The 70,286-nt window shown below is 45.7% G+C and overlaps 4 protein-coding genes and 1 non-coding gene across 8 annotated transcripts in view; 1 reads left to right on the top strand and 4 right to left on the bottom strand.

Annotated features, from left to right (window-relative positions):
* Window positions 1-1,330, top strand: part of FCMR (Fc mu receptor) — a 16,682-nt gene extending 15,352 nt beyond the window's left edge. For all 3 annotated transcript variants that reach the window (XM_025429744.3, XM_025429743.3, XM_035718872.2), the window contains one exon: window positions 1-1,330. This exon is cut by the window's left edge and continues 423 nt beyond it. The gene's annotated coding sequence lies outside the window, so the exon portion shown is untranslated.
* A 216-nt stretch (window positions 1,331-1,546) lies between these two features.
* Window positions 1,547-7,055, bottom strand: IL24 (interleukin 24). The gene is made up of 6 exons (XM_025430494.3): window positions 6,888-7,055; window positions 5,531-5,822; window positions 4,097-4,159; window positions 3,115-3,273; window positions 2,582-2,656; window positions 1,547-1,697 (listed from the first exon to the last, which is right to left on the bottom strand). The coding sequence occupies exons 2-6, from the start codon at window positions 5,699-5,701 to the stop codon at window positions 1,614-1,616; spliced, it is 552 nt and encodes a 183-aa protein (XP_025286279.3). The 5' UTR covers window positions 5,702-5,822; window positions 6,888-7,055; the 3' UTR covers window positions 1,547-1,613.
* Window positions 7,056-26,123: 19,068 nt separating this feature from the next.
* On the bottom strand, window positions 26,124-28,891 carry IL20 (interleukin 20). 2 transcript variants are annotated; one of them, XM_025430074.3, is made up of 5 exons: window positions 28,721-28,891; window positions 28,360-28,425; window positions 28,092-28,244; window positions 27,418-27,492; window positions 26,124-26,427 (listed from the first exon to the last, which is right to left on the bottom strand). In XM_025430074.3, the coding sequence occupies exons 1-5, from the start codon at window positions 28,877-28,879 to the stop codon at window positions 26,350-26,352; spliced, it is 531 nt and encodes a 176-aa protein (XP_025285859.2). In that variant the 5' UTR covers window positions 28,880-28,891; the 3' UTR covers window positions 26,124-26,349. The 2 variants fall into 2 exon arrangements, with proteins under 2 accessions (XP_025285859.2, XP_035574763.1); XM_035718870.2 differs by lacking the exon at window positions 27,418-27,492.
* A 13,031-nt stretch (window positions 28,892-41,922) lies between these two features.
* On the bottom strand, window positions 41,923-47,908 carry IL19 (interleukin 19). Its single transcript, XM_025429793.2, has 5 exons — window positions 47,635-47,908; window positions 47,410-47,475; window positions 44,831-44,983; window positions 43,825-43,899; window positions 41,923-42,401 (listed from the first exon to the last, which is right to left on the bottom strand). Exons 1-5 carry the CDS (start codon window positions 47,776-47,778, stop codon window positions 42,306-42,308), a joined length of 534 nt encoding a protein of 177 aa, XP_025285578.1. The 5' UTR covers window positions 47,779-47,908; the 3' UTR covers window positions 41,923-42,305.
* Window positions 47,909-64,988: 17,080 nt separating this feature from the next.
* LOC112649021 (U6 spliceosomal RNA) lies at window positions 64,989-65,091 on the bottom strand. Its single transcript, XR_003129443.1, has one exon. It is a non-coding gene; the product is annotated as a U6 spliceosomal RNA (small nuclear RNA).
* Window positions 65,092-70,286: the final 5,195 nt, after the last annotated feature.

The raw sequence follows: 70,286 nt of genomic DNA, 5'->3' as shown, positions 1-70,286 counted from the left end.
GGATCTTTACTGCCATGGCTCCGGACCCATGGCATCAGGCTGGAGCATAGGCATGGCTGTGGCTTTGGGAGACTTTCTCAGGCTTGGGCGTCACACCAGTGGAAGGCTCTTGGACCTCGTAGTGAGGGATGCCTCAGTCCTGTGAGTTACGAAAGGGTCAGGTATGAAATGCCCCTGCTCCTTTGCCCTGATCTTGAGGCAGCCTCTTACTAGTGAGCTTCTGTACATCTTGAGTCCGATGGTGAGGACATTTTCTCCTGATGTGATGAAATGTAAATTTTCAGAACCACGCTTGTTAGTGTTAGTGATCATATGTATACATGTCCCTAAATTCTCTTTACTGTCTCCCTCCCTTGATGCACATAAGTACCCTGACCCGTGTGTCTCCCCTGTTTTAAAAATAGCATAGTTTGTGTCATCTCTTTATCTTTCTTCCATGGCTTAGCACTAACTTTGTGTACCTATCTGAATGTTGGTCTGTTTTGGTCACCCCAAACTATTACATCTCTGCTTCAGAAATGCCCCCTCATTTCTTTGCCATGTAATCTGTGCCAAGGTAGGGGAGGAAAGTGGCTTCTTGGAGGGCCAGGTGCTCTGTAATAGCACTTACGTCATGAAAGGAGAGAGATTGGCCCTTCACCATATACTTTCTCATCAGTTTTCTGGGCCAGGGCAGAGGCAGACATTGCATCTCTGGACTAAAGTCAACTACAAAGTCCATTCAGAGCTTGAGACTAGAGAACACCCAGTCTTGCTGTTGAGAAGAAGACCTTTCCTGGATGCATAACTCAGCCTTACTGGGCACTTGTCCACACTTAGAAAGAAGAGGCTGCCAGAAATGAGTCTCCTGCCTTTTATTAGCAGAGAGATTGGACAGTCCATCCAGGTATGATGACACCACCAGCAGTGTCAACTTGACAATGGCACCCTCTCAAGTGGTTGATAAGAATGTATAGTGTAAGAGAGGAGGGGCCCCAATGAGAAGGGATGATGGAAATGGGGTGGGGAGAAATGAAATGTTTAGTGAGGCTGCATTGTGCTGGGCACTTAGCCTGCGTTGTATCTTCTATCATTTACCTTTCAAACTGATGCCCCTCACCTCCACCCCAATGCTCTGTTCCTACAGATCTCGTGGCAGTATGGTTTCTAGCCCATGAAGTTCAACCTCGTATCCCAGCACCCCCTCATTGATCCTCAATAATTCAAATACAGACAAAAAACCCAGTTTATTAAGCATTTACTGAGCACTCATCCACTGTCCCACACGGTGTCAAGCATTGTGGAGAATAAAAAAGAAGCATGGGGCACTGTCCCTGCTGCCTACACAGAATTTACGATGTGACAAATAAATATGACATCAGTTAAAACACTGACAGGAATTAAATAGAGTGGTAATAAATACAGAAATCTACCTTGTAGATCATTCACAGCATCTAAGAGAACCTTCCGTGATTGTCTTTGGGGCCATTTAAAGAATGAAGTCTTTGAGGACAAGCCTAGCCAAGAATGAAATCCATCATCAAGGGTGTGCAGTGCCCATAGAACATCACAAGAAGGGATACGGCACGTTGGAAATGACGTGGAGATCTAGGAGGGTATCCTGGTCTTGGCATTCAGAACTCGTAGAATTTCTCCATCCAGGTCAAGAGAATGTCGACTTCTCCAAAGGCTTTGGTCTGGGCTGCTTGTATGTCCAACTAAAGAGAAAGGAGAGCTGACGATCTACCATATTAGCCACAAGAATAGGTTTCCTTCCCACCCACCACTCCTGGAGCTGGCTCACCTCTGGGATGGCCTCTGAGGAGCTCACCCACCTACCCTGGTTCCTTCACAGAGGTGGGGGGAAGCACTGAGGACCAATGGACCAGTGAGTAGCAGTGGGTAAGGAGCAAGGGAAAAGCATCTGGAGTTCCCGATAACAAGAACTATAAAATCCCAGTGCAGGTTGGATTTGGCCAACTCCTGAGTCTACTATGCAGATGATGAGACTGAGGTCCAGTTGGCCCCCTTCCTCTAAATATGATTACTCTTTACCATTTATTTTTAGACTGATATATCTGATCAAAATCGTATATATTTTTGTTGGGGGAGTCTGGGGATGAAGTTTGGGTTTTCTTTGTTGGCTTTCTTTGGGGAAACAGTAATGTATTTTCCCATGCTTTTTTTTTTTTTTTCCTCACAAACTGGACCATATGAGCATAATGGAAAATTCTGCAGTTATGTAGTACATGTTTGGGGCCGGGGGCCTACTTCAGACTCCAGCTGCCCAGCTCAAGTATTTGTAAAACTTTCACAGGGAAAGTCCTTAATAATGAAATCATCTTGCAGGGAAATATAGAAGCATTTTAATGTGAAAACTGGCACAAAAATGGACCAAGTTGTTTGTGGAGCTTGTGCAAAGTGTATGATAATTAATGCAAATATACCTGTGCTTGTGCAAAATTAGGTGGCTCTTGGGCATGCCTGCTGGAGTGACCTGCCGTGAATTCTGCAGGCACCCTCGTGTGATGGCACCCTCATGTGGTGGTTCAGGCTAATCTACTGGTGGAGAGGCAAGCTCTCCAATCCTGGCCTTGATTACCTGTTTAAATGCCCTCTGAAACAGCAGAAATCGCCTGCGTGCACTCTCGCTGATAGAAAACATCTCATCTTCCTGCTGGATAATAGAAAAAAATTGTGCCAAAGGTTGGGTAGCAGCAGAGGCAAGCGCCCCCCGCCCACCCCCCCCAGTGATGCCAGAGGGCTTCCCAGGGCCAGCTCTGAATCCCACATTCTCAAGGGAACCGCTGCTGAACCCCCACCGGTGGTGGGGGCTGACTTCTTTAATTTTCACAGTAATCTTGCCACGTATGGATGATTATCTACATTTTATAGGTAAAAAAAACTGAAGTTCAGAGAGGTTGACTGTCTTGCGAGGCATTATCCAGCTGGTTAGATGCAGGCCTGACCTTGAATCCAGAGCTGCTAGCGTCCAGAGCCTGTGCTCTTTCCCATGACAGCACTGAATCCCCTTCATGGAATAAAAACCAGGACTGGATAAGGGGAGGGAGAGGGCGTCTCCCCAAAACACACCGCTTCCCGTGGGCTCCCCGGTAGCAGCATTGTTCTACTCACGCTGGGTTGTAGTTTTGATGCGATGACAAAAAAGTTGTTGGCCAGAGTAGAGAATGACCTCCGGATCCTGACGTCAGCTGCCTCATCCAGGTAGTTTTTGAAAACGGTGTTCAAGTAGAACTTCAGCAGGGCACGGATGAGGTAACAGCTCTCGGCATCCTGGGGAGGGTCTGGGTTACTGCGGAGTCGAGCCCTGTGCCCACCCTGGCCCCAGATGGACAGCCCACATGCCCCACGAGGCGAAATAAGCACATAGAGAAAGAGATCTCCCAGGAGATGTTGAGCAGCATTTGATCCGAAGGGAGCATTTGATCATGGTGGGGGGTGGGGGGGGCAAGCAGAGGGGCACCTGTGGTTTATGAGAGGAACCACTGACCCAGGGAGGAGGGACGCACAGCCAGCCAGTGGCAGATGCAGACCTAGGCCCCAGGAGTCCTGACTCCCCATCTGCTTAGTCTTCTTTCCCTACACCACATGGCCTCTCTGATAGCTATTGGGGTTGGCGGGTGGTGGTGATGGAGCCTGAAAAGTACCCGACACTTGGTGGCTCAGAGCTGAGAGTCTAGGGAAAGAACTGGAAATAGAAATGAGAAATGCAAACTAACACCCTGGAACATAGTGATTGTACTCGAGCCCCGGTGAGCACCGGTGAACCTCAGTGCCTTGCAGGGATCAAGGCTCGGTGCATATGCTCGCTGACTGCCTAGCTGGGTGAGGGGAAGGCACAACGGGTGAGGAAGAAGGATGGGAACCAACCAAAGAGACCTAAGCAGATGTGGAATCCTGGCAAGTCTGGATAAATGGAGAAAAAGATGCTTATGAGCCCTAATCCCCACCACCTTCCATGCCACGTAGCCCAGGCACTGGGGTGACGACCCAGACCTCGGCCTGGGCAGAAGTGGTCTCTGTCAACCTCCCCTAGACCACCCGTAGAAGACAGGCCACCAGAGAGAGGCATCGTCCTTCCCCGACGTCTGATTACCGAGACATCCTGCAGAACCTCCTTCCGTAGCAGCCGGACACTGGTGATGTTATCCTTAGCTTGCTTTGGGGACAGAGAGCAAAGATGTGTCCAGCTTGAGGGGCAGCACAGAGACCCACCTTGCAAACACACGCTGACCCCCAGATCCATGCAGTCTGAGATCTCAGATGCCAGAGGAACCAAGGGAGGACCCAGGAAAGGCTGAGCGGAGATAGCCTGTGGGGTGAGGGCTCCGCTTTCCAGCCAGAAATCACTCCCCTTAACCCTCGGGGGCAGATGGAATCCCAGGAGCTCTCAGAGCCTTGGTCGGGGACCTGTTTGGTTCCCCTGGTCAGGAGGGGGCAAGCCTCTTGGGTTTAAGAACAAACGGGGGCAATGTTCTGCCTTCATATTCCGTGGGGGTTGGCTTGGGGTGGGGGCTGCACCTCTCAGCTGCCTCTTGCCCTTGGAGCTTCCTCTGCAACCAGCCACATCCTCCAATTCTCAGATTATAATCAAAGCATCCTGGTGAGAAGGGAGCTTTCAAGCTCGTCCTCGCCCCCCCACAACGTGTCACCAAGGAAGGTGATGGGGGGCAGGTACTGTGCCTGGTTTCAAGGTCAAGGTCGCACCGGCTGTCCTGTCCCCAGTCCAGCGCTCTCCCCTCCTCCAGGCTACCTCACCGCACTCCCTCTTTCTTTTTTTTTTTTTTTTTAAATAAAGGACACTGTGTCCTTTTTTTTTTTTTTTTAATTTTTATTTATTTGTGATAGTCACAGAGAGAGAGAGAATGAGGCAGAGACACAGGCAGAGGGAGAAGCAGGCTCCATGCACCGGGAGCCCGACATGGGATTCGATCCCGGGTCTCCAGGATCGCGCCCTGGGCCAAAGGCAGGCGCCAAACCGCTGCGCCACCCAGGGATCCCGCACTCCCTCTTCTGCCCCAAATCTGAGTCCTTGTTGAAGGAGTGCGCTTGCCAGTGGGAGTACTGGGTCACCACTTTCAGGACCCGGAGAGATTCACAGTCACATTCCGCCACCTGAGCCTCAGCCATTCTTTTTACCATTAGCCGACGCCTTGGCAGGTGAGAGCAGCTGAGCAGGAGCCTGGCCAAGCCGGTGCTGAAAACCCCAGCGGGTCTTAAAGCAGTTCCCACGACTTGCAGTTGGTGGAGCCCCATGTCCCCTCTGGGATGTAGATGAAGCCCTGGGGAATCAGGCCCCCTCTGTATTCCCCTCGGGCTAATTTATTTCCCTAGAGATTGACCACATCCTGCTGAGCCTCATGTGCAAGAGGGAATGGGTCCTTGTGATGCCTCGGACTTTATAAAGTTATCATATAGGAACATAATGAGCAAGGGGCGAAGGGCTCTATCATCATACAATACTATCCCGCACCCACGGGAACCCCCACAGCCGAGCCCAGAACGACACTCTGGGCAGAACGTCACTCACCACAGTGTCCTTCACGGTCCAGAAGGCCTCCCGCAGTTCCTGGAGAGCTACTCCCTGCACTCGGCAGGGTCCGAACCTGAACTCCTGGCCCTGGACCCCCGGCCCCTGGCTCCGGAGAAGCAGGATCAGACTCAGGCCGAGGAGGGCAGTTGTCCGCCCCGGAGAGCCCATCTGCCGCCAAGGAATGTCCGGGACGACCCTGCTGCAAGAAAGGGAGGCATCCCACTGAGGTAGGTCCTCTGCTCCTGCAGGGGCATGTCCAGGATCACGCTCCTCCGCTCTCCTCGGCCACCTTCGGGGACACAGGTGCAAAAAGGCTGAGACCGGAGTAGGTTCCCAGTGGTGGAATATTGCTGACGGGTGGCCTTGCTGGGGGGGGGGGGGCTGGGGGGCGCATGGCTGTCTGCCCCTCCATCCCACACCCGCGGCTCTCGCTCTCTCTCTGCCCTTCCCCACCAGGCCTGCCCAACACCCCCTTGCTTGCTCCATGACAGCTCTCTCCGGCCACCAACTGGAGTGTAAGCAAGAAGAGTGAAGACATGGGGCGGAGGCTGAAGTGTAAAAGAGCATGTGTAGAACAGCCTCTACACTCCGGAGGTTAGGGACCCTCACTAGGCGTTTGCTAGTCTGAGCCCTACCCTGAGGTCCCCAGGCATCACTCGCTCACTCGGGCAGGTCTTTGCTCCTGCCCCGGGAGAGGACCCTCCTGACTCCTCATCTCCGGGGAGCCCAGGGATTAATCCTGGCCCCCAGGGAGGGGCCCAGACAGTAGGTTAGGGTCGCAGGCTCACTGTGCCTCCACAGCTGACCGACTCACCCCTTTCCAGGTAAGCGTACAAGAGGGAGGGATCAGGTTTCCAGGTGAATCAGCTTCAAAACCTCCCACTAAAGCACCAGTGGGATGACTGAGGAGCCCCAAGCCGGGGGACGGGAACCCATCATCTATTTGTCATACCCGCGGGCAGACAGTTTCTTCTCCCTTCTTTCTTTGCCCTTTGCTTTTCTTCCTCCCTTCTTTCCTCTCCGTTGTCTCTCTCCCTCCCCTTCTTCCTTACTTCCTTCTGCAGACACTTAAGAACCTCTGTCTCTCTGGGCACCGGTCTCACACCTGTAGCCACCCGTTGCAGCCTTAGGCTGGGAAGGAGACTGTCTCTAGAGTGACCGCCACCCCGTGGCCCAGAGGGGCCCAGGACGAGCGCCCGAGGTCCTCTATCGGCCTTCCTGCCGTGCAGCCCAGATCCTTCTTGGTGTCCAAGCGGAGAGCCCAGCTCCTCATCCATCCCCCAGGCTCCCGGGCCTGAGGACGCGGTGGCCCAGTGCTCCAGAGCGAAGCACCCCTGAATCGCCCATCACTCACCTCAGGCCCCAGCAGTGATGCTTGAGGGCGCTCTGTTCAGGGGTGGCTGGTTCCTGGTACAGGGGCGGGGGGGGCCAAGTTGGACAGGCGCCCCCCAAGGTTTGCTGCCCAGGGGAGTCCCCGTGGGCGGAAGGTTCTCCCGGCACTGTTGCAAAAGTTCAAGGTGTGCAGGCGGGCCAGGCTTTGTGGGGATCATATATATGGGGGCTGGGGGAGGGGCAGAGGGAGGGGGAGGTGGAGAAAGGGAAATTGGTCATGCTTTCCCACAGCATTACTTCACTGCCTACTCACCGTTCACTGAGGTGAGCTGAGGCCTTGGGCTGAGCGCTGGCTGTGACCGGGAGCAAGTGCCCCGGCTGCCCTGAGCCTCGGGCTTTGCACCTATGAAACTCAAACAGACCAACAGACGACCTGCCCCCCCCACCCCGCCCCAGGGCAGGTGCGAGGAGCAGATGGGAAAGCGCATCGTTGGAGTGCTTTGGGAACTCTACACACGTGCAAGCGCATCACTGCTGTGTGGAGTATCCTGGCCTCCTTTTTTTATTTTCATAATATATATTTTTAAAATTTTATTTATTTATTCATGACAGAGAGAGAGACAGAGAGAGAGAGGCAGAGACACAGGCAGAGGGAGAGGGAGAAGCAGGCGCAGGGAGCCAGACGTGGGACTCGATCCCAGGTCTCCAGGATCACACCCCGGACTGAAGGTGATGCCAAACCACTGGGCCACCGGGGCTGCCCCATACCCCGGTCTCCTTATTGCAAAATCACTCAATGATTATGCCCTACTGGTGCTGGGACAGTGACCTGGACACCGAGGCTGCCCACACACACTTCTGTGATGGTTCGGGGCCAGGAATGGTGGCGTGTCCCCTCGCACACAGCCACCAATGGCCGTGTCTCCAGTGCAGGGAGAATGAGGCAGTGTGTGCATGGCCAGGCCGGGAAGGCAGAAGGGCCCCGGGGCCTGGAGGCCTAGCCTCGGCCTTGCTGCTCGGCGGGGGATTCCCGAGGGATGCGGCCTGTCAGGAGCCAGTGCGGCGGACAAACCCCAGCATGTGTGCAGCCGGCCAGGCGCTCGGGCTTCGGGCCGCCTACAGCATGGAGGGTAGGCCCAAGCAGTGCTCCCAAAGCAGGTCGCACAGCACGTGGGCTGAGGGACGAGCGATTTCGTAGGTAGGAGATTCCAGAAGGCTGGCATGTGCCAGCACCCCACTTGGAAACACGTAATGCTCCCAGGAATGATGAAGACTGAGAAGTCCCCCGAGGGCCAGGGGGGTGGGGACATGGCTTTATGTGACTTTGTTAATGCAGCATTTCCCATGAGTATGACCATGTCCCTGGGACACATTGTGGGAAACGCTGGACCCTGAATCAGAGATTGACAAGCTGTGGGCCAAGAAAAGGCTAAGGATGGCTTACCCTGTGACCTGAGGATGGTTTTTATATTTGCTAATGACAAAAAAAAAAATCAGAAACCGAAAAGTACATGAAATTTAAATGTCAGTGTCCATGAATACAGTTTCTCCGGGGCACAGCCACACCCAGCCTGTTTAATATTGTGTATGGGCGTTCTTGTGCTACGATGACAGAGACCAGTACTCATGGCAGAGACCCTCTGGCCCACAAAGCCCAAAATATTTACCCTCTGCCCTTTACAGAGAGGGGCTGCTGAGCCCCGCTCCGAATTACCCTCCTGCACAAACATCTGGGTTCAGGTAGACTGTGATGTGAGGGGTGGGAGAAGGAAGACCAGGGGACCCTGGAAGGACTCGGCCCTTCCCCATCTCTCCGGCTGGCAGGCCCTTCTCATCCTCTGGGGCACCAGCACCACTGCCCTTCATCACTCATTCATTCACTGGCATTCGTTCCCTTAGGCAGACAAACTGCTCGCCACAGTCCCCTGGCCAGCACCTGGCCCTGCTGCCTCGGCCTGCATGAGGGCCCAGCTGGAGTCCTTCGCTCCTGCAGAACCTACGTGTTGCCCTCCAGTCCATGGCAGGGGCCCACACCACACCCTTTCCTCCCCCTTGGGGATCCAGGGCATTACTAAAAATCCCCAAGTACTACGGGAAGAAGATGCCCAGAGGGCATTCATGAGACAAAAAGAACATGGGCTAAGAATGTGGCAGCAAGGGGGGGGATGGGGAGGAGGGACGGAGACGACTGGAGAGACAGCTGAGGCAGGAAGCTGAGAGGGAAAGTGAGCCCCAGGGCAGCTGCGGTGCTAGACAGCTGCCTACTGATAGGCAGGAGGGCAGAGGGATGAGCTGTTAGCAGGGCAGGCTAGAACAGAGGCATGAGGTCATGCTAGAGCTCAAGAGGTTCCAGGACATCCCCCCGGGGTCACCTGTAGCTCCTTCTGTCTAAGGGAAAGATAATACAAGTCAGATATTCCAGGCAAACATGTGCCTGAGCTCAACATAGCACAATTCCCTGGAAGAGAGGGCGAGGGAGAACTCAAGGACTCGGCCCAGCAACAACTGAGATTGCGGGATATAAGCACCAGGCTGGCCCCCAGGCAGACTCAGGTTCAAGACGTGACTGAGCTGCCTTTGAGCTGTCTGCATCTTAGCCTCCTTATCTATAGAGTCAAGTCTCATAGGGTCACGAGACGCAATGATGTAGGGCCTGTTACTCCAAGTGTGGTCCGTGGACCGGGGCAACAGCAATATCTGGGAGCTCATTGGAAATGCAGACTCTCAAACCCTTCCCCCAAAACTGCTGAGCCAGCACGTGCATTTTAAGAAACTCCAAGGGGATTCTGAAGTATAGTAAAGTTTGAGAAAACACACGGGACACAACCCAGGGTCTTTGACGTGGTAAATGCATAACAAATTAGGGCTTCAAGGGTAAGCGGAAGGACCGGAACAGTGATTCTCCATGGGGCAGTTCTATCCCTAGGGGACATGCGACAATGTCTGGAGACACTTTGGGTCGTCCTCACTGGGCGGTGTGGGAGGTGGAGGTGCTATAGACGTGGCATAGAATGGGTCAGGGCTGTTGCTGAACATCCTACAGCACGCAGGACAGCCCCTCATCACAAAAAAAGGAGGTGACCCCTAAATGCCAACAGTGCTGAGGCTAAGAAGCCCTGAGCTAGAGGCAAGTAGTGGCTGTGGGGGAAAGAGCTAGAATAGCACCAAAGTAGGACAAGAAGGGAGCCCTTACTGGGGCAGGGGCAGTGGACAGATAACATGGGCAGGAGTGGGAAAAGCAACATGGCAACTTGGAAGGCAGAGCCCAAATGCTCCTGGCAGCGAGGAGATGGGCAAGGGCTGGCCCACCCCACTGGCTCACCCATGGGGAAGCTCCAAGTCTCTGACTTCAAGGGCAGAGAAAACGGGGCTGGTCCTTCGGTCTGTATGCACATATTTCTACCCAAACTCCATCCTAGACCAGACTAAGACCAGAGGTTCTTCTAATATCTCTAAACTCCATGCTTTCTGGAACTTGGGGGATTTCCTTTACAAAAATATGGGGCGGGACAAAAGCTCCCCTGAGAATAAACTTTGATTTACAAGGCCACTCCCCCCCCCAAAAAAATATTCTTTATTAGATTTAGGGGGTTTATGCTTTCCATCCCATACCACCTGTCATGTATAACTCTCTACAGAATTTCAGTTTTACGTTTGAGAAATAAATCTACTCCTACTCCCATATCTCCTATAAATTCCCCTAAACCTACAGGGAGAGAAGGGGCCTGAATCAGGATGGAGAAGGGTCCCATCTCCACTCTCAGGTGAAGCAGTAAAGGGCTCACTCTTAGAACTGAATACCTCCTCTTTCTGATGGATGGAAATGCCCTGCAGGAGAGAAGCAATAAGCTCATTAACTAGGATTTCCTGATAGCCAAGAGATAAAAGAAAGTTACATCATCATTTTTCTTCCAGCAAATTTAATCTTCTCTCTAAAAATGATTTTATCTCCCTATTTGGCTAGGAAACTTATGCGGTAATAGATGTGGGTTACCGGGGCCTTTTGTCAGCCTTTTCCCTGTCTTCCCTGCACACCATTCCCAGGAGCAGAGATGACACGTGCTTGTATCTACTGGTTGGCCCCTGGGGCTGGCCCTCGGCCATTCTACCTTGGTGTAGTAAATGGTTTCTTGTTCCAGCCGTTTCAAAAGATGAAAGTAAAAACAAACAAATTCTTTTTACATCCGTACAGCATGCTTAGATAATACAAAACACTTCCAAGGAAACGTTCCCCTTTGATAGGCACCATGACCTTTTGGGATAAGGAGGACAGATATTATTTCTTTGCAGATTAGAAAGCTGAGAGTCAGAAGAGTCCAGTGATTTTTCTCTCGGGTACATAAATCGATAATAGAACCAGAACTGGAGGGCAGGTCCTCTGGCTTTGAGTCGAGTACTCGTTGCCCTGTACCACCCTTTCTGTGCCACTTCTCGATCATGCAAATGAGCATTCATTTACTGAACAAATATTTCCTAAGCACTACTGAGTGCCAGAAGAGCCTATCCAAAAAAAAAAAAAAAAAAAAGAGTTACTGTATTTTACATTTCTGTAAAAATGTCCAGAAAAGACAAACCTATACAGACAGAAGATAGAGTTGTGGTTGCCTAGGGCTTGGAGTCAGGATCTGGGTGGGTAAGGAGGTTTGGGTGTGACTGCTAATGAGTTTAAGGTTTCTTTTGGAGGCTTAAGAAAATATTCTAAAATTAGATTATGGTGATGCACTCTTTGAACATACTAAAAGCTATTAAATTGGACGCTTTAAGCCGGAGAACTCTATGGTGTGTAAACTATGTCTCAATAAAGCTGTGAAGAAACCAACTGAGATGCAGTCCTCTGGGTTCCAGTGCATCAGTAAAGTGGAGATACACTTGCAAACAGATAAATTGTCACACTATGTCTTGCAAGGTGCCCTTAACAGAAGGTTAGGTGGCTCATGGGGACATGGAAGTTGGACAGAAGCGCCCCTGGTCTTGGGACAGGGCTGGAAGGGGTAAAGAGGCTTTGCGGTTGAGGTGATGTTTGATCTGAGGCTTGAAGCCTGAGCTGGAGTTTATCAGCAAAAACGAAAGGAGGGCACCTGCCCGAGACCACTGTGACCCTCACAAATTCCATGGCCATCCAACTACTGAAGGGGACCAAGAAAAAGAAGGATCTGGAAGCTGCTAGAAGAGGGACCATCACTGATTGCTCTTTTGCTTAATGATTCATGGAAACCAGTGGAGAACAGCAATTTAAATACAAGTTAGGAGCCTAAAAAGAGACCTAGGGTGCTGCTGATCCCTCAGAGCTGCAGGCAGGAATGGAGGCACGGGAAGAGCCAGGGTCCTCATTTTCTAAGCAAAGCCTTTGGCCAATCACAGGAAACAGAAACACAGGAGACACCCAGTTCTGAGAAGTGCCCCTGCTCCGCAGAAGCCAGGCTCCTATACCCTCCCACAGCCCGCAAGGCACTAGGTTTGAGTCCCAGAGACATGAATATTTTAAGTACAGGACAGTATACAGGTTGGGAAAAATGATAGTTATAGTTTCCTGTGTGGATCCAGGATTGTGGCCTGTTTTCCTGTGTCACTCTGTCTCTCACATATCCCAGATTGCTTTTCCTAACGGAGATTTTTTTTCTTTTTCTTTTATTTATTTTTATTTTTATTTTTTTAGATTTTTCCTTTTTAATGGAAAGAAGGAAAGGAGGGAGGGAAGGGAAAAAGAAAGGGAGGAAGTGGAAGGAGTCTTACAGACTCTTGTCTCATCCTTTGAAACAGAATGCATGCTACTCTAGAAGAAAATTCTTTTTTTTTAAGTTTATTTCATTTTATATTTTTTTATTGGAGTTTGATTTGCCAACATGTAGCATAACACCCAGTGCTCATCCCATCAAGTGCCCCCCTTAGTGCCCCCCTAGTGCCCATCATGCAGTCACCCCAATCCCCCACCAAATCCATTTCTATCACCCCATTTTTATTGGGGTTCAATTTGCCAACATATAGCATATCACCCAGTGATCATTCCATCAAGTGCCTCTCTCAGTGCCCGTCACCCAGTCACCCCAACTCCCCTCCCACCTTCCATTCCACCAGCCTTCTTCATTTCCCAGAGTTAGGGGTCTCTCATGTTCTGTCATCCTCACTGATATTTCCCATTTTCTCTCCTTTCCCCTTTATTCCCTTTCACCATTTTTTATATTCCCCAAATGAACGAGACCATGTAAAATTCTAAATTTTACATTTTAAATTTAAATTTAAATTTTAGAAGAAAATTCTAAATGCACAACTCAAGTGTATTACCCCTCACCCATCAAATCATCTTTGGTTTCTGGGGAGAAAACTCTCCCTTCCTCACTTCCACTCATCACTTTTCTGTTTCTGTACCCCAGCAGTGCCCAGCTCAGAGCCCTCTACTTATCGGGTGGTCAGTAAATGTGTTTGCTCTCTAAACAAATGTTGATTTCAAAATTGGGTAAATGGAATACACCTGAGGGGGGGATAAAGTGAATTAAACTGATTTTTGCTTTTGTGTGATTCTTAATTGATTATTTATGGGTAAAATCTATGTAGTGGCATGCTGTTCGGCCACTAATAATTTCTATTTGAATTCTTAAAAATGATTATAGCCTTTTAGAATTAAAAAGCAGGTTACAGAATGATATATGCAGTATGATCCCGTTTTTATGCCAAAAAGAATGGGCGTATATGTTGAAAATGATGAAGAACTACACAGGCCAAGATGTTAACCAAATTATCTCTGCGTGGTAAGAGAAGGGGTGTTTCCCTCCTCTATAGCCTTTCTTCATTTTCCAACCTTCTATATGTTGAATATAAGCACAAGTTTCTTTAAAAGTTATTTTTAATTTGGGGGACCTGGGTGGCTAAGTTGGGTAAGTGTCTGGTTCTTGGTTTCAGCTCAGGTCGTGATCTTGCCACCATGGGATCAAGCCCCACATCAGGCTCTGTGCTTCACATGGAGTCTGCTTCGACTTCTCTCTCCCTGTCCCTCCCACTCACTCTCTCACTCTCTCTCCATCTCTCTCACACATACATAAATAAAATCTTTCTTAAAAGTTATTTTTAATTTAAGTAAACCGTTGGTTTCACCACTGCTCACTGAAGATGACCGAGATTCCCTGACCTGGAAAGGTGCAGACCTTGTCCATTCATTTTCTCAGCTTTCTTTCTTCCCACACCTCCGCACAACGTGCTCCCAGCCCAGCTGAGCCGCTCCTCTCCACCTCCTGCCTCTACCAATCTGTTCACAATCTGGGGTGTCCTTACCACCTGCCAAACGCTAACCACCCCCTATCGCCTTGACATAGAAGGATGGTCACGGTATATTTTTGATTGTCAAAAGAAGGTTGCACATATGTGCGCAGGTATATAGCCATATATATGTATATATCCATATAGGTGTGCACAACACACGCACACACACACACTGTGAAGGGGTAAGATTACAGGCTGAGTGGAGTTTTATTTTTATCTTTAAACTATTTGGTGTAATTGGCATAACTGATAAATCCCTATTACTTTTGCATTTAAAATTTTACCTGCTCTTCGAGTTCTCTTCCTTCAAACCATTTCTGAAAGCTGCAAAGAATTTCTATCACCCCTGAGCACTGCAGCAATTTGAACCTTTTTTTTGTGGAACGGAATCCCCTTCCCTCCTGCCCCCCCCGCCCCCCCCCCCCCGCCTCCTGGATTAAGATCTCGGGAGGGCAAAGGGATAGATATTGTCTCTTTATCTTTCCTTTACGCTGTTCAGCATAGAAAAATAGGTTATTGACTAAATAAGTAGTAAGATACTCACTAGGAAAGTGTTCAGAATGATTGGAAAGCTGCATTTTGCTGGGTTAATCTCAGCACAGGAATTAAGATTTTCAATCTCTGAAGGTGCTCTACACCCACTTTAAAGTATGGCAGACACTGAAGTTCCTCCTCACATTTACAGCTTCCCTCGTCCCACGCCGTGGGAAAATCACACTTCCCTGCCCCAGTGGAGTTAGATGGGCCATGTGACTATTTTGAAGTGGAAGAGACATGTCGTTTCGGGTGGAAGAATGAAAAGCCAGTGCGTACTTCTCCATGCTCTCACGTCCTGCTTGTGTTAAGATAGTGTTACAGGATAGAAGTGTCTCCTTCAGCCTGGGCCCCTGAGCATCCATGAAGGACAGACCCTCTTGCCAACATGTCTTGTGTGAAATAAATGAGAAATCACTTTTGTTGCATTAAGCCACCGAGAGAGATGAAGATATTGCTTATTTTTGCAGCACAACGTGGCCTAACCTGGCTAATGTTAGAGGGGAGAAGAATGTAAATATTTTTAAAGACCCTTTCAACTCTCAGAAAATGAATTTAGAGCCTGATTTAGGGAAAAATCGTTAGTCTTAGATGCTACTTAGACAGCTCGTTATAAGTCAGAGATTCTCAAAAACCATTCTTTGATGGAAAGCACAGCTTTCTCCTGAAGCACAATGCAAGCAAGGCACTCAGCAGGTTCTGGCATGATGCTCACCACTTTGGGATCCAGCAACTGGCTGCTCATTTAGGAGTCACACCATGGGACAGCAGCTCCAGAATGCAAGATGGATGGAAGAACCCTGACAGTCTCCCTGCAAGAGAGAGCCTCGTGCTCCTGGCAGGAGTGATGGAGAGGACCCTTCTACTGGGAAGCACCAGTAAAAAGTTTTGGATAAGCCAACACACACACAGACACATGCTTCTACCCACATACTTACTACTTGGTTTTTAAAACTGGCAAAGAAAGGCAGGTCTGAGCTTGCCCCAGAATATGAGAAATTAGAGATTGTGGCCTTGAAAAGCCTTGCATACGGTGCTTGAAGTGCAAAATGACTTGGGTTCTTAAACCCAAATTTTTTTTCTAAGATTTTATTCATTCATTCATGAGAGACATAGAGAGGCAGAAACATAGGCAGAGGGAAAAGCAAGCTGCGAGGAGCCCGATGTGGGAGCCCGATGTGGGACTCGATCCCAGGACCCCCATTGAGCCACTCAGGAGCCCCATAAATCCCAAATGTTTTGCATGTGGTTCCTTATTTCCAGCCTTTCCCCACAGATAAATGGTCAAATCCAGGGAATCATCAGAGTCAAAGGACGGGTGAAGAGTGGTTACTGCTTCCAGCAACAGTGGGTGGGGCTCATTGTCCATTCTGTCTTCAACTTCCGAAAAATATCCTCTTAGAAAATGTATTACTCATGAAAATGAGGAGAGGGTATTTCCCTCCGTGGACTATTTCCTGCCTGGAAAAGTCACCATGACTTTTCCCAAGCCAGAGAGTCCTAGAAGAAAGGAGATGTGATGGATCTAATTGCTTGATCCTGGTTGAACGAATTCCTTTTTCTCCCACACTAAAATAACAGTAAAAATAACCTGGGATAGCATAACCTAAATGCTCATGTTTCATTAGCCTGTGATTAAAAATCAGAAATTAAATATCTCAAAGTTCTGTGGTCCCATGGACTCATGTAAACATAGCAGGCTGTTATAGAGTTCTACTCTGCAGAGTGTTTTGAGAATTCCCAAAGGAGTGTGTCTCAGAGCCCCGTCCATGCACCAGTCTGGACCAGCAGGGCTGGCCGAGCCCGCTATTGTAAGCTCCAGCTGCTGCCTCAGTGATGGTGAGAATGGGATTCTCCTCACCAGCTTCTCAGCACCAGTTTGTTCCAGCCAAAAAATGTCACAGGGTCTCATCCCCCCCCTCCACACACACATAGGGTGTTGAGCCCAAAGTGTTACAGAGTTCAGTAAGACAACTTTCCCAATTGATATTGCAAGTCCTTCTTGGCCACCTAACCAGGACACCTGACGGGATGATTGGTTCGGGGACAACTTCTGGTAGCATGGGACTGGAATTCATCACTTCTTTGTGCTGGGGGTTGGGGGGTAGGTCTCAGCTCTAGTCCAATAAGCCAGCCTATTGTGTTGTGCCTTATGAAGAACTTCCACAATTTGATATTTACGAAAACCCTGTGGGACAGAGCAAATATTTATCCACTTTATGGATTAGAAAGCCAAGACCAAGAGAAGTTTAGTGATCTGCCTAAGCTCATAGGGCTAGAAAATGGAGCTATCTAAACTTGACCCCAGGATTCTGACTCCAAGCACTAGCTGTGTGGCCTTGGATAAATAAATCTCTTAGTTCTGGGGTGCCTGGGTGGCTCAATCAGTTAAGCTTCTGCCTTTGGCTCAGGTCATGGGCCCAGGGAGCTGGGATTGAGCCCCATGTCAGGCTCCCTGCTCACTGGGGAGCTTGCTTCTCCCCTACCTCTGCCACTCCCCTGCTTGTGCGCCCGCTCTCTCTTTCTCTCTGTCAAATAAATAAATAAATAAATAAATAAATAAATAAATAAATAAAATCTTTTAAAAAAAATTCTTAGTTCCTCTGTTCTTCAGTTTCCTCCTCTACGAAGGGAGACTAACAACGCACCTCTAAGTATTTGTGAAGGTTAAATGAGAAAGTACATGCAAAACACATAGAAGAGAGAGCCTGACACATTAGTAAGCACAGGAAAGAGTTAGCTGCTGTTAAACTATTACTAATATTATTTTTATATATTGCCATGACACAGTTAATGCCTTTTATTAATAAAAAGTTGCTTGAGACAGCTACAAATAGCTTGTCACCCTTTATCTATATTCTCTTTCATTTAGGAAGAATAAAAATAGGGCTTATCATAGTACCTCCTATAGAAATGGGAGAATAGACTGTGGCTAATCCCAGTGTCTATCATCTGCTCAGGATGTCTGCAGAGTTACTTGAAAATGATAATGGTTCAGCCCCAAGAGAAGTCATATGAGAATATTATATAAAAACCTCAAGACCAGAACTTGTGGAGTGGGCTCTTTTTTTGATTAACATTTATAATGAAAGCAAATGGGAACTAAGTCATTTCCTAATAAGCCAGATCATCTTGTCCTAGAATCATGATGCCTTAAATAACTATTCGTACTTTCTGCTAAAGTTTGTTGATCTGAAGATGTTTTTATTTCATGTTTATTTTTAAAACAAGAGCTTTATTGAGATGTAATTCACATACCATAAAATTCACCCTTTAAAAGTGGTCTCGGGTAGGGCGCCTGGGTGGCTCAGTCAGTTAAGTGTCTGCTTTCTGCTCGGGTCATGATCCCGGGGGTCCTGGGATTGAGCCTGCATTGGGCTCCCTGCTCAGTGGGGGGGCTGCTTCTCCCTCTCCCTCTGCCCCTCCCCCTGCTCATGCACGCTCTCTCTTTCTCTCTAATAAATAAATAAAATCTGAAAAAAAATTCTATAAAAATGGTCTTGGATATATTCCCAGAGTTGTGCAACCAGCACTGTTATCTAATTCCAGAACATTTTCATTACCCTAAAAAGCAAACCTCCTACCCATTCTCAGTCACTCCCCATTCCCCGGCCAGTAGTCCCTGGAAACCACTGGTTTATTTTCTTTCCCCGTGAGTTTGCCTATTCCCAACATTTCCAGGCATTGTATTTGAAAAATTATCATTTCAAGCCTAGAATATCATTTTCCTATGAGGTGAATTTATATTTGCTTCTGAAAGGAGAGCAGGGGATTAGTTATCTCAGATTACTTTAATTACTTTAATTGCTCAGATGACTTTGATAGACTGAGATGATTCAAAGCTGATTTTTCTGTCTCTGTTAGGGCCAGTCTATGGAATACCATGATTCCTAGGGGCAGCCCTTTGGGATCTCAACCCCAAGCTTGCCAGGGAGTTAGTAGGGCTCCTCTTCAGCAGGCCCCGAGTGCCTACTGTTGTGGTCTTGATCCTGTAAATTTCTGTTAAATTCTACACATCTTCTCAGCCTCCCAACCTTTCCTTAACCTTTCTCAATTTAGATGATTCCCTGAGGGAAAAGCCATCCCCAGTGGCGGGCCCAGCACCGACTGGATTTCCGTCTCCCACGTCTTGGCTCTATAATTCTGTCTACCTTGTTATCTCTCCAAGACCTTCAGTTTTTGTTCCCATATTTCCTGATTTTTCCAATTTTTTCTTGGATTCTTCTCAGTGAGAAGTTTCATCTAGAAGCCAACAGCTATTTCCTCCTTCATGCAGAACAGATGAAAAGCAAGATACTTCCACATATTCGCCACCTCCTGACAGCTTCGGGAAAGTCTCTGGGCTCTGCCATTGGGAGGAGAGACACCCCCACTGTGCAGAGTCTGTGAGGGTTCAATGAGATAACGTAGACCAAGTGCTCAGTGAGTTTGTAATAATCATTTCCCAATTTGTTCCAGCCTGCATAAAGTGCAGAGCCAATTTTTAATCCTTCTAGCAATTTATGATTCACACTCTTATGATACATCCTTAGCTTAGGAAAAATCTTAGCTCACCTTCATTGCATTGTCTGCCTTCCACATGTTTCATCCATTTTCCTTAAATCTTGGGTGGCATGTATCTTTATAAGCCGCTCTAAATCACTTTAGTAGAAGGAGGAACAAAAGTAAGTAAATAAGAGAAGTTAAATAAGGGCATTTTAACTGCTATATGCTCTACATGCAGAAGGAAATAATGATATCAGCGCGAGATTGAACCAGTTGCCTGGGGTAGCAGGATTTTGAAGTCCTTTGTCTTCTCATGCCACTTGCTGACATCCTTGCTCATCCTTCAAGGTCTAACTCAAGAATCTCTCTTTCGAAGAGCCTTCTCTGGTCTCTCTACACAAGTTTCTTTCTTTAACCATATTGGGTCATATATTGCTGGACTGTGACTTACCTTACCAACCTCGCTCTTCTTATACACCTGTAACCTCCACAGCGCCTACAAAGAGAAACTGCCTCACGTTGAATTATTTTGTAACAGCTTTACTGATATGCAGGAAACTGCATATATTTAAAATGTACAATTTGGTAAGTTGTGGCATATGCACACTTCTGTAAAACCATCACCACCACCAAGATAACAAACATATCCACCACATTAACCATTCACTTATTGGTGGACATTTAGGTTGTTTCAAAATTTTATTTAAAAGAGAGCTGCTACAAGCATTCATGTACAAGTCTTTATAGGGGTACATGCTTTTTATGCTTTTCTTTTTCTTTTTTTTTTTTTTTTCTCTTGGGTAAATAAACAGAGGTGGAATGGCTAGGTCATATGGCAAATATTTGCACACATTTTTACAAACTGCTGAACTGTTTTCAAAGTGGTTTTATCATTTTACAACCCCAGCAGCAGCATATACAATTGCTTCATTTCCTCCACATCCTCGCCAACACCTGGTGTGGCCAATCTTTATACTTTTAGCTGTTCTAGTTTGTATGATGTGGTATCTCATTGTGGTTTTAATTTGCATTTACTTAATGTCAAATGACGTTGAACGTCTTTGTTTTGTTTTGTTTACCTTCTTTGGTGTCTGCTCAAATTTTTTGCTTATTTTTTTAATAGATTGTATCTTTGGATCTATGGTCCGTTTTGAGTTAGTTTTTATATACCGAGTAAGGTAAGGGATCCAAGTTCATTTTTTTCCATACAATATCCAATTATTCTAGCATCATTTCCTAAAAGGACTATTCTATCTCCACTGAGCTACCTCTATAACTTTGCTGAAAAATTTATTGCCCACAAATATGTGGGTCTTTTCTAGACCTTCTTTTCTGTTCCATCAATCTATTTTTACACCAACACCAAACTGTCTTAATTGCCATTGCTTTAGATAAATCTTGAAATTAGATTATATACCCTCCAATTTTGTTCTTCTCTTTCAGAAAGCTATATTTGGTCTATTGTATTTTAGTAGGAATTTTAATGTGAATCTATCGATTTCTACCTTTAAAAAAAGGCTGCTGAAAATTTCATAGTGATTACATTAAATTCATAGATAATATTGGGAGAATTGACATCTTAATAATTTTGAGACTTCCAATACTTGAGTATATCTTCCCATTACTTAGATCATCTTTTATTTCTCCCAGCAATGGTTTGTAGCTTTTAATGCAGAAATCTTTTTTTAAAGATATATTTATTTATTCATTTATTTATTTGAGGGAGAGAGCAAGTACAAGGGAGGAGGGGGAGAGGGAGAGAATCTTCAAGCAGACTCCCCACTGAGCACAGAGCCTGATCCAGTTCTCCATCTCATGACCCTCAGATCATGACCTGAATCGAAACCAAGAGTCAGACACTTAACCAATTGAGCCACCCAGGTGCCACAGTGAAGAAATCTTTTACATTTTTAGCCTGATTTATCCCCAAGCATTTCAAAATCTTTTATGCTTTTGTCAAGAGTGTGTATGTATGTAAATGTGTGCATCATATACACACATCTATATTATTTATGTATATCATTTGCTTATATTATTATTATTTGTATTGCAATAATATATATATATATATATTATTACAAGTTCCAATTGTGTGTTACTGGTATATAGAAACACTACTGATCTTATTTTCTGCTACCAAATAAAACTTTCTTTTTAGTTCTAGGAGCTTTCTATAGATTCAATCAGATATTGAACTCAGACAAGCACATCATTATGCATAAAGACAATTTTACTTCATTTCTACGGATGACTTATTTCTTCTTGAATTGAGCTAAGGTTTAATAACGTTCGAATTACATGGACCTGAGTTTTAATGCCAACTCTGCCATAACTCACTGCGTAACCTTTGACAAATTGCTTTCCCTCTCTGAACCCCAGTCACCCTTAAAATGATCTATGTTCTCTTCACTTCTAACATTCAGTGAAACAAAGGATGCTTTCTGAAAGGTATTAGCATTCTAGTTGTAATCCACGGCTTCCTGCCTCCAGGCCTCTGAGTCCTACCTTCTTCCCGTTAAGCAATTGACTCATCCTGCTCAGTACAGTTGAGTTGAACTGGAGAGTGTCACCTCTTCTCCTCCCAACCTTCCAGTGAAATATGGGAGTGGTTGTATTCAGTCATCCTTTTACCATTTGCCCTGCTGCCTCCTATCGGCAAGGGAGCAGGGGGGGTTATCTGTGTTCTGGCAAAAGCCAAAGCATTTAACTCAGGGGAAAAAAAAAATCAAGTTGAGAGTCATATATATAGAAAAAGTAATTTCATTTGGTATTTTTAAAAATATTGCCATTACACACATTCTATCTTTTTACTTTTGAATAAAGTCTTTAAAATGTAATGTTACACTGAGATAGAGTAGGCTAAAAAGCTGAAAAGACACAGTCCTGTCCTACAGAGAACTTGAGTCCAGCAGGACAATGGTCCATTCCTTCACCATCTTTTTGAGAGAGGGATATAGGCAGACAAAATCACATTGGACTATGCTGGTGAAAGCCTGGACCCTTAAAATTAAGGATTTTGGGCAACCCCAAATGATGATGAGAATGAGAGATATAGTGGACATTTGTATTCTTTTGAGTTACTCTCCATCCAGATCTCATTTCTAGGCTTGGGAGCTAGCTTTCATTCTGAGAAGGAGCCCACCTCCCACCAGAGAGAAGGCTTGTCCAACCTTCCTGGCATCCAGCACCCTCTAGGCCTGCCAATCAGATGCGCTTACCCCAAATTCTGAATCCAAACCTGGTGATGTGGGAGCCATGCAAACTCCTTCTGGCAACAGAAGGCAGCAGCAGCTACATCTGATCCCCCAAGTCAGTTGTAGCACATCTGGTTTCTAGAATTCAGAATTACCTGTTTCTACACTTTCATTTTACAAATGCAGTGTGGAATAAACTAAGACCAACCAAATGAGAACAAGCAAAGGCTATTTAATCAGAGCTTGTTACAGTAAAGAAGTCAGCTACTGTCACTTGTGTTCTGGCACAGATTTAAGGCCTCGAAGGAGTGCGAAAGTTTTATAGTGGACCACAGGGAAGTCTTTGGGTTTGCCTTGATTGGCATGGGGAAGCTGTCAGTGGGCTCACTAGAAGCAGGGCATCCTGTGCGATTGGTTAGGAGGGCATATTTGGCTTTTCTGGTTCATGCTAAGTTGAAAATTGGAACAAAATATAGGGAATCAGTCAGTTATCAATCAAATCCTGGACACGAAGGGGCCAATTGCTACAGGGGTTACTGTTTGGCTTCCTGGCTCGTTGCTGCATAGCAGTCTGACTTCATACAAATCCAACTTATAGATAGCAGACTGGCTTCCTGGGCTGGGCACTGTGGGCAATGAGCTGGTTTACGGGGCTGCAGATTGTAGATCAGAATTCTATTTTTATATATGGTCTAGCCACTGACCATATTCAATCTCTCAGCAGAAACTGAGACCCAAAAGGACAGAGTAACCAGAACTGATAGGTCAACATGAGGTTGGGCACATTTATCTTGTGACCTCCAAAGGCACTTACGCTCTGCTTGTTGAGGAGACAAGGTTTAGACCATGGGAAAATGATGTCATTTCCCATGATGCTCAACAATGATGCTCAACATAGATGTCATAGAGAGTAGTTGCACCAAGAAATTAGAGTTAGCACTACAGCTTGGAAGGAAGGCTCATCACCTTCTTCTCAAGGCAGAACCTCCCCTATAGCCAGACCTTCTGTTGATCAAGGACTGTCTATATCCTGGACGTTCTGTCCAGCTGGTGAGGTAAAGTGGTTGGATGCATGGTTCTCCAGTCTGCCTACTGTGTTCATATTTTACCTCAATTATTGTAAGCTGCGTGAACTTAAACAAGATGCTTCACCTTTCTGCTCTTCAGCTTCATCATATGTAAAATGGGGAATAATCAACTATCTCATCATGCTTTTATGCAAATTAAATGAGTGGGTACTTATAACACACTTAGAGCAATAGCTAATATATAATAAGTGCTTGTTCAAGTTAGCTATGACAATCTTGTTTAGTGTTTACATCAACCCAGTGTAGTAAGTAGTATAACCTGCATTTTGCAGATGAAGAAGCTAAGGATAGTTACGTCACTTGCCCAAGATAGTGATTGTCAAAGTCAGGATTTTTATTCATGTCTCAATGAAGTCATCACACATTTTTCCTTCCTGCCGTATCTCTGAACACAAGATTCCATTGTTGGAAAAGCAAAAGGTAGAGTAGAAAACGTATAGGGCTGTGGTATCAGGGTGCCCACCTTCAACTCTTGCTTCTGCCCCCTTACACAAATTACTTGCCATCTCTGAACACTTTGTCCCTTGCAAATTGGTAATAATACTACTTATTACAGGGTTGTCTTGAGGATTGAATAATATAATATATGTGAAGTTCTCAATACAGTGCCTGACACATGATGAGTACTTAATACATGACAATAATCATTTTAATAATTGGAGTTGGAAGTGACAAACATAAACCATTCTTTAGAGTCTGTCCCTTACCAGCCCCACCTTTATGAAGTTTTTCCTTTGCCCATAACCTGACTTGACCTCTCCACTGCTGAATTCCCTGTTGTTGGTACAATGATATGACAGGTCAAGCAATGACTTGGAGGAAGAGATGGGTCCTGCTGGGGAGAGGAATCAATAGGCAAAGAGGTAACAAGTCATTGCTAACACAGTAATGTGTAGTCCCAAAAGGCCCAGGCTTCTCATGGCTCAGATTTCCAGAAGAGTCAGAAATGTTTCCCAGGAAACAAATGGATGAATTTTATCCTTAGCTGTGGGATCAACCTGTAACACACCCTTTTGGAATACTCATACCCTTCAAAGATAAAACCAGCCTCCTCATTGCTATCCAATGTCTTTTGGAGGTAGTTGTTCCAATTTTAACACTGAGTTCATTAAGATTGGCTCCTCAACTATTCCCTGAGAGTTGAAGCTAAGTTGTTTTTCAGACTGGTCAGAGAAAACCATGAGACTTGTAGCTGGAAAATATGATAGAAGATAGATGGTAAATATTTGATAGTAAATGAGTGATAATTATGTGGAATATGAAAGCAGAATATGTCTTATTTTCAAAGGAGAATAAAAAACCATGTCTTCCATCAACCTGAAAGGTAGGCATTATCCTGTCTTCCAGAGGAAGAACCCAAATTTCAAAAAGGTTAAGTTTTACATCCAAAATCACTCAGGTAATGAGGGTTGAGTCATGATTTGGATCCAAGAAAAAAGATCTGGGAAAAATATACCTAAATATTTAAGAGTGGATAATAAGTGATCTAAATTTTCTTCTTTATATTCCTTTGTGTTTTTCAAATTTTCTCTGTTGGGTAATTGTTACTTGTATAATGAAAAAAGAAATTAATAAAGTCATTTAAACTTCATCAAGGCCCAAACTGAGGACTGAGAACAGAAACCAGAGGCAGTGAGGGGAGCCAGCTTTGGGAGCCAGGGCATCAGCATTAGTCTGCTGTTCACGAAGTTGGGAAAACTAAACTGCTAAGTCGGGGGGTTTGGGTCAGAGTGCAGTGGGGAGGAAGGAGGCAAAGAGCCCATGCCAGAAGAGCTCAGGGAAGCTCAACATGAAACGGGCCTGAAGAGAGAACACCGGCTTAATAGACGGTCACAAAGACTCGATCCAGAAACAACCTAGACCCTGGAGCTGGCCAGAATAGAAAGTAGAAAAGCCCAACGTAGGCAAGGCCCAGAAACTACACTTTGCATCTGCGTATTTTTAACCTTTATAATAGAGCTTTCTGTCTGTTGTAATTCATGTTGCAATCAAGTGTCTGATTACAAAAGTGAGAAAGAACAAGAGGTCAAAAAGGACAGTGCTCAAAGCCAACAAGGATAAAGCAGGGATGACTGAAGCTCTTCACTTGGTCACAGTCCCTTTATGTGGACAAAGGGGCAGAGTCGTGGGGTCAGAGATGTGGGTCAACTAAGACACAGAATTGGGAATGCGTTCAGTAAGAGAGAAAAGAGGTTCCCATTGGCATCGTTCTTCCCCAGAGAAGCCAGAAGTCCCTAGGTAATGAGATTCAAGGTCTCCCCACCATTGTTTTTGTTCCTGAAGCATTTTCAAACTCCAAGAAGATATAATGCAAAGAAAATTTTATTTGTAGAAATACATTTTGACCATACAGACTCCATAATAGCACAGGGTTGGGCAGTTGAGTGGGGGTGGTCAGTAATTATAAAATAAGTCTCCAATTTCACATCAGAACTTTTTCCAGAACCCACACTTAATCGCCATTAGTTGTCTTTTAAATATCTCATAGAATCTTGGCAGTCGGTAAACAAGTCCTTAATCTAATAAAATAAATAACAACCCTAGCCACCCCTCTGGAATTTAGAGGGTTTGTTTACGAAAACCTGTAGTCAGGTTATAAATACAATCCTTGAAATTTTTTTATAAGTCTTATCTTCACATACAAAAAATAAATAAGTTAAATAGAAAAAAATAAATAAATATATTAACCAATAAATACACCCAATAGTAGAAAAGATATTATTAAAATCTTATAAAACCATTGGCTAAATTAAGGGTGGGAACACATGAGGATAGCCACAATAAGGAAGCAAATAATAAATAAATAAATAACACACGCGGTGACCCAGCACTAAATTATATAGCAGTGAGTTGGTAGTTTGCGATCCTGCTTCCAAGGACTGGAACTCTTGGCCAGCACTACTGCCAGTAGGGTCATCATTCTCTTCCCCTATTCCATCTCCTCCATCCATTGCAGGAGAATGTCCAGCTCTCCCAAAGCTTTCACCACTGCTGCTTGAGGTGTAAGCTGAAAGACACATGCTTCTGTGGTGAGCCTCTCATAAAAAGACAACATATGCTCCTAGGTTCATCCTCTCCTTTCATTGGTAGGTCTGCAGGGGATTGTAAGCACAATATTCTTTTCAAGATGGAGAGCCCAAAAGCAGTTATGGAATCTCAAGATCCCCAAGAGTCAGGGAGCTCATGGAGTCCATTACATAGAAAAAAGTGAAGCCTGGGGGGAGAATTCATACTACAACTCAAGCCTTTTGAATCACAGAGATAGAGTAATTAGGCTGTTGTTGTTGTTGTTAAAGGTGTGTGTGTGTGAGCGCGCGCGTGTGTGTGTAGGGGTTACTACTGTGCAACTTTAATTGAACAAATATTTATTGTGTTAAGCATTGGGCTGCCTAGGGATTCAGAGATGAGAGGCACAATCCCTACCTACCTCCCTCAGTCTAGTGAGGGAGACAGAAGCAGACAACTAAAATGTAGTGTGGTGGACAGAGGATGGAGTCCCCATGGGATGACAGGAGAGGCACCTCGCTTTGAGAGATGCAGTGATGCCAAGGATGAGTCTTAAAGGATGAATAGGGATTAGTCAGTGAGCAGAGGACTCCAGGCCTTCCTGGCAGATGTGCTGAGGCACTGAAATGAGAAACAGCATGGCACAGACATGTGTGAGACTGTGACTGAGTGCTTTTGAGGGCATGTGTAAGTAGGTGAATTTTGAAAAACAATTGCCTCTTGTTTGTACAGCTGGAAGATCCAGATGTCTCAAGTGCCTTGATGGAATTAGGGCCATTCCCTCTTGAACCCCAGAGTGTGTTCCAGGGACAGCAACACTTCTGGAGACTGGATGCATGTCCTCTGGGTTAAAGGAGAGGGGTGGTCCACATGACCTCAGAGGGCTATTGGGGACTACAGGGTTTCTACCAGTATGAATATCCATCCCACCCATCTGTGATCTCAGTTCTAAAAAACGCACCCATCCCAACCAAGGCCCAAATTCCTATACCTCTTCGAAGTGACTCAGAATCTGGCTGTATTTCTCCGTTGCTTCCTCTCCACAAGAGCATGTCATATGTGCATGCTGAAAAGAATGCCACAGAATAATAGATTTTTTATTAAAGATTCTGATTTTCTGCCCTTGCCACTGTCATAAAGTAAGGAGAACTCTTTCATCTGCATTCTTGTACATACTCCATTCCTATAGAAAGTCTTTTCAGACCTCATCATTTGAGATTATAAAACTAATGATCAACCAGATGAGGAGGCCAGCTTCGTAGGCTCAAATATGGGGCTCTTTGTTGGATCCCCAGGTCCTATTCAGACCTTATCTTGATATCGAGTCCAATGGCTTACTGCGAAGCTACCTGGACACAGGATACACTAATATGTGGTAGGATCCTTCACCTACAGAAAAGTGTAATTTCATGCATAATAGATAATTATCATAAACACCAAATAACATTTTGTAGTTATTTAGATTTTTTTTTTTTTTGCATGGAGCGTATACCCAAAACTCAGTAAAACTGAATTCTTATTAGCTAGTCACGCACTACAAGACAGATTATGAGAACTTTTGGACTCAGCTTTTTTATCCATTAAATGGAGGCAAGAAAGAGCTTGGTTGCTAAGTCACTGAAGTTATGGATGAAGCAGCAATGGATGCTTTTACCCTTTACTCACACAGAGCCGGAGGTCCTTCTTGATGGTAAGAAAAGAGTTGGCAAGACTGCTGGTCTTCCGGAGGATATGGTGGTCAGGAGTCTGATAGTTTTTGAATACCCTGTCCAGGTAGAGTCTCAGTACGTGGCGAAGGAGGCAGCACTGATCTGCAGGCTGCAAAGAAGACTAGTATGTTGGTGGGGGGAAGGTGTCCCGGGACAAGACCCAGGGTGATGGAGATGCCTCCAAACAGTATTTCCTCCCAGAACTTTTGGGACCAAACACATACCTTTGTGTCTTGCAAAGACTCAGTCTTCCTCAAGATTCTGATATCAATGACTTCATCTTTGGCTTGCTAAATGGAAGAAGGCAAGGCAACAAAGGACAGGTCAGTGATTGCTGCCAGGTCTTAGACATCAAGACCTCTCCTCTTTTCCCTGCCACATGGCCCAATGGACAGTATCCCTTTCCAAAACACTCTTAAATTATGAACTACAACTACTTCTTGGGGACACATCCTCCCCGATCAGGAGTCCCCAGCCTATCTCTTTTTGTGATCACACTGCCGGGCTGCCAGAGGACTGAGAAAGACAAGGAGAGAAGGAGAGAGACAGCCACAGGGGCAGGGAGGGGTTGCCTCCCTCACTCACCACACTGTCCCGTATCTCAGAAAATCCATTTCGCATTTCCTGAAGGTTTGTGGTGATCACACAGCTTCCCAAATGGAGTGTCTTCAGCCCAGCAGAAGGTGTCCAGAAGAGATAAAATGCAGCAGAGAGAAGGCAGATGGGAAGACCAGAGGCTTTCATCTTGTGCCAGAATCTGAAGACCAAAGGAGCTAGGAATTCAAAGGAAAAGTAATGACTTACTGATTTTCCCAACATCGTGTCTTAAGAAGCCAATCCAGTCACCAGGGACATGCCTTCCGCAGGTGTCCCCTGGTGAAACTTCATAGCTCTGTCTGGCTTTGGACAGTCTGGCCCATTCATCTAACTTACTAAGAAAAGCTGCTGAGTCTCCTGCGAGAAAAGACGGGTGTTTGTTCAGGGTCTGAGTGTGAGTTGGTGCTACAGGTCCTGACTCCTTTATTCTGTCCCCAACCCAGCTCCATCGTCATTGCCCAGCAGGTAAGCCCTGGAGCAGCAGGCACTTGCTGTGAATAGACAGAGGATTACATTTCAGGGAAAATGTTAAAACTTGTTTTGGCGAATTGACGTATACAGTCTTCCCTTCCAGAATGCCAGTGTAGCTCGCTCTTCTGGTCCCCTTAGGCCTGCAGGGGAACTGCAGGAAAACAAAATCTCACAGGAGCTGCTGCTGAGCCACCAAAAACACTTGGATAAAATTGTCTGTGGATTTTATGGCTACCCCCAGGGCAGAAGAGCTTAGCTGTTTGGTATTTGTCTGGAATTGGGTTGGTTATTTGGGGATAATAGATTTATTTCAGTCCCAAAGGCAAATAGAAAATCAATGATTTCATAATAATTCTCCTGCCAGGGAAAGTCAAGATCTGATGGGCAGTTAGCCCAGTTACACCTAACACTTCTCCCTCCTGAGGTGTCTGAGCTCCACAGCACCCTCTACAGGGAGACTATGGTCAGACATCTGAGAAGAATGACCAGGGTGCTCTCTCCTGGCTCTGCCCAGGCTCCCCCAAAGAGGAGAAGAAAGGCAGGAAGGGAACTCATTTCTTCTCGAGATAGGCTGCTCCAAATGGTGAAAAGTAACAAGGCAGGAAACAACAAATGCTGGAGATGATGTGGAGAAAGGGGAGTCCTCTTGCACTGTTGGGGGGAATGGGAACTGGTGCAGCCACTCTGGAGAACTGTGTGGAGGTTCCTCAGAGAGTTAAAAATAGGTCAGCAATTGCCCTGCTGGGGATTTACCCCAAAGATACAGATGCAGTGAAAAGCCGAGACACCTGCACCCCAATGTTCACAGCAGCAATGTCCACAATAGTCAAACTGTGGGAGAAGCCTCAGTGCCCATCAACAGACGACTGGATCAAGAAGCTGTGGTCTATATATACAATGGGATATTCCTCAGCCATAAGAAAGGACAAAAACCCACTATTTGCTTCAACATGGATGGAACTGGAGGGTATTACGCTGAGTGAAGTTAGTCAATCGGAGAAGGACAATCATTATATGGTTTCACTCATAAGTGGAATATAAGAAATAGTGAAAGGGATTATAGGGGAAAGGAGAGAAAGTGAGTGGGAAAAATTAGAGAGAGCAACAAAACATGAGAGACTCCTAACTCTGGGAAACGAACAAGGAATAGTGGAAGGGGAAGTGGGCAGGGGCATAGAGTAAGTGGGTGATGGGCACTGAGGGGGCACCTGATGGGATGAGCACTGGGTGTTATACTATATGTTGGCAAATCAGACTCCAATTAAAAAAAAATATATATATATATATAAAGAGATAGGCTGCTCCAGAGGAGGGCATTTTATAGTGTCTGCTGAGTTTTAAAATAAATTATAATGGGCTGGGCTGGGCTGGGATTAGGGTGAGGGAAGGGAAGCACTCATCCCAAGCACAAAATTGATGGGGGCACCCGAAGTCGCAAAAATCAAGATAAATAATATTTTAATGCAACATCAGAATTAATTTTTAAAAAATACATAATGAACAACATATCAGCATTGTAAATAAAGATGGAATCTGACAGGGCCATGCTGAGGCATACTGGCTATATGTTCCCATTGAAGTAGGTTGTCCCAGTTTGCTCAGGACTGAGGAGGGTCCTGGGACACAAGATTTTCTGTTCTAAAGCTGGAGAAGTCACAGGTAAACCTGAATGCTTTAGTCACCCTACATCTACGTGACCCTGGACAGGTAAATGCGCCTCTTTGTGTTTTGTTTCTTTAGCCCCCAAAATGGTGCTAATAACATTACCTCAGAAACTTGGTTTTAAATTTAAAGAAAATGATGCGTGATTTATACATCTAAAATATACTGAGTGACCAATTCATTTTTAAGAGAATGATGTTAGTTGCCCTGAGTGTAGGGGATGTATAGTAAATATAGTTTAAATCCAAAATTCGATTAGCATTTTTTTGAGCACCATCTTAAATATTGTGCTAGGTACTGGTGTGAGAAGATAAACATGACAATTCTCCACCTTAGGACATTTTGTTCTTCTGCAAAGTGCTCTGTTAGATGTAGCCCTGAACACACCTGGGTAAGTGATTGGGAGAACTAGCCCGATACCCAGAACTGTGTGAATAGTGTTGAGAAAGGGAGTTCTCTTACCCGAGTTCAGGAAAGGCTGCTGCTTCTGGTCTCCTGCTGCTTCTGGTCTCAAATCAGAAGCTTCCAGTGGTTTATATATGTCACATAAAGGAAGTGAGCTCCTGCAGGTGAGTTCTGAAACTCCCCTGGAATTTCTCTGGTGGCATTGCACTTCCTCCCATCCTCAGGCAGACTAATTGCAGGCTGTGTTACCTCAACACCTTCCTCCTAAAGAAGGCTTCTTAGGAGACTCCTGGTTAGAGTTTTTAGGTAATGATGGTGCCTCTTTCTTCCCTGCTCCCTTCCAGAAGGAAAATGGTAATCAAAGCAGGAAAGATTACTGAATTACAGAAGAGAATTCTAAGAGGTGCTTTTGTCCCTTCCTTTTAACTTTTGTTTTTTAAGATTTTATTTTTAAGTAATCTGGACACCCATTGTGGTGCTGGAACTCACAGCCCCGAGATTAAGAGTTGAACGAACTACCAACTGAGCCTGCCAGGCTCCCCACCCCCTCCTTTAAATCCAGTTCTCCTTAATCAGGTTTCTCCCCAGCCCAGATACTGGGCTAGCTCCTTCTGTTTCTTCTTTGCATTTGTTATTTCCATAATTTCTCTCCAACAATGACCACCCTTCATTCCCTTCACTCATTATTAAAGAATGGACCCCAATTCTTTATTTTTGAACTATTTAGGGTCACATCAATCCAGCCCTTCTCTGACTTCTACTTGCAGATTTTTCTTTGGCAGGTGAAAGAGTCTAATGTTGCCATCTGTTTCATAAACCTTAGCCTTTTCTCCCTAATGACACTGAAAGATTTTCTCAGACAGGGATTAATCCATCAAGCAGAACAACACTTCCAGGTAAGATTAAATCAAAGCACCTAGGATTAACTATACACAATGATTTGAAAACTATCAAGTTGGTAGAGATTATAAGATACCCTTTTTCAGCTCGTTTCTTAATAACTAAGACTCTGGGGTCCTATATTTGAGCCATGGTTTATAGGATGACTTTCCCCATTATTTCATTTTTCTGGATTTCAGTTACATATCTGTAAAATAAGAGCAATAGAATAGGTAATGTATAAGATCTTTTCCAATTCTTCTTCTCTTTTTTAAAATTTTATTCATGAGAGACACAGAGAGAGAGGCAGAGACACAGACACAGAGGGAGAAGCAGGCTCCATGCAGGAAGCCCGATGCGGGACTCGATCCTGGGACTCGATCCTGGGACTCGATCCTGGGACTCGATCCTGAGACTCGATCCTGAGACTCGATCCTGAGACTCCAGGATCATACCCTGGGGCCGAAGGCAGGTGCTAAACCTGCTGAGCCACCCAGGGATCCCTTCTAATTCTGATATTCAATTTCACTATGATTCTTTGCTGTTCTACCTTTTGGGTCAGAACATTCTTTTTAATGTCTTTTAATGTCTTCCTAAAGTTCCTTGAAAATGAAGGCTATAACTTTTCATTGTAACGCTTGAAAAGTGTTGAAAATATGTGTGAATATCTAATCTAAATACCTCTTGAGCTCATGCTTGTTTTTCATCATTGTTGCTAAGTAAATCATCTCCCATGATCATCCACAACCTTGATTAAAATAATGAGAAACATGGTTTGACACGAATACTTGAAGTCAAAACCTTCAGAAAATATAAGCTGTTCTCATGGTAATCATTTCCTTTCCTTTAAGCAAGAAGAACCCAATTGTTTTATTTGAAGTTACCTGTATAATCAACTTAACTTATTCATGTGCAATTCTGATTCTACTTTAATAATTGAGTCTCTCTTTTCCCTACATTGAAGTACTTTTTTCTCTTAAAATTCACCGAATAGGTCCCATTCCACTCTGTACACCAATTTGACTCTCCTCCTCTATAAAACTGTCTCTGCCTCACCCTAACCTCTTTCTCTCTCTCTCTCTCTCTCTCCACCCCCATTCCCCAGGAAAAATTGGTCCCTTTCACCTATGGGCCTTCACTCTGTCTTGCATATACTTCTTTTGTACTTATCACAGTTAACTGCAGGGTTTTTGTTGTTGTTGTTGTTCCATATCTAGATCTCTCACTAGCCTGACAGCTCTATGTTCATCTTTGAGGTCCCGACACTCAATGGCTCCTGGTAGATGCTCAGTTAATACCTGATAACTATTGAATGAACATACTGATTTAAAATCATGTCTTCTTCATGTTATATCCCAAAGCCACAGGATCTCAAGCTTGGCTGAACCTAAAAATACAGACATACAAAGCAATCCATCATTACCAGATGGCCTGAAATCAAGAGAGAGACAGGAGGACAGGGAGATAAGGGTAAAAGATAAGCTGGTTTGAGGTCAGAAGTAATAGTGGTCACGTTAAGGAGTTTGGATTTAGCCGACAGCAAGGAGTTACGAAGGCTTCCAGCAAGGAGCAACATGATTAGATAAGCAAACTAGAAAATCCACTCGAAGCAGTAAAGATAGGGAAGAGTGGGGTCCAACAAAGGGCTTTCAGGACAGAAAGGACTAGGGTAGCGAAGCTCGCAGTGTAGTTGAGGACTAGCAAATGGCCTAGCTGACTGCAGCTGGATTTTGTGTAGAGGGGCAATAGGAGATCTGGTTGGAAATACGGCTTTATCATCAAGGACATCATGCCAAGGAATGTGAACTTGGACTGGGAATCTAAAAAGATACTTTCTAGCTCTAGCTTTACCTGTAGCCCGCTGTGTGGTCTTGGGGAAATCATTTCCTTTCTCTGGATCTCCATTTCCTCATCTGTACATTATGGGGAAATTAATTAAGTGATCTAAGTCCTTTTCATTTCTGCCTTTTGTTTCAGTGATTCTTTGTCCTCGCCGCCGCCAGCCACCACCTCCACACACACCCCTAGTGCCGCCACTGAAGCAATAAGGAGCAGTGAAAGGTCTTAGAGAGGGGGAAGAGGTGTGGAAGTAGCTGTACTAACCATGAGATCCTCAAGGGCAGCAGCGTGCTTGGTATATTTTAGTGATCAAATAACATGCTTGGCAGATGATGCAGCTGTGGTGAAGAAGTGGGGGGTACATTTCATGAGCCCGTCAAGATAACTCTAGGAAATAGGGTTTTAAGTCAGCATATAGTCGGTGCCAGTGTAATTATAAAGGTGAGCTGGGCAGAGAAGAGAAAAGAAGAACCCCTCCTTATGAAATAAATTCAGCTTCCTAACCAAGGCATTTTTGGGCAGGAAATAATTTTCTAGAAACCAAGAGTAAAACCCAGCCACTCCTTTTTTCCCAAGGCAAGTCCTGCGTTTGCAGCTCAGGGTTTTTCCTATCTACAACAACGTCACAGTTGCTAGTACGTGGGCTTCCTGCCCAGTTGCATCACCTTGGAGGGAAACACTTGGATGTTCAAGTTCTGCTGAAGGAAGAGCCTTGCTTCCCTGGGTAGGCAGGTAGACACCATTCTCACTCCCAGGCCTGCAGTGTGGGAGCTTTGCCCAGCCTGCGGCCTCTGGTACCTCCCCTGGCCCCCCCCCACCCCGCGGGGTGGGGATGGGCGGAGCAGCAGACACCATCTGAAGCGTACATTTTCAGTTCCCTGTCCTCAGAGCCTACAAAATGGATGACGTCATTTCCTCTTCCTGCGTTTTTCCATCATGCTCTGTTTAATCAACTTGACTTGCTGCCACCCTTTCTCTTGAGATTTCCTCTGACATAGCTGGGTCCCCAGAGTTGGCCAACACCTCCGAGCCTCTACCTGCAAAGTGGGAACCCCTGGGAAACCCCACCCTGGACATAAAATCTGGGAACAAAAATCCAGACATGGCCTTGTATTAAGTTTCCTCATCTAGAGGAATAGGGATGAACTTAATTCTTTGCCTTTTAATTCCACAAACAAGCATGGAGACTTCCATGTGTGGGCATGAGCTGGATGGTCCTAGGGCACCCAAGGGAAAAGATTGGTCTCTTGAGACCTCTATGTGGGACTCTGAGCCTTGTAGAGGAACGGAGCCTTTACTGTGGGAGATCTTAACCTGGGAGAAGGTAGATGGGAAAAAAACACATCTTTTCTTTCCCTTAACCTCTGAGCAAAATTTAGCATTTTCTTTGATTATGGGGATATGAAATGAATACAAAACACAATAGTATTAGCAGTATCTGTGACTTTGTCACTGAAAAAAATCATAAATATTTTTGCATAACATTACTGTTGTTTCAGACACTTCAAAATATCATTTATACTCATCACTACTTGGCAATGTCAATAGCTTGCAGGCCTGCCTGCTGCTGAGAGTCTTGTTAATGTATGAATAAAGAAGCACATTTATTATATATTACCTATGATCATTCTATATTTTGATAGTTTGATTTCTTTTGTAAACCTATGTATTCTATGCATTTAGAAACATGATTCTGAGTAGGGTCCATAGGCTTTGCTATATACCAAAGAGGTCCAGAGCACAAGATCCCTGGCTCTAATGGCAGCTGCAAAGACCCACAATTATGACACAAAGTGGGAGAAGAAGCAGGTTATTTATGGAGGTGATGGGAGAGATTGTTTGTTATCAGCATATTTCTAGAAAATTCAGAGTCTGCGCTCAGCAGAGGCACCCAGGGTTGGGGGTGGGCATGGAGATTACTTCTTTTTTTTTAAGCTTTTATTTATTTATTCATGAGAAACACAGAGGCAGAGACACAGACAGAGGGAGAAGCAGGCTCCATGCAGGGAGCACGACGTGGGACTCGATCCCGGATCTCCAGGATCATGCCCTGGAGCCAAAGGTGGCGCTAAACCACTGAGCCACCTGGGCTGCCCTGGAGATTACTTCTTATCTGAGTTGGTTTCTTAGACAGAGTCTGGTTTGAGAAAGGCTTTGAAGAACTAATGACTTTATGAGGTTTGGGGATGGAGAGCCTATGGCAGGAGCAGAAGGACCCTTGCTCCTTCCAGTGCTGTGGCTAGAACAAAGTTTCTGAAGTAGAGGGCACTCCTAGAAGTATGTGAGGGAGGGCTCCCCTCTGGGTGTTGGGTGGGGAAGGGGTGGCAGGTATTGAAGAAGGTTGAAAAGGGCCAATGCCATGAACGGTGAACATCAGTTTGAGGCCGTGGCACTCTGAAACCTTCCATTTCTAAGAACTAATGACCAGTGTCCTTTAGTGACGCTTGGGTCAACATTGCCCACGTCGCAGGAGCTCAGCCGACTTGCTTACTGATTCATTTCCCCAACTAGATTCAAAGCCCTTTTTCAGGCACTGGTTGCTCACAGAGACTAAGATCTCTGACATCCAGCAACTGTCCCATCGGACGTGGTTTCTGGCTCCCCGGGCATAAACCCAGTGCCTCGGCGCAGTCCTCCGGGGTTAACCGCCAGTGGCCGTGGTCTGCTCTCTGCCTCAGTTACACTGTACTCTTGGTGGGCTAGGTGTGGACGTGTTAGAGAGAAGACTGAGAAGGTGAGGAAAAGGTGAAGTCAGGAGTTCTTGGGTTCTTTCTTCCTGCTCACAGGGCTCCCGGCCCAAAACACCTGAGAACTCCCTGCCCCAGAGGGAAGGTGCTGCTGTTGGCCTTGTCAGAGCAGAGGACGTGCCGTAGCCTGCAGTCGGGACCATGCTGCTCCCAGGTGTGGAGGCACCTCGGTTAGCAAGATACCCAAAGGGCTGGCTGGCCCAGGAGAGGGATGGGAGGCACTGACCTTCAGGCTTCAGGATGTGGAGTTAAAGACCTTAAGACAACAATCAGGGGCAAAATCAAAACCAAAGCCAGAGGGGTCAAGCAGAGGGGAAAACTGACTCCTTGCTCCAGGCTAGAAACAGGGTTACCAAGCAGATGCATTCAAAAAGCAAAGCCAAGGTTTCCTCCGAGAGAGCCACCTCGACAGCTGGGATTGGCTTTGCATCATGCACACACTAATTTATTCAAGGCCTATTTATATCCTGAGTGCGGCCACTCACGGTGTAGCTGCCCCCATACCAGCAAGTCTGGAAAAAAAGAGATGGACACTAGTGGATCTTGGACTTGTCCAAACCTGGAAAACCGCTGTGGGTCCCAGGGCCCACAGATGGGGATGGGGTAGGGGTGGAGACGAAGGAGCAAGAAGAAGATTGTTTTCTGTCCCAGGGGTGGAGCTAGGGTTCTTGGGAAGTTCAGCCTGGGTTGGGGCAGAGACAGGACAGCAGCAGAGCGTGACCGGAGGCTCTTCTGTTGCTTGTAGCACTTACTGAATGCCAGGCACTGAATACTTCATAAAATATGAGCTCATTTTACCCTCAGGCAACCGATGAGGTAGGTAGGACTATTCTTTTCATTTTCCAAATAAGGAAACTGAGGCACAGAATCTTCTTCATGTCTAGGAAAGTAACCGGGTGGAGGCATCCAGACTAGAGGCATGCTGGGGCAAACATCCCTCCTCGTACAAGCTGGATTCTAAACCCTCTCGGGGCCCAGTACCTGACCAAGTCTTGTGCCTGCATGGAGGAGGCTTCTTATAGGACACTCTGACCTGCCGAGAGTGGCTCCATGGCCGAGGTCTGAGACTGGGCCAAGCAAGTGGCTCTCAGAAACAAAACTGAAAGGAGAGACTATTTCTAGAATGCTCTAGAGCTCATTCATAACAACTTTTTAAGATTTTATCCTCCCCCAAATCCGTGGGCCAAATTCGATATGCTGGTCCGTGAAGCCACCTCCAGGAAGGAGTTTGTTTCCCCCTCCCCGATCAAGCATTCGTTCTCTGCTGTCTGGGAGGTAGCCTGTGATTTGTCTGTGCGAGGGGTTGTGCCGGGCATGATTGAGGCAAGGTCGGGACAGACCCAGGGAGGGGTCCTGCACTGGGATGGGTCGGTGGCTGAGGAAGGACAAGTGCAAGAGGGTGTCTGAGCAGCAGAGAGATTCAGGAAGACAGGTGGAGCCTGGCTGGGGGCGCAGAAACTGCGAGTTCCCTTTGGGGGTGCTGAGCCGACAGCCTCCTGCAGTGCAGACCGAGGCCAGTGCCTTTTGTCTTGTCTCACTTGCTAGTTTAAAAAACGCAACAGTGTTTTATGGGAAATAAGATCAGAAAAGTTGAGAATCGTTAGTAGCAAGCGTCATTTCAAATGATCCATACTATGGATGATGTTCCGAGTCCTCACAGTGATTCCATGAGGCAGCTCTCTCCTGCATTTGTACCAAGGAGGAAACTGAGGCTCACATGGCCCAAGGTCCTATGGCAAGGGCAGGAGCTGGACTTCACACCAAAGCCTGTCCTCTTATCCTCTTGGCCGATCTTTTGGGCAAGATCACAGTTCTGAGACAGTTGCCTTAAGCAGGCATGGCTGTCAGCGATTTGCTCTGAGATGCAAGGAGAAGAGAGTGTCCTCCAGGGGTCGGAGGACTCATGTGACACATCAGGAGCTGGCCTCTGCTTCTTCGCCTTGTGTTGGCCCCTTGATGAGCGTGTAGCTTTACAAGATTGTTGCTAGTAAGTCCAGGCTCTTTGTCCTACATCTGGGTTTGATGATCTGCGTTGCTCACATCCAGCGTAGTAATCCAGGCCCTGGATGATACAGTCTTGGCCAAAATAAAGTGCACCCCCCGCCCCCCGCCCTGCAGCAAGGGGAGAGAGCACAGGAGCCAGAAGATGCCTGGATCTACCGTCTACATCTGCATCTCCCGTCTCTCAGCCCCGCGATTTGAGGCAAGTCTCCCACCGCCCTGGGCCCCAGCTGCTTTCCCTGCTCACTTGCGGATGAGACCCCGATCTTCTGGGCTCCTCTGGGACCCGAGCGGAGCATACGTGTAAGGTGCCTGCCATGGTCCTGCACAGGCCGTGCAGTCCCTCCCTTTTGCACCTAAGCGGTGGAAGGCGAGCCCTAGTGCAAAGTGCAAGGGTGCCTGCGCGCCCGTAGAGGCCCCAGAAAGGATGCTCCGGGGGAGAAGTCTAGACTTGGATGCTCAGCAGGCATTTATTAAGCACCAGCTCCATGACGGCGGGAAACCAAACAATGACACAATGCCAGAAACAAAATCATCACCCTGTACCAGGCCACCCCCCCGCCGCCCCAATGGGCTGCAAAAGAGGCAGGGTACCTTTTAGTCTGGAAGGAAAGAAGGGACAGATGCACACGGGAAGAGGACAAAGCGAGACACGCAGACAAAAGATAAGAAGGAAAGAGAGGGTGAGATCTCCTCCTTCCACATTTCTCACCCCCCGTCCCTCCCGGGGCCGTCTCCTCCTCCTCCCCTGCTACTGCTTCTGCAACCAGGCAGGTGGAGCTCAGGAGGCCAGGAGATCTCCTTCCCTGCTGGCCCCCCTCCACCTCCACCTCCAGAGGGGGTGCAGGCTGTGCAGGTGTCCATGCAAAACGCATGGGCAGCATTCCAGCCAGACTGAGGGCCCGGGTGCTGGGGCCGGACGCCCCGAGTGTGAATCCCGCTTCCACAGCCAGCTGCATGGGCCTAGTTGTGCGTGGAGCCTCGCCAAGCTTCAGATCGCTTCTTCTGTGGGATTCGGGGGGTCAATAACCTTTGCCTTACAGGAGCGTCGTGAGGACTAAGGAGAAAGGAGATGTAAAATCTCCCCCTGGGGGCCTGGCACAGAGTGAGCGTGCAGGACGCTGCTGTTGGCCTGATAGTTCTTTCTGGAAACCAGGTTCCCGGCTCTGCTGCTTGTGAGCTGTGTGACTTCGGGTCAGTCACTTAACCTCTCTGGGTCCTGATTTCCTGCGTGGGTTTAAACATCTGTATTGCTAGGATTCAATGCAGTGGCTTTTTTTTTTTTAATTTTATTTCATTCAATTAATCTTGCTAGAGGATTGTTGTGAGGATTAAATTATACATCTAGGTATATATTCGTATTATAATACATTATGAGTATTTCAGAGACTGTAGCTACCGTAGAAAGCACTATTTAAATGCTTGCTATTATAATCGTTTAGGTTCATCCAGATGATTTATTCAAGAACAGTGAGTTTAACACCTAGTAGGTGGCAGGCAGTGGAGAAACCAAACTATCCTCGCCCTCGTGGAGCTTACATCTGACTCGGGAAATGTAATGTGGGATGCTAGGGAGGCCTGAAAGGGGTATAAGCTGTGTTAAAGGTGGAGATGAGGGTTTCTACTTACATAAGATGCCTTTTAATAAAGGCCTCCAGGAAGAGGGGGTGCAGGCTGTGCAGGTGTCTGGGGTCACCTGGGCCCCAGGGCAGGCATAACAGATCAGAATGCTGTAATGAAGCCGGTCCTGCCCTCATCCAGCTGGCTCAGGATGGCTGTTCCTCCAAGGTCACCTCGCAAAGGCGAAGGCCTCGGCAGACAGTCCCGCTTTCTCTGAATGGCCCATTAACCCCCTCAGGACACAAGGCTGGATTTTTTTTTAACCCTACCTCTGTGTTTGCATGTGTGTGCCCACGGAGTACAAAGGCCCTACGAGGAGAACATGTCTGGTGTGTTGGGGGAACACAGAGTAGGCCCGTGTGGCTGGGTCGGCGTGAGGCCCAGCAAGTGGTCAGGACACGGTTGGAGGGCACGGAGCTGGGGAGGCAGTGTCTGCAGGTCGTAGGGCGCTCTCGACCAGCTTAATGACTCTGGCTTTTAAATGAGCACCCACGGGAGATTGTATAGGGGTCGTTATGCACATTCCAGGCAGCTAAGGACCTAAAGAAATTTAGTGACCTGCCCCAGGCAGCTCACAGCAAGAGGAGCCTTAAGAGCACATCCCGGCCCCTTGGTCGGCACTCTATATCACACCGTGGAGCCCCCACCCTGCTGGGGCTCCTAGAGGGCCCTGCAGCACCCTTGAGGCTCACAGCAACACCCTGAGATGGTGCCACCTTGAGATGGTGCCTTCCTTTTACAGAAGAGGACACTGAGACAGACATGAGGAGTTAGTGCAAAGTCCCATGGGACTGGAGCCAGGTCTGTCCGACTGGAGATCTGCCCTGTCCACTAAAGCATGTTCTGTGGGATCTCTTCCTCAGGTAGGAGTGAAGAAAGTGTGCTTCAGCCAGCCAGTGACTGTATAAATGTTGACCCAGGGCAGCACATAGAACGTGCTTGTCTCAGCACCCGGCACGTGGCAGATGCTCCATAAGTGCCAGTTGTTATTGCCACTAACCATGTGGAGGGGCCTTCTAGAAGATGGTGCCCATTTGGCCTCTTTCTAGTGGAGCCTGGGCCCAGACCTCTTTACTCAACCTAGCCCATGCCGCGGGCCCTACTTGCTCAGCTCTGTCACCAGGACCATCATCCCACTGTCAGAAACATCCTCCCTCTAGCGCAACATATATACTCATGGAGGATGAATTTAGGGTCAGAGAAGATGTATCCAGGTTGGGGGCAGAAAGAAAATAATAACAGACAGAAACAGAGAAAGAAAGAAGTGGAGTGATGTCAAGGAGCCAGTGGTCAGAAGCCCTGCGTCCATCATCCATCTTCTTGATCATTAGCTGGAGGACAGGGTGCTGGGTGGAGGCTTTGGGGACCCGGTGTGCAGCCCTTCTCCGCACTGACTCGCTTTGGGACTCAGTGATTCTTATCCCTCACTAGCCTCGGTTTCCCTACCTATGTGCATTCCTTAAGGCCCCTTTCACTTCTACTTGTCACCAAGGTTCCTGGACTGACGCTTGCTGAATGAGAAGACACTTCCACTGGCTGGTAGAGAACGGAGTTTATTCAGGGAAGTCGGTCCGTACAATATGTACTACAGGGCACCGCTCCGCTCGCAGCATAAACACGTGCACAATAAATTAGGGGAAGCCCACCCGTGCCCGCCACGATGGCCCTCAGGACCTGTCGACGGATCGGTTTATTATAAATACGACAGGGGACTGTCTGGCTACCTTCGGGTGGGGTCGGGCAGCCTGGGCCCAGCGGTGGGCCTTGCAGCCCCATCCGGAACCTGTTCACACCTGGATCTCTCCCCGCAGTATCCCAGCCCCAGGGGAGAGGATTCTAACCCCGAGAGAGGTCTCTTCAAAAGACCCTCCTCTGCATGAAAAACGGGGCCTTCTCCATCTCCCTCCCTCCGGGGTGGTTCCTCCCTGGGGTGTTAGGCCCCCTGTCCGTCAGGCAACCAGAGTTCCTTGATGATTCTTGTCAATCCAGGCTAGCAAGACGTCAAGCTCTCCCAGGGACTTAATGGCAGCAGACCGGACCTCCAGCTGAAACCAGGCAAATCATCGTAAGAGCCCACCTTTCTAGACTATGTAAATCATTTTCAAATCTTGCCCCGTATTCCAGTCCTCGTGAGCTTTTCCTTTAATCCATCAAGTATATTGGCAGAGCATCCCAAGTTATCTAACAGGCCACCCAAATTGCCTTCCCCATATGAGCAGTTAAATCAAGTTAGCGACTTAGAAACAAAATTAAAAATTCTTCATTCTTTGCCTCTGGTTTTCTTTTCCATGGGTTTTTTGTTTTTTTTTTTTTTTTTTTTTTTTCCGTATGAAAAGAAAAAAAAAAGAACCACACACTGGTCTTACTGGCCAAGCCCTTTGCTTGTTTTCCTTTTCCCATCAGCTGGCTTTACTTGTGCTTTCCGAGAAAGCCTCAACTCCAGTGGGTTGAGGAGCATGCTGGGTAGGAGCACATTGTCCCCATGTGACATGGGCAAGCACTGAGGCCCTAAAGAAAAATGTCCTCCCCCACAGTGTCACACAGACAGTTGGAAGCAGAGCTGGAACTAGAACCCAGGTCTCCTGACTTATTCCACCCCCTTGCGGCGGAATAAAGGGAGAAGGTGAGATCCAGGTGTATATCCTGGGGAGCCAGACAGCAGGGAGTCAAGTCCCACCTCCACTACTTGGTTGCAGTAGTTAAATTGTTTAACCTGTTTGTGCCTCAGGCTCCTGATTTATCAAATGCAGATAATGGTTCGTAGCACCGTAATGAGGAACACGCGTGTTGGTATTTGCAGTGTGTTTGGAAACACAGCGGGTTCATGGCAAGAGCGATACAAGGCTTAGCCATTGTTCTAGTATTAGCCTCCCGACTAGTCAAAGTGCTGGCATCGCTTGGGAACGTGGTTGAAATGCAGAATCACAGGCCTCCCTCCACACCTACCAAGCCACAAGCTGCATTTTCTGTTGGCAGAGTCTCCAAAGGACGCATGGGAGAAGCAGGCTCCTACTCTACCTCTATGAGATGTGCGCTCTACAGCCACACATACATGAGCAGCCCTGTTCTGCGTCACCCCGCAGGATGCCGGTGGCAGCTACGGACCACAGTGACACCTGGCAGGCAGCATGTTTGGTGTCCAACAGCTTACAGTTCACCGAGGATCCTTGCTCCCTCTGTAGCACGCCCACCCAAAAGAGTGTGTGCTTTCCCCCCACAACTTAACAGATTAGCTCTGATCTGTGAGGGCAGGAGAAAACCGTGGAGGCGTGATGGAGAAGGGGAGCCCAGGAGGCTAGCAAAGGGGCTAAAACCAACACACTCTTTGCAGACACATAGAACTGGGGAGATGGGCAATAGATACTATGGAGTGAGTGGGCGACTCAGTGAGCAGACAGAAGGGTTGGCCCAGTCTCAGTCATCCACGCCCCATCTCCATCTTGCACATCTCCCCCTGCCTTCTCTTACCTGATCGTAGTTGTCGTGGATGATTCTGGTGGCGTTGGTGGCTGCCTCCCTGCAGTGACACTGCCTCTGCGCCTGCTGTGATCAAGTGGAAGAAGCGCTCGTCAGAGGGCCTTTCCACCCAGCCCACTTCTTCTGCCCAAAGAGAGGCACCCTTGTTCCCAACGTGGGTCAGGTGGACAAACTCAGGTTGGAGCTGCAAGGGGCAAGTCACAAGTCACCTTGTGTGTGACCAGGGCTTTTGCTATGTCTGGGTTTATGGCTCACCCGACTGGAAGGGCCAGGAAAGGAGAGACCAAGCGTCTGTCTCGTCACCAATCAGTGAAGGCCGCACCCCACAAGGTAGGCACGAAATATTTATTGGACTAGTTAATTAATTGATTGATTAAATGAATCTTAATGTAAGTATGGCAGGGATCATGGCTTCTTCTAACAATTTTAGAATCTGAGGCACAGAAAGGAGAGATAATTTGCCACAAGGTCACATGCGTACCCATTGGCAGGGATGGGGCTAGAACCTAGGCTTTCTCCTGGTCCAAGTTTGTGTTGGTTTGTTTGAGTTTGGTTTTATTCCTGCTGTTTGTTTTTAATAGAGCACAATGAATTTATAAGCAACCCACAGGGATAGACCATGGGATGCAACAACCCAGCTCAGAAGTTAATGGGTTTGGAAACCCCGAAGGACCACAAACAAACTAAAGAGATGCATATGATTAGCCTGGACTCCTGGGCATGCCTGTCTCCCAGGCCAGCCCTGACATCCCTGAAGGAACACTTTGATATAAGGCCGCTCCAGGAGGATTCTCCATGAGGAAGTGGGGTCTGATGAGGTATCAGCCAGGAGGAAGCCCTGAGGAATAGGTTCTGGACAGTCTGGCCCTCATGGATGACAGGGCAGGGGATTTCCTGGGAGGCCAGGAACCACTTCAGAAAGCCTGAGTGGAACCAGCATGTCCTGGGCTCGCCCTGGGGCTGTCAGGGAACACAGAGTCCTGATGTGACCACTCACGCATCTTTGCAGAGCCTTGTGCATGTAGAGGAAAGAGTTGGCAATGCTGCTGATTTTCCTCAAGATTTGGGGGTTCAGCTCCTGATGGTCCTTGAATACTCTGTCCACGTAGAATGCCAGGAGGTTCTTGGTCATGCAGCATACGTCTGAGGGCTACAGATACAAATTAGAGAAAACCCCCGGGGGCCCTCTTTTACTGTCTTAGAGACCAAAGCAAGTCTTTGTAGGGGCATCAAGGAACAAAATAGCTAAATCAATTTTTTTTATAAAAATTCATATTGGTCTCAGAGTATCCATGTCCTCTCAGCACATCAAAGATGCTTATGACGAAGGCACTGGAGAGAGATGGCAGCTCCTCCTTCTTTATGGCCAGGAAATAAAATAGCAAGCGATGGAGCCCAGGCACAGTCTCGAACTCTCTCTACTGCATCCCAGCACATCATCACTAACTTCAGCTCAAACCCTTCCAGGAATTCAGTGTCTTCTCTTTGAAAGGACCCATGTCTGAGCAGCCTTCTGGAAAAGGACTTCCTTATGCTGTGCCGCCGTCCACCCCTGGCACTCTCTCACCCCTCAACATGCACATTAAGACATGAGTGTGAGTATCTGTCTCTGTGTGCACGGGGCACGCACTGGCCACGATTCCTTCCGTGGCAATGACATCGTGTTGGTCCTGACCGCCCTGCTCCCCTCACCATCCCAGTCTGTCCTTTTGAACCTGGCGGGGATCATTTGAACGGAGCTAAGATTGGCAAGAGTGGAAACTGTTCACAGCTGCAGCAGTGGGCGAGTGTGCAGCTGGCAGTGTGCACATCTCTCCAGGGGGAGGGGGGAGCCTTAAATTCCCAGTACACAGCTCAGAGCAGTTGGCCAGGCTGAGTTTCCTTCTAGCAAATTACAGCCTGCCCCAAGCGCCAGGGAGCTGCTCTGCAGATTTAGGGTTCCGTCTGAGAAGGGAGGGGTGTGAAGCGGGATGGTGCATCCATCTCCGTCAGCATTAAAGCAGCAGAGGCTCCTTGGCCCCTCAAGCAGCCTCTCCTAGATGGCAAACTACTTGTAATGCAGAACCCTCCTCCTCCTCTCCTGCCGGTTCCCTTGACCAAGGCAGCAAAAAGTTGCACACCTTTGTTTTATCAGGGAGGGAGGGAGGGAATATGATAAAGACTTGCACCCTCATTGATGCTTAGGCCACATCAGCCATTTCTAGACCTAGAAAGGAGAAAGCATCTGGGGACAGAGAGGGCTTAGGGGTTCAACCACTGGCTCAACCACAGACTAGACATTTTCTCGCCCAAGCTGTCAATTTGCTTATTTGAAAACGGTGGTTTCAGGAGTACCTGGGTGGCTCAGGGGTACCTGGGTGGCTCAGTCGGCTAAGCATCTGGTTAAGCGTCTGCCTTGGGTTGAGGTCATGATCCCAGGGTCCTCCCTCTCCCTCTGCCGCTCCCTACCTTGTGCCCTCTCTCTCTCTCTCTCTCTCTCAAATAAATTATTATTATTTTTTTAAATAAAATGATGATTCTGGAATAGGTGGCCTTCCAGGTCCCTTCCAGCTGCACTCTCCTATGAGTCTGTCATGTGGTTGGCTGGACTAGTACTTAGTAAGTAGCAACATCTACTTACAACAAATAGATCAAGCCCAACACTGCCTAGAGGAATTATCTTGCTCAGAGAAGCCAAAAGAAAAGAGAAAATAAAAAAGTAACTCGTTGCAACTCTCCTTTGCGCTCTGGCAGATAAATAACTGAAAAAAAAAAAAAAAGGATTTTTCTAGAATGCTTACAAGCACTAGGAGGAGCTCATTTTTAAGGGCACTTTTCAGTGGCCCCTTTTGTAAATTCTTACCTCGTAAGTCAACTATTTTGTAACACACTCAACATCTCTGGAGGGTTGGACTCATCTCTTTAGCGGCTTTCCTGCCTCGCATTTTTTATTGTAAAGAACATCACGAGACAATCTTTCAGAAAGATCCTGTGGTCATGGAGTCTTTGGCTCAAAAATCTACAGTGATTCCTTATTGCCATATCACAAGGTCAAGGCTCCGCCTGACTTTGAAGGTTCTTGGTAAGATGACTCCAGTGTATTTCTCCGCTTCATCCTCTTCCGCTCACCTGACTCACTTGCACACCCCTCACACCACAAGCCTGGCTGCCTTGCTGTCTCCTGACACACCGTCATTGATCTCACATGTAATTTCCCTGATCTCCAAACTCCTTCCTCCTTGAACCACTGACCCACAGCCAACTCAGCTTTTAAGTCACTGCTCATTTTCTCAGCTCCCCCGTGAAAACCTTCCAGAATCACCCTAAGCCACAGAGAACCTTCCTCGGTTTGAGCGTGTGGCACCCCCAATCCCTCTCTAGGTAGGTGGTGCTTCTTCGATTCCTCCTAGGGGTCTCCAAGTCCCTGAGACACCAGTGTGCCCTTGCACATCAGCTGGCAAATGAGAAACCAGGAATATTCAGAGAGCACGCGGGAGATGGGGAAGGAAAAGAAGACAGGGTGGGGATTTCTTTCTCAGACCAGGGCCGCTTCACCATAAAAATAATAACACAAAAAGAGCAGATGCGGGCCGATACCTTAATGCTATGCAGGGTCTCCGATGTGGACAGGATGGTGACATTTTGGAAGGTGTCCTTAGCTTGCTATGGAGGGAAACACAAGGACAGACAGACACAGGCAATGAGTACTCCATGTCCCCCCTGAAGACACAGAGGATGATGAAGAGGAGCTTACTCTTCAAGTTAAGACGGAAGGTGAGACACGTCCCCTTGCCCACACCGTCACCCTCAACCCATACTCACGATGGTTTTTTTGATTTCTTGGAAAGTCTCTTCTACTGGGTGGATGTCCATGGAAATCAGACACCTCCTCAGACCTCGGGCACGCACTGACCACAGAAAGACCATAGCAGCCACGAGCCAGAGGGAAACTCGCTGTGCCTTCATGTCCTGCAGGAAGGGGTGGGAGTCAGCTGCCCAGCTTAGAGGGGAAAGCAGCGGAGACCCCAGACCAAGATCCCCTTTGGACCGCGCAAGGCAAGCCAGACAGCCACCAATAAAACAAGACCGAGCCTTGTGGAGTTCATGGTCATGTGTCTCCTCCTCTGGTTTTCTTGAATCAATTGAATGAGACCTCTCCCTCCCCCTGGTGCCCCCACCTTCGCCCCAGAAAGCACAATACAGTGCTCTCTCAAGTCCCAGGGAGTCTATTTGTGTGGATATCACTCCATTATGACTCAACATGGCTCATTTTTGTCAACAGTGGTGAAAAGCATTGTTTTTAATAAATTAAATAGGAAAAACAGTGTTGGTAATACGCCCTAGGAATTAGGCAACAGATCTAAAAAACCCTAAAAGCACATTTGGTTTTTTATGTTTGCTCCTGAAATAGGAGACACTCTTTTATTATAAACCCCTGATGTGTATCTGCTTAAAATCGTTTGTCTGAAGCCAACTCTGAAGATGTTACCTTCTGGAGAAATAGGCAAGGGAGGCGCAGGTCACCCCCAGACAACTCATTAGCCACGGCGATGTGAGAGAGGGGCAAGTTGGTGGCTTCCCCTCTGTCACCCACTGAGCGAGGGGCCATCGGGAACATGTTTGCAGCTCACTAGTCCTAGACAGGACCAGACTCTTCTGATCCCATCACCGCCCCCCGCCCCCGCCGTCCTCTCTGCCTCTTTCGTGTACCCACTCTCTGGTGTCATGTAGACACGTTGGGGAAAGTACACATGATATGGTTGTACAGCTTGTTGGGTCTCTTCCCCTGACTCTCCCCAGCACTAGCCCGGGCCTTAGCCTTAAAGAGGAGTCTTAGGACAGCGCGTGTGATGAGACCAGCCCTCTGCCCAGCGTGGTCTGCGGTGCCCACCCAGAGCCCTCACTTCCATCATGGGTGTGCTGGGTGCGTGTGGCATTCCCTCGGGCGCTCAACTGGATATCCCAGCAGATCTCACGCCACACAGATAGCAGCACCTTTCTGATCAGGTCCCACTGAGCGAGTGGTGCTCCTTACATTTAAAGAGCTATTTACACTTAAAAAATAAATAAATAAATAAATAAATAAATAAATAAATAAATAAATAAAATAAAAATAAAGAGCAATGTAGGGGCTTTACTGGATGGCTCAGTGGTGAAGTATCTATCTGCCTTTCAGCTCAGGGTCCTGGGCTCGGGCTCTCTGCTCAGCGGGGAGTCTGCTTCTCCCTCTCCCTCTGCCCCTCCCCTTGCTTGTGCTCTCTCTGTCTCTGTCTCAAAAAAATAAACAAAATCCTTTTTAAAAAAAGTGCTATTTAATACTGCAAAGCCTAAAAAAAAAAAAAAAAAAAAGATATCAAGTGCCCAGCACAGCTCCTAGAACAAAAAGATCTTTCCTCTTCCCTTCCTTTCTGCCCTCCTTTTCCCCCCACTCTCCATCTTTTCTTATTGAGAACAAAGTCCTAGAAGGTTCATCCTCAATAGGGAGTACCCTTCCCTGTCCTACAAAATACCCAGGCCATACACAATGATGACAGGTCACCTCTCTGCAGCAGTGAGAGACCAGGGCCAGGACGACGTGCCCGAAAGCCTCCAGCAAAGGCCCTGCAGGAGTCTTACCTCTTACCCGGTACTTCCAGGCTGCTCCCGTGTCTTCTCTCTCTGTGCTCCTTGCCACTTGGAAAGGGCTGGTCACTTTTATGCAGGTGGATAAGAGGAAATGCTGTCAAGGTTTACTGGGTGGGTCCACCTTTGGGAGATTATTTTTCTCCTTGTTTCCTTAGCATCTCATTTCCTTAATTGTTCTCTTTTCTTGCTTCTTTAAGATACAGCTGATTAATCATGATTAAGAAATGCCTCTTTCTTCTGGGTTTTGACATGTAGCTTCTAGGAAGAATAAACTCCCCATCTCCATGCAAATGAGAATTTCTTGCAATTCTGTGTCCATATAGAAAAATCCAAGTTAGGTCACTTTCCTGAGAGCTATGGCATACCACCAAGTGTACCCTGCAGGCAAACTCAGGAAAGTACTCTCCTGATGGCCACACCCTGACAGCATCAACCCCATTAGACGTCACAGGTGTCCCTGGTCCCGGCACACTCCATCTGCCCAATGCCTCATACAGCTGTTGAACACCTTTTAGTGCAAGGCACTAGTTAAATGCTCTACATGAAATATTTTGTTTGACTTTATGAGAAGCATCTTTCCCCCCTCCAGAAATGTATCTATTTGGACATCATCTCTTTCCTCTTTCTCATATCCCTTGGGAGGCCCTTTCATCTCAATTAAAGCAGGGAGTGAAAATGAGAAGAAGAAAGTGAGAAAATGAGGAACTAGAGGGGCTTAGCAGCCAGTGGCAGACTCAGAACAGAGCCTAGAGTCAAGTCCTTGCCTTGCTCTTGGAACAGAAGACCCTCCATCTAAATTACCTTTTTTTTTTTTAAATACAAACTCTGCATTATGACTTCTCTAAGCATCAGGGTTTGGGGTGATGGTGAGGGAGATATAGGTTGTAAAAAGTTTCCTCCCCAAACATGAAATCCCCAAATAAGCAGAGCTTGTTTTTACCAAATGAAGCACTCTCTATGAAGATGGGATGCAATTACAAGAGACCCACTGGGCCCTTTGGACAGGGCTGGAGCAGACCTTGCATGTAACTAGACCAGAGCGTGATGGGCAGGACACTGGCAGAGAAGAAAGAGTAACAAGGAAATCTGGGGACTTTTTATTGGGGTAAGTATGAGGGAAAGAAGCTACGTGGGCTAAAAACCTTGTCTAGGATCTTGGACTTAATGATACATGTTCTAAGAAGCAGTAGATTAGAATGGCCCCAGTATAGCTCTAGATTTATACACTTCCTTTCCCTCTTTTCTGTGAGACACTAGACAAGCTGTTTATGACTTTTCTGAAGCTTGATAAAATAAGTAAAATAAACTATGAGGATCTGAATGAGCTAATGGACTCAATCCATTAGTAAGTACTCAATAAATATTATTTATTCCCACCTTGTGTGTGTGCCAGGCACCTGGAAAAGTAGACACCTTACTTAGGAGTTACAGGTGTCTCTCTGTTCCTTCCGTCAGAGAGAAAGGAGATCTCTTGAGTCCAGAGATCTCCCATGCCCCCACCCCTGCTTTCCCACAGAGGGGCTGGGCAGGAAGGTGGGTGCTGTGTTCCCAGCATGGTCTGAGCCTCCTGGCTTGTAGTTCATAGATGGCGGCAGCCCAGCCCCACATGCTACATGATTGCAAAACTATCCCTGCTGGCTCTCACCCTGTATTCAACCCCCTGTGCTCAGACTGTATGTTCTGACCCAGCTTTCATTTCAGGGCAGAGATGTCATATCAGGAAATTTGCAGAGGAAGGACAAATATGTGATGTGTTTATAGTTCCTCTCCAGCATGTGGTGTATCATAGCGGCTGGGACTATAGCTCCGGTGGCAGCCTGGGTTAGGGTGCCTGCCTCTGCTCCCTGTGGCTGGTAGACTGAAACCAAGCCGGTTCATCTCTGCGCCTCTGTTTATTCATCTGCAGAATGGTGCTAACTGTGCCTACTGAATACTCATCTTATGAGCAAGGCATGTAGATTTAAATAACCTGGTGAATAATAGGAGGTTAAAAAATGATAACCTTTGGGGCACTTGGGTGGCTCAGTTGTTTAAGTGTCTGGCTCTTGATCTCAGCTCAGGTCATGATCTCAGAGTTCAAGTCCCTCACTGAGCTTCATGCTGGCTGTGAAGTCTATATAATTTTTTTTAAAATGGTAACCTCTGTTATTAATTTTACAGTCCCATTTTGAGGCCCTAAATTGGGAGAGAGGAAAGACAATAAGAAATTACTTCCCTCCATCCTAAGCCTTGCTGTGTAATATAATACTTAAAGTAAGAATATAGATTGAGATGGAATGGCATCCCTTCCAGGATTGCAGTAAATCTATGGATTTGATCCGTAAATGTAGGGCTGTGTCTAACCTCAGAATTGGGCCTTCTACAATCAGTTGACCCACCACTGAAATACCAGAGCTCAATTTTCCATCTGGTACGTGGGGGAAGCAGAAAGAATGTGAAGGAAGACTTTCAAGCCAGAATGGAGAATGCTCTGAGCTTGATGTGTGCTGGACACAGCTCCCTCACGTCTTCCAGTCCCCTATCCCCACCCACTATCCACTCTGACTTCATGAACTGTTCATGGTGGTGCCAGGATAATTTTCTCTCTATAAAAGAGTGCAGCTGGCCCACTCCTCTAAGTGCTAAATCCTGGAGGTCAGGCAAAAAGTGAACCAAGCATTGCACAACTCCAAAGGGCACCGTGCCCATTGCCTTTTATGGGAATGAGGCTCCATTGAGTTGAGTGGTGTGGCCCTACTGAGTGATCTGGACAAAGTGGATATGGTCTGTGTGAATGATTCTGTGCATATCATGGTGAGGACTGTACCACACTAGAAAGAATGAGAGAGAAGAAACACCTGGATGGCTCAGTGGTTGAGCATCTGACTTCAGCTCAGGGTGTGATCCCAGGGTCCTAAGATGAGTCCCACATCGGGTTCCCCACCGGGAACCTGCTTCTCCCTCTGCCTGTGTCTCTGCCTCTCTCTGTGTGTCTCTCATGAATAAATAAATAGAATCTTTAAAAAAAAAAAAAGGAAGAAATAATGATAGAGAAAGGATCTGTAAAAGAAAGAAATGTTGATAGTGATGAATGGATATTCCATCTGGGAAGTAAATAGGAACTTGAAAAGAATATAAATGTTTAAATGTCTTGATGAATACATTTGGATTGTAAAGATATGTATGAAATTGTATGTATCTTTGAAAATAGAGCAAAAAAGGATAAATTTCCCAGTCCTTGGGGACTTTAAACCTAAAAAGTTTCTCCTTTGTTTGGGATTTAGAAATGAGGGCCAAAAATGATAGCAGAGAGCTCCCCGTTCAGCATTCCCATTATAGCAATGAACAAATGGAAGCATGAACCAGCCCTCCTCCACACAGTGAGGAAGGGGCACCCTGCTCTCAAAGCTCCATCTTGACTTCTAGCTTAGTGCCCTTCCTAACCCCATGCTGCCTTCTTATCTTAGGATCAGATGGAATGGAGTGGAACACAAAGCTATGGGGAACCTCAAGCCTGTTTAGCAGAGAAGATAATGTAACTCTCCCAAGCAAAGCTGTTCTGACTTGCCTTCACCCAGGAAGTCCATAACCTAAGGAAATCTGAACTGGTTGATCCTGCCTAGTGGGGGAGGGAAGGATAAATTGGGCACCTATGCTTCTTTTCACCCACAGGGCTCTCAGTCAAGTCCTAGAGCCTCAGGTCCCATTTGACATGTTACGCCAAGGATTCTACAGGTCAAATGGCATGAAATAACTTATATGAAGACTGGGGAGGAGAAGCCAGGGATAGGTAGCAGAAAGAGTCTAAGCATTGTATCCCATTCCCTTCCTGGATCATTGATCCGGTCTCATTCCCAACAACCCATCTTCTCTTAGGCAGCCAGACTTTCTAACATGTAAACCCAGTCTTGGTGCTCCCCAGCCTAAAACTCCCAGCATGGCTCCCAGGGGCCACTAGGATAAAGAGCCAGCCTCTCCCCCATAGACTTCAGAACCTTCACAATCCAGACCTTGCCCACATCTCCAACTTCCTCTCTCTTGATGAACCCCAAACACATCACTGCCCCTTCTCACCTAGAAAGCTCCCCCCTTGCATTTCTGCTTTGCAAATGCTATCCAGTCCTCAAAAGTTAGCTCTAGTGTGACTTCTTGTGTGAAATCTCTCCCCTCTACCTTTCCCTCTGCCCCCTCCTTCCTCCTCCCTACCTCCACCATGGTTGAGTTGAGTGGTTGAGTTGACTCTTCTTTCTTTCATATTCCCACTGGATGGATACAAGATGCCCAGATTCAGTGCTTATCTATCTAAAACTCACAGTTAACTGGAATCCTGTATTTTCATTGGTCAAATCTGGCAACTTTACACCGAACCTCTATAGATTTCAACCTCAGCCAGGGCCCGACCCAGCTTCTGTGAGGCTTGTACCCCATATAATCAGGGAGGGAGGGTACATTTTAAGAAAAGAAATTTTAAAATAAGAGTACAAAATTAGAGACCAAAGTGAATCTTGATTTAGAATGATACAAGAAATCATAACAAATTACAAATTTTGAAAGCTGACAAATATCACGCACCACAAAACCCAGGGAGATAAATGAACACATTTATGAATTAACTACACAACATCCCTTTGTTTGCTACTTCTTTGACAATAATTTTTTAATGTTATTTTCTACAAAGAGCATAAAAAGATAAGTTTGTCTTTCCTCTGGTGTGGTTGCCCAAAGTTGGGTTTTTGTTGCTGATAATTGGAATGCATGATGTATATAACAGGTTTGCACCCTACAAACATGGAAATTCTGATAATTTCTGCCTCACAAGGTGCCCATCAGAAGAGAAAAGAAGTATCTGATTCATTTCTAATCATATATGTTGCATTATTGAATAAATATTTCTATATTGACTAGACTTTAATGAAAACCAAATCTTTGGCTTACAATTTTACATGCCTGGAAGAATTTTCAACACACTTCCTTCTGTCTCCATACATCTCCAACCTTGCTTCTCTTCTATCACTCGCACACCTCCAGTAACAAGAATCAGCATCGTGGGTGGAAGGAGCATTCCGGGTGCTTTTCTCACACCAGAATGGCTAACAATATCTTAGCCATACACAGATGTGATTATAAGCCATGGAAATACATCTTGATAAAGGCAAATGCATCCTAGTCAACCGCTCCTTAGCCAGATCCCCCAGGTATTGTGGCTTCTCTCATGTCACCTGCCATGAGGAGAAGTCAGAGTGAAAAAGGACACTGATCTTAACTCATGGAGGCTAACATATCTTCCTCTTGTGAATTTTACAAGAAAGACGTGTGAACATTGCTAAGACCCTTCCAGGGACTTGAAAGGAGCCCATGCAAGTGAGGGACCCAAAGCTTAAACTTCCTTAGCTAAACAGTAATTCCCACCGACCACATACTCTAGGGTAATACATTGCATTTATTTGGATTTTGTAACTTAATGTTTATTCTTAATCAAAGATGACCACGTACATATTTTTTAGGAGGCATACATATGATGAAAACTGCAGCCAGTTGCCCCAGCACCCCCAGCCCCTATTCCTATGCCCTGTAGGCAATCTAACGACATTCAGGTTCCTCTTCTGTTACCTAGCTCCATAATTCTAAAAAAACATGCATTTATTTGCTACTTCATACTCTTTGTTTTAGAAACGATCTATCAGCTTGGAAGATAAAAATTTAGTTCTTGTGTAACACCGCATGCCAACATGCTCACTTCCCTCCCCTTCCAATCCTGCCAGTACAGACATATCACAGTTGCACTTCTCTCGAGGCAACATATCACAGAAGTCCACCCAAGAAGGCATGAGCCACTGGGAGAAGGTGAAGTTCTGTTCTCCGGCCCTTGTGTCTTGACTTGCTCCAAGGAGAACCAGAAGACTCATATCAAGTCCAAATGTCCCATGTGCTTTCCATTCCATATGAGCTTACATTTCTCATGGTCACGAACTCAGAGTTCACAGACTGAAGAGGCTAGATTAACAGGGATAGCTAACAACTGTTAAGCATATTTATTAGCCCAGGCACAGTATTAAGCATCTCTATGCATTATCTCTTTTGATCTTCCTATCTGCTGCATGCTACGCTTCACCGTGGGGCATTGGGGAGCAGATGGCAGAGCTAAATGCAATCTAGGCAGCCTGGCTCCAGCACCATCAGTTTTAACCCTTCCATTCTACCAGACATGAAGAAGCACCTGGTCCAGTCTTCTTTTATGGATGCAGAAACACTGAAGTTCTGATAAGGGTGAAGTTCTTGTCCAAAGCCACACAGCTGAATAGTGGTGGACTGGGGACCCACATCTCTGAACTCTCAATCCAGTATCTTTCCATTCACTTGACCTTTGTCACTCCTTCTGGCTTCTTCCTGCAAATACAGAAACCTCCCTACAATTAAAAAAAAAAAAAAAAAAAAAAAAAAGACACGTCTTCCCTCCAAGCAAAGAAAAAACAGGGCAGCAAATGGTATAGATTATATGGCTTGAGTGCACCCTTCCCAACAAACAAGTCCAAACATGTCAGCAGAAACTGATTCTGTAGAAATCAGATGTGGTTTTTTTCCTTATTGGAAAAATGAACCATGTCAGTTAAAGAGAGCTGTTCCCACAGGCACTGAGAGCCAGGGAGTTCCTGGCAGGGAGCTTCATCTCAAGAGACCTAGGGAGAGGAAGAGGTTGAGCTGGATGCTGTTGACTTGCTGCATGTAACCATGCAAAGTGGGCAGCAAAGCAAGGGCTCGCAGATCTGAAATACTTGAGGTGGGAGAGCAGGAAGGAGGGAAGACTACATCTTGGTTCATATTGTCTCCTGGAGGAAACCCCGACCAGCAGCGCTCTATCACCATACTATCCCAACTCTTAGGATCCTGTCTTTCCGGAAAGCCAGAGGTTTTGCTTAGACTTCCTTTCCTAGCAGATTGTCTCCACTGGTTGGGTTAAACCTCCACCATATTCTAAGTACAGATTCATCCCATCCGGCATACTGAGCAGGAGCCAGCTGTCAGCATCTCTTAGAAGTGAGCAAGGAGGGGCACCTGGGTGGCTTAGTTGGCTAAGGGTAGGACTCTTGATTTTGGCTTATGATTGTAGGGTCGTGAGATTGAGCTCCGAGTTGGACTCCACACTCAGCATGGAGTCTGTTTGAGTTTCTCACCCTTTGCCCCTCCCCACGCTCAGGTGCTCTCTCTCTCTCTCTCTCATAAATAAATAAATCTTAAAAAAAAAAAAGTGACCTAGGATTTTCAGCTTAAAGGCTCAAACTTAAAGCATGTTGCAATTTCTCCAGGAATCTTCTTGCTCCTCTCCATTCTTTTCCGCTTAGTCTCCTCTCGGCACTTGTGAACTTACCCTGTGCTCTGGTCATTTTCACTTTGAGTTATTTGAGCCATTCTGAAATCTCCTTCCTGTCAGGCTTGAAGCTTGAGGGGGACTGCAACTGTGTCTCCTCCAGCAGACAGTGCGTTCCAGCTAGCAACTGGAGGGCTCCTTTCCTAAATTAACCTTTTAGTTGGAGAACATACAGTTAAGCTCTTGCCTGGATATAAACTCCATGATGTCAGGGATCTTGTCTGTTTTGCTCATTATTTTGCCTCCAAAATGTAGCACATAGTAGATCCTCCGTAAATGTTTGTGGAGTGAATGAAAGAATAAATGGTAGATAGTGGAAACTTCCAAAAGTGTAGACAATCGCAGAGTTTTCTGGTGTTTCATCACAGCCTCCTGTAAGTTCTGATGGGTTCAACATGAAGAACTTGCCCCCTAAGCTGGTTGCCCAGTAGGTAAGGGCCCCTGGATTTGCACCATAGAAACACTTTTCTTCTGTTCCCTTTAGGTGCAGCCCTGCCATAGAAAAAGCAGAGAGGTCAAGCCCAAAGATTTTCATGCTTCTCTCTCAGCATCCACAACAAGTAGCCCCTAGGAAGAAGTGGAGGCAGGCAACCCTAGCTGTTGAAGAGTCAAATTGTATAGGTCTTATTCTTTCAGTATATGCACCTATGCTAGAGACTAAACAAAATGTGGTACCAGAAGGAAAAATGTTCTATGTGACATTCTCTAGATATTAAAGAATTATCAAACAAGAAGAGAAAAAATTTCAATTTAGTCATTTATATCAAAGTAAAATGAACTGTTTTACCTAATGCACTCAAAGCACAATAATACTTAACCACATTTCAAGGGCCAGAGGAGCTTGCCATTCATAAAGCTTTTCTTGTAGCATAATCATGGTTTGAACACAGAAAAAAATTCATGCCCAGACTACAGATCCAAGATGTCTGCTTTGTTCTTTTGAGAAATTTGTGAAATATATGGAATGCCCCTCCCCCAAAATGCACAGAATGTATAAACTTTCTCTCTGATGTCCATCTATAAATACTCAGGAGTTCATAGACTCTAAATTTAAAACCTTAGAAGACTTGGCTTTGGGTATAATTTTGACACTTGTTAGCTGTATAACTTTGGACAAGTGAACCTTTGTGACTCAGTTTCTTCTTTGGCAGATGTGAGGTCGATAATTCCTGCACTGCCCTCCTATGTTACAAATCATGTGCTGCATCTATGTGTAAGGAAGGATAAGGAGCACAGCAAGGGACATTCAACTGGAAAGGAAGAATTGCCTTTTCTCTCTACCTATTTACCTAAGAGTAGTCACAACATGCTCAGTGATTGAAGTCACAGAAAGAGATGCAAATCTGATGCTGAAAGGGAGCTGCCACTTGGCCACTTGGTTGAGTTTTTTCATGTTAATCCTACCTAGAGAAGGGTCTTTCCAGGGCAGGAGGTCCCACCATCTCTCCCATAGGGGAAAGCAGGAGAATAATTTGGGGGCCTTCACAGGTCTATAACCCCCACTGAGATTGGGAAAGCCAAATGCTGCTGACTTACGAAATAAGCCCAGCCTTAGGGTGACCAACCATCCCAGGTTGCCCAGGACTGAGGGGTTTCCTGGGACATAGAACTTTCTATCTTTCTTAAAGATGAGTCCTGGGCAAACCAAGACAAGCTGGTCACTACAAGTTGGGTTGAGAAAGAAGAGCCAGATTTGAGATCTGCTGATTACTTGCTGTGCAACCTTGGGTAAGTCCCATAAGGCTAACCTCTTTTAACCTCAATGTCCTCCTCTAGAACATGGGGCAAATGAGTACAAAACAATATAACATATAGAGCCACTCCTAGCTAAAGGGGGGAACTCAATAAGTGTCTTTTTTGTTTTTTGTTTGTTTTAGGAGGCTCCATACCCACTGTGGAGCCCAACACGGGGATTAAACACATGACCTTGAGATCAAGACCCAAGCTGACATCAAGAGTTGGATGCCTAACTTATTGAAACACTCAGGCACCCTAGTAAATGTATTGTCACTTGAAAATGCAAGCAACAGGATGTAATTCACTGAGGGGAGTCTGTGCCTTCCACTTCACCAAAACTCTTTCCATTCCTATATAGCATTTGTCATCATTTCATACTCTGCAAAGCATTCCCACAGATGGTCTTGCTTTATATTCAAAATTCCTCGTAAGTAGGGAAGATGTTTCTATTGTTTTTTCCAGAAGGGAAACCGAGGCTCAGTGACTGGAGCATCATGCAGCCAGGTAGAGCTAGCACACCAACCTGAGCACCTCAATGCCTGATCCACTCGCCTTCCCTCCAGACCACTCTCCTTTCCTTTCCCATGGGCAGCTGCTAGTGTCCCCCAACCTGGGATGGGCCTCTGGAGACTAGTACTCCACTGTTACCAAGAGCAGCAGGGCCATAGTGGGCACCACGAGACGTTTCACCCCTCACCACATGGGCTCATGATCATTACTGGGCACCACAAGATTTAGGGCTGAAAATGTTCTTTCCCTCTGAACACGCTTTTAGAGCTCAAATGTACTTCAGTAAGATCCTTCATCAGATCAGAAAAGCAGGAGCCTCATCTTCATGGCTTTGTGCTTTGAGAATTCCCCTGGCAGGAAGCATCCAGTAAGACCTCCAAGGGGCACTGGAAAGCTGAGAGGGTGATGGGCAGGCGAGGAGAAGCAGAAGCCATCCCCTGCATTACCTACTCATGCTCATCCTTCAGTCATGGCTCCTCCCTTCCAGTCCTTGCATAGTGTTAGGTTTGTTTAACAGCATTCTCTCTCTCTCTCTCTCTCTCTCTCCAATCTCTCTCTCTCTCTCTCTCTCTCTTCCAGCTTCTAGGATTTTATTTACCTGAGTTTTTAAAAACAAGCACCCCTACCAGTGTGGTGATGAGGACTGGGGAAGAGGGGAGGGGAGAAGAGGAGAGGAGTAGAGCACCTGCTCTACTGGTAACAAAGCTGTATCAGCATGTTCTCTTTTAAACCATTAGGAAAGTAATCCTGGGGGAAGCTTCAGTTAGTTGAACATCAGACTTCTGATTTCAGCTCAGGTTAGGTTCTCAGGTTCCTGAGATCGAGCCCCCAGTCGCCCATGCTCAGTGGGGAGTCTGCTGGGGATTCTCTCTCTCCTCCCCCTCCGTTCCCCACCTCTGCTTGCACACACTCTCTCAAAAATAAAAATACAAATAAATTATCCTTGTTTTGCTAGGGAAACTTTGTGGAGACTACAGAAAAAAAAAAAGAAGGAAATAAAAGTGATCATCTCTAGGAATAACCTTGCTGTCTTTTTTTTTTTTTTAAACTTGGATCACTGAGAGAAAAATGTTTAGAGGGTGCCCATAGTGATCCAAATCCCTATGCCCCCATCCCTACAAAGCCCCTAACATAAGTCCTCCTTAGTCAATTCAACATTCATTCAACAAACACCCAGTGGGCCCTTGGGATTCGCCAGGTACTGAGCTAGGTTCTGAGGATACAGTGGCAAACAGCACCAACAGCCCTGGCCCCCCACAGACCTCTCAGTGGTAGAAGAGACAAGTCATTAGCCAGTCACGGCCATCACATCGCCCTTACCACTCAAGAGCTGACCTCTATGCTAACTTTTTTTTTTTTCAGGGATTTAGTTATTGGTTTGAGAGAGAGGGAATTGGGGGAGGGGCAGAGGGAGACACTCCTCAAGCAGACCCCTGGCTGAGCATGGAGCCCCACTGGGGGCTCAATCCCACAACTCTGAGATCCTGACCTGAACCAAAACCAAGAGTTAGGCACTTAACCTGCTGAGCCACCTGCGCACCCCTGTGCTAAGCACTTTTGCTGTATTATTTTATTTGCTCTTTATAATGCTGTGAGGAGGTGTTCTTCTCAACCACATCATGCAGATTAAGGGAACTCAGGTAAAAAGAGCTTAAATATTTGGACAAGGACCACAGAGTTAGTGAGGGAGAAGCTGGGGTCTGCACCCACAGAATCTGGCTCCAGAGTGGGGTGAGGATTAGCTCAATGCTGCCCTGGGAGACACTGTATGGTCAAAGAAGAGAGCCTGAGGAAGTGAGGTCTACCTGGAAATACAAGACAGAAGCACCGAATTCCATTCTTTCCCTCAGATCATCCACCAGACTCCAGCGTCCCTCCTTCAGGATTCTCACCCTATTTTTGCCCCTAATGTGGTTCTTCAAGACCCTACATCCGCCATTCCCACATGCCTTTACTTTTCAGTGCTTCTCAGACTCCCTTGGCACTTGAGCTCCTTCTCCAAGACCCTACCCTGTCTTGTTCTCTCAGGGCCATCTTGGAAAGTCCCCTTTCCCCCTCACCCCCAAAATTTTCATGCTTAGCCCAGAACTCTGGTTTTCCCAGCACCAAATATTAATCACAGTTCAGGTCAAACCTGCCATCCTCAGGTTTCCCCAAATTCCTGGGAGGGTGAGGCAGGGACGTGATGAGGAGGAGTCTGGGACTTTTGGCTCCCGGCCACCCCAGAAAGGCAGGGCAAGAGCCAGGCTTGAGGAAACTTGAAGAACTTGGCACCTTTTCCAAATTAAGGTTCAGACCAAGCCTTCTCCCCAGGTGTGACTGGCTTTCATTCCAGAGGGTCTGCTTAGCCTCCAATCCAAATGACCCTGGGCTCTAAGGGCAAAGGGAAGGTGGATGCTGATCCCAGGGTGGCAGATACCAGAGAAGTCTGTCACTGCTCATGCCTGCCTCTCCTTAGCTCTGCCAGGCCCGGGGAAGCTCAGAAACACCTGGCAGGTGGCAATGCTTGCATCCACCTGCTGCAATGGAAGCCAGTAGGAGAGAGAAGCTGATGGCAACCGACCTTTTGCCAAGAGACAGACACACCCAGGCTGGTAGCCTTGAACACTTCCTCTTCCAGAGGATTCCTCTTTCGGGAATTCTAACCTCAGGGAACTCTCCTGAGGAAGAGGAGGAGGAGCATGTGGGAAGGTGGTGATATCACTCAAGGTCTCTTTCTAGGGAAAACTATAATGAGGGAGGCAGAAAGAATTTTTTAACAAGGTCAGCTCTTCCTCTGAAAGTTGCAGAAGTCATCACAGTAGTGGCAGCAAACGCTTACACAGTGCTTACTAGTGCTTGAGGCCCTAGTCAAGAATGCTTGCTATACTCGAACTCATTTCATCTTGGGTCCGGGAGAACTTGCTCGACTGAGGCCTTTTTCAGGTGCTGGGCCCTGCTGCTAGTCTGGTATTTTGATAGCATTTTAGTTTACAAGATCTGTTTTATCATCGCATCATTCATTGATTCAGCCTACTGAGCATCTCCTATTTCCCCCACACTGAGAACACAAGTTTTTTTCTCTTAAAGAGTGAAGAGTCTAGAACAACCCATTATAGAGGGATAAGTGCTTTTCCGAAGGGCAACACATGCTGTGGGAAGATGGTGGAGAGTTACCTAATGTGAACTGAATTGTGTGGGGGTAGGGATTATCGGAGGAGGCTTCCAGGTGGTTGTGACACCTTGACTGAGTATTCAAGGAGGCATAGGAGTTGGTCAAGGAAAGGGAAGAAAAGCCATGCTAGACAGAAGCCTGAAGATGCCTGAGGAGGGCAAGTCTGGGAAACACATGTTGGTCGACATGGGCAGAGTTTGGAAGTGAGGGGGAGGCGGGTGGCAGGAGAGCATGAGGCAGGATCACAGGGTCCTCAGAGTTGATATACTTCATGAGCTTGTGTCAGAGGAGCCTCATCATGCCAGTCCCCAGCTGTCCTTCCAGCCACCCTAGCTGATGCCATGTGGAGTAAAAACAAAGTGCTCTTGCCAAGCCATGCCCAAAATTGCCACAAGCAAATAAATGATTATTGTTGTTTGAAGCCATTGTTTTTGAGTTAGTTTGGTTTTGGGGGGCAACAGACCTAAAACAATCACTTCAGAGTTGGGGCAGCTGAGGAGGAAGAGGACAGCTATGTGGGAAATGACAGACACCAATACTAGGGTCTGATACCTATTTTTTAAAGATTTATTTATTTAATTGAGAGAGAGAGAGAGAAAGTGTTCATGTGAGCAGGGTGAGGGGCAGAGAGATGGATAGAGAGAGAGATAATGCAAGAGAGAGAGAGAGGATCTCAAGCAGACTCCCAGCTGAGCAGGGAGCCCGACAAGGGGCTCAATCTCACAACCCTCAGATCACAACTTGAGTTGAAATCAAGAGGTAGATGCTTAACCCACTGAGTGACCCATATGGCCCCTATGGCCCATGGTCCCTAACTCCCAAGGTGTTAAGGCCCATATCTTGATCCCCCCAGGTACCATGTTTGTTTAGAAGCAGATATTGTTTGATGACATCTGTAAGCTAGTCAGATCAGCTAATTAATATTAGTATATGATTCCAGATGATGCTAAAGGGGTATTAGGCTCGAACTACAGAATCTTGATATAAGAACAGGGATGGTACATGATGCTAGTACCTCAATGAGTATAGACTGGTGAACTGATGTTGGCCTAAAGGGGGATTTCTAATAGCTGCCCACAGTATTCCACCCAGTCCCTTGACCTATTGATTTTAATCACCACTTGGATGGAGTTTAGGAAGCCATGCTTATCAAAGTTGCTAAAGACATGGACCTTGGGAAGTTCATGGGCATATGGAATGACAGGATGAGGATCCTGAAATATTTTGACAATCTGGAGCAGTAAATTTAATCCAGCAAGACAAAATTTAGGAGGGATAAATGTAAGACTTCATGGTTGAAGCTAAAAAGAAAATCTTCACACGTATAAAATGAAAAAGGTGTGGTCTAGCCACAGGATATATGAGAATAGCCTAAGAGTTCAGGCTTTGGGGTTAGATAGTTGTACGGTTACATTTTAGCCTCACCACTTAGTAGCGATGAGCTTTAGGAAATTAGTTAATCCTCTCGGACCCTTAGTCTTTCCTTGTAAGAATTAGAGGTAATTCATGTAAAGGGTGGTTTCTGGCACAAAGTAACTTCTCAATAGACGGCCAGCAAAAGATCTCAGTTGTTTGTAAAGGTATTGATGAGACTATGACAATCCCCAGTTCTCTATAGAATCTAGGAAAGACCTGTCCAAGAGAACTTTTCTCTGATGAAAGAAATATTCTATAATCTGTGCCATCCAATAGGATGGCCACTAGCCACATATGGCTCCTGATGTGCCTTTAATGTGCCTATTGCAACTAAGAAATGAAATTTTTCATTATAGTTGTAATTAATTTAAATTCAAATGGTCACATGAAGCTAGTGGTTACCATATTGGACAGCCCTGGGCTAGATGACGTTAAGACATGCTCATCTCTAAACCTAACTAGGATCTAGAAGGAAGGAACAATTTTCACTTGATTTCTTTCTGAAATTATAACTAAAGTGTGCAATTTAATAAGCTGTATACCTATGCCATAGGTATACACCCATCAAACCATCACCTCAGTCAAATTGTGAACATATGCAGCACCTCCAACAGTTTTCTCTTGCTCCATTGTAATCCTTCTCTCCTGTCCCTCTCACTCATGACCCCACTCCCCCTGCTGCCCAGGCAACTACTAACCTACTTTCTGACAGTATGGATTAGTTTGGGTTTGCTAGTATATAAGTAACATCACATAGTATATAGCCTTTTCTGTCTGGCTTCTTTAATTTAATATAATTCATCCATGAGAGTCATTCACAGTGTTACATGTATGAATAGTTCATTTCTTGTTATTGTTGAGTATCCATTATACAGATATATCACAATTTCTTTATTTGTTCACCTTCTAATGGACATTTGGCTGTTTCTAGTTTCAAACTATTGCAAATAAAGCTGCTATGAACATTTTGTGATGTTTTTGTATGGACATATACTTTGTTTTCTCTACGGTAAATGCCTTATAGTGAAATGGTTGGATCATATTATAAACGTCAGTTTCGTTTTATTTTATTTAATTTAAAGATTTTATTTATTTATTCATGAAAGATAGAGAGAGAGGCAGAGACATAGGCAGAGGGAGAAGCTGGCCCCTTGCAGGAAGCCTGATGTGGGATTTGATCCCAGGACCCCAAGATTACTACCTGTGCTGAAGGCAGACGCTCAACCACTGAGCCACCCAGGGGTCCCGTCAGTTTGGTTTTTTAAAGAATTTTTGGTGAAGTATCTATTCAAATCTTATGCTGTTTTTAGATTGAATTGTTTGTTTCTGTTCTGTTGTTGTTGTTTTTATAATGTGAATCTTTTACTGGCCTGTAGGCCACGACATAAAAAAATTATGGAACACTTCACAAATGTGCATGTCATCCTTGCACAAGGGCCATGCTAATCTTTTCTGTATCATTCCAATTTTAGTGTAAATGCTGCCAAAGCAAGCGCAAATTGTTTGCTTCTTAATACAAAGTTTGTATTTTCTGGATACAAGTCTTTTATTAGATATATGCTTTGCAAATATCTTATTCCAGTCTGTGCCTGGTCTTTACATTCTCTTATTAACAGTGCCGTCTGAAAAGCAGAAGCTTTTAATTTTGGCAGTCGTATTTATCAACTTGTTCTTTTGTGGATTGTGCTCTTGTCATCGTATCTTTGGAATCTTTGCTTAAGATATGATCACCAAGACTTTCTCTCATGTTTTCTTCTGGAAGTTTCATAACTTTGAGTCGTATACTTAAATCTATGATCCAGTTTTGTGTGTGATGTGTGGTAAGGATCAAAATTTATTTTTTAAAAACCGGGATATTCAACAGTTACAGCACCATTTGCTGAAAAGACCATCCCTTCTTCACCAAATGCCTTTACGTCTTTGTCAAAAATCAGTTATCCATATGCGTGCAGGTCTATTTCTAGACTCCCTATTCTGTTTCCTTGGTCTATTTATCTTTACACACTGTCTTGAGTACTATAGCCTGTGATATGTCTTGAAATCAGAACACATGAGCTCTCCAAATTTATTCTTTTTCAAAGCTGTTTCATCTATTCTCAGTCCCTTGAATTTCTTCAGAAATTTTAGAATAAGCTTGTCAAGTTCTACAAAAAATGTCTATTGGAATTTTGATTAATATTTATTGAATTTATAGATAGATTTGGGGGGAATTGCTGTATTGGTAACACTGAGTCTTCTGATCCACAAACAAAATACCTCTCTCCATTTCCTTGGATCTTCTTTAACCTCTGTCAGCAATGTTTCCTCATTTTCACTGCACAGTTTTTCATAACCTTTATCAAAGTTAAACTTACGTATTTCACATTTTTTATGCTACTGTAAATTGTAATTTTCAACTTCAATTCCTGATCGTTCATTGCTGGTATACAGAAACACGGAAGATTTTTGTACATTTAGAAAGACAATGTTTTGTGTTCTTAGTCTTGTATTCTACAGTCTTGCTTGACTCCCTTACTAGTTCCAGGAGCCTTTTTGTAGACTCTACAGAATTGTCTATGTGGACTATGAATAAGGATAGTTTTACTTCTCCCTTTCCAAACTGGATGCCTTTTATTTTATTTATTTATGTTTTTGTCTTATTGCAGTGCCTAGAATCTCAAATACAATTATAAATACAGGTGGTGAGAATGAATATCCTTTGTATTGTTTCTGATATTAGGGAGAAAGAATTCAGTCTTTTTTCGTTAAGTATGATGTTAGCTATAGGTTTTTCATAGATGCCCTTTAGCAAATTGAGGACATTCTTTTCTAATATAGGCATTTGGTGTTATAAATTTCAGCCTAAGTATTGCTTTAGTAGCATTCTGCAGATTCCAACATGTGGTGTTTCTGTTTTCATTCAGTTCCAAATAGTTTCTAATTTCTCTTTTGATTTCTTCTTTGATCTAAGGGGTTTTTTTAGAAGTAGATTACTTAGTTTCCAAATATTTGGAGATTCTTCAGATATCTTTTTCCAACTGAATTCTAACTTAATTCCATTGTGGTCAGACAACATGACCACAATGTGTGTGTCTGTGTGTAATTGTCAGTTTACTTTTGACTAGTGTTAGCCTGGTATATCTGTAGGCATCTTCTGTGTTTTGTTTTGTTTTTTACATTTAACTTATTTGTGTATTTAAAGTGTGTTCCTTGTGGACAGCATATACTTGGGTGTCATTTTTTTTTTTTTTTTTTTGGTCCACGCTGATGAGTTCTGCCTTTTAATTGGGATGATCTACATTTCATGTGATTTTTTTTTGGTTCATTTTATTTTTATTTTTATTTTTTTAATAATAAATTTATTTTTTATTGGTGTTCAATTTGCCAACATACAGAATAACACCCAGTGCTCATCCTGTCAAGTGCCCCCCTCAGTGCCCGCCACCCAGTCACCCCCACCCCCCGCCCTCTTCCCCTTCCACCACCCCTAGTTCGTTTCCCAGAGTTAGGAGTCTTTATGTTTGGTCTCCCTTTCTGATATTTCCTACCCATTTCTTCTCCCTTCCCTTCTATTCCCTTTCACTCTTATTTATATTCCCCAAATGAATGAGAACATATAATGTTTGTCCTTCTCCGATTGACTTATTTCACTCAGCATAATACCCTCCAGTTCCATCCACGTTGAAGCAAATGGTGGGTATTTGTCGTTTCTAATGGCTGAGTAATATTCCATTGTATACATAAACCACATCTTCTTTATCCATTCATCTTTCGATGGACACCAAGTCTCCTTCCACAGTTTGGCTATTGTGGCCGTTGCTGCTATAAACATTGGGGTGCAGGTGTCCCAGCGTTTCATTGCATCTGTATCTTTGGGGTAAATCCCCAACAGTGCAATTGCTGGGTTGTAGGGCAGCTCCATTTTTAACTCTTTGAGGAACCTCCACACAGTTTTCCAGAGTGGCTGCACTATTTCACATTCCCATCAACAGTGTAAGAGGGTTCCCTTTTCTCCGCATCCTCTCCAACATTTGTGGTTTCCTGCCTTGTTAATTTTCCCCATTCTCACTGGTGTGAGGTGGTATCTCATTGTGGTTTTGATGTGTATTTCCCTGATGGCAAGTGATGCGGAGCATTTTCTCATGTGTGTGTTGGCCATGTCTATGTCTTCCTCTGTGAGATTTCTGTTCATGTCTTTTGCCCATTTCATGATCGGATTGTTTGTTTCTTTGGTGTTGAGTTTAATAAGTTCTTTCAAGACAGTGTGGTGCTGGCACAAAAACAGACACATAGATCAATGGAACAGAATAGAGAATCCAGAAGTGGACCCTCAACTTTATGGTCAACTAATATTCGATAAAGGAGGAAAGACTATCCACTGGAAGAAAGACAGTCTCTTCAATAAATGGTGCTGGGAAAATCGGACATCCACATGCAGAAGAATGAGACTAGACCACTCTCTTTCACCATACTCAAAATGAATGAAAGATCTAAATGTGAGACAAGATTCCATCAAAATCCTAGAGGAGAACACAGGCAACACCCTTTTTGAACTCGGCCACAGTAACTTCTTGTAAGATACATCCACGAAGGCAAAAGAAACAAAAGCAAAAATGAACTATTGGGAATTCATCAAGATAAGAAGCTTTTGCACAGCAAAGGATACAGTCAACAAAACTAAAAGACAACCTACAGAATGGGAGAAGATATTTGCAAATGACATATCAGATAAAGGGCTAGGTTCCAAGATCTACATTTCATGTGATTATTGATATGGTTAGGTGTAAGTCCATCCTCAAGCTATTTTCTACTTGTATGATATGTTTATTAATGCTTTTTCTGCCTTCTTTTGATTTCATTGATTTTATTATTATGATTCCATTTTATCTTCTTTGTTGACTTACTACATGTAACTCTTTGTTTTGTTGTGTTAGTGGTTACCTTGAAGTTTAGTATACATCTTTCAGTCATTACAGTCTTCCTTCAAATCTGGTATCTGGTATCAGATACCACTTCATGTAAAATATAGAATTGTATAATAGCATACTTCCATTTCTCCCCTCTCAGTCTTTATGCTATTATTGCCATATTTTATCTGCACTAATGTTATGAACTCCCAAATACATTATTTTTTAAAGATTTATTTATTTATTTATGATAGACGTTGAGAGAGAGAGAGAGAGAGGCAGAGACACAGGAAGAGGGAGAAGCAGGCTCCATGCCAGGAGCCCGACGTGGGGCTCGATCCCGGGACTCCAGGATTGCGCCCTGGGCCAAAGGCAGGCGCTAAACTGCTGAGCCACCCAGGGATCCCCCCCAAATACATTATTGCTATTTTTTGAAAGATTTCATTTATTTATTTGAGAGAGAGCATGAGCAAAGGGAGAGGCAGAGAGAGAAGCAGACCCCCAGCTAAGCAAGGAACCCAAGGTGGGGCTTGATCCCAGGACCCCAGAATCATGCCCTGAGCCAAAGGCAGACACCTAACCGACTGAGCCACCTAGGTGCCTCACATTATTGCTGTGTTTAAATGGTTAGTGTTTAAAGAGATTCTTAAAAGAAATAATATAATCAGATACATTTATTTATGTAGTGACATTTCTAGTTCTCTTTGTTTATGGACATTCAGATTTCTACCTGGGATCATTTTTCTCCTGCCTAAAGGACTTAAGCAGTTCTTATACTGCAGGTTGTCAAGCAATGAATTCTTCGAACTTTTGTATTTCTGGAAAAGACTTTTATTTTACCTTCATTTTTGTAAGATATCTTTAGTGAGTATAGAATTCTAGATTGACACTTTTTTCCTTTTCAGTACTTTAAAGATAGCGCTCCACTATCTTCTCACTTGCATTCTTTCCAAAGAGGGATTTGTTATCATTTTTGTTGTTGTTGTGGTTGTTATCATCTTTATATTTGTTCCTCTGTACATTTTTTTTACCTGACTGCTTCTAAGATAATGTTTTGTGGGTTTTTAAAAAAATTTTATTTATTTATTCATGAGAGACATAGAGAGAGAGGAAAAGACATAGGCAGAAGGAGAAGCAGGCTCCCTGTGGGGAGCCCAATGTGGGACTCGATCCCAGGATCCCAGGGTCATGCCCTGAGCCCAAGGCAGACACTCAACCACTGAGCCACCCAGGCATCCCCAAGATAATGTTTGATTATGGTTTGCCCTTGTGTAATTTTCTTGCTAAGACTATGTGTTCCATAGGTTTATGCTATTTCCATTTTGCCATCTAATCTCCCAAATCATGTTGGTAATTAGGTAGAACTGACTTAACCAAGAAAGCCATGTAGATAACAACAAAAAGCAGGGTATATTTTAACTCAGGATTTCAAAAGGACTCATGTGACTGAACCACCTAGTGGAAAGAGAACTCTATGCACTTTACTAGTTCACTTGGCCAGGTAAGCATTCTCAGTAGTCAAATTTTGATTGCTAATTTTCTCGTGACCTTTTTAAAACATGCTCCTGCCCCAGGTTTTTTGACATTCTTCCCACTGAGAAGTGAAATCTACATCTCCTATCCTTGAATCTGGATTCTGTGACCACTTGACTAGGGGATTGCAGCAGAAGCAACATTGTGCCAATTTCTGGGCTCAGACTTTAAGACCTTGTCAGGTTTTCTTTCTTTCTTAGGATGCTTGTTTTTAGATCCCAGCCACTCTGCCATAAGTAACCCCACACTGCCTGGAGAGGGGCCCACA

This window comes from Canis lupus, chromosome 7, assembly GCF_003254725.2.
Source record: "Canis lupus dingo isolate Sandy chromosome 7, ASM325472v2, whole genome shotgun sequence".
NCBI classification, from domain to species: domain Eukaryota; kingdom Metazoa; phylum Chordata; class Mammalia; order Carnivora; family Canidae; genus Canis; species Canis lupus.
This window is presented reverse-complemented; position numbering and strand designations above follow the sequence as displayed.

Coding starts and splice junctions, on each gene's coding strand:
- IL24 (XM_025430494.3), bottom strand. CDS start 5,701: ATGGGCTCTCCGGGGCGGACAACTGCCCTCCTCGGCCTGAGTCTGATC. Junction 4,160..5,530: donor GGACCGTGAAGGACACTGTG/GTGAGTGACGTT, acceptor CTGTCCCCAAAG/CAAGCTAAGGATAACATCAC. Junction 3,274..4,096: donor AGGTTCTGCAGGATGTCTCG/GTAATCAGACGT, acceptor GACCCTCCCCAG/GATGCCGAGAGCTGTTACCT.
- IL19 (XM_025429793.2), bottom strand. CDS start 47,778: ATGAAGGCACAGCGAGTTTCCCTCTGGCTCGTGGCTGCTATGGTCTTT. Junction 43,900..44,830: donor ACAAGGCTCTGCAAAGATGC/GTGAGTGGTCAC, acceptor ACTTGATCACAG/CAGGCGCAGAGGCAGTGTCA. Junction 42,402..43,824: donor TCCACGACAACTACGATCAG/GTAAGAGAAGGC, acceptor GCCTGGTTTCAG/CTGGAGGTCCGGTCTGCTGC.
- IL20 (XM_025430074.3), bottom strand. CDS start 28,879: ATGAAAGCCTCTGGTCTTCCCATCTGCCTTCTCTCTGCTGCATTTTAT. Junction 28,426..28,720: donor CTGAGATACGGGACAGTGTG/GTGAGTGAGGGA, acceptor TCTTCCATTTAG/CAAGCCAAAGATGAAGTCAT. Junction 26,428..27,417: donor TTCTGAGTCACTTCGAAGAG/GTATAGGAATTT, acceptor TGTGTCTTTCAG/CTTACACCTCAAGCAGCAGT.